Source organism: Triticum urartu, chromosome 1A (assembly GCF_056163025.1).
Source record: "Triticum urartu cultivar PI428250 chromosome 1A, HENAU_Tu73, whole genome shotgun sequence".
Classification (NCBI taxonomy): domain Eukaryota; kingdom Viridiplantae; phylum Streptophyta; class Magnoliopsida; order Poales; family Poaceae; genus Triticum; species Triticum urartu.
The window spans coordinates 394,003,600-394,075,688 of record NC_141873.1 but is presented as its reverse complement, the minus strand read 5'-3'; the positions used below and the strand labels follow the sequence as shown (position 1 = coordinate 394,075,688).

At 47.3% G+C, this 72,089-nt stretch overlaps 2 protein-coding genes across 2 annotated transcripts; one reads left to right on the top strand and one right to left on the bottom strand.

Moving 5' to 3' along the window:
- The first annotated feature begins 25,823 nt into the window (after nucleotides 1-25,823).
- On the top strand, nucleotides 25,824-34,511 carry VTE1 (tocopherol cyclase, chloroplast / vitamin E deficient 1 (VTE1) / sucrose export defective 1 (SXD1)). The gene is made up of 10 exons (XM_048679341.2): nucleotides 25,824-26,156; nucleotides 26,502-26,746; nucleotides 27,674-27,753; nucleotides 28,392-28,468; nucleotides 29,402-29,571; nucleotides 30,229-30,326; nucleotides 32,476-32,580; nucleotides 33,350-33,466; nucleotides 33,750-33,899; nucleotides 34,018-34,511. The coding sequence occupies exons 1-10, from the start codon at nucleotides 25,966-25,968 to the stop codon at nucleotides 34,189-34,191; spliced, it is 1,407 nt and encodes a 468-aa protein (XP_048535298.1). The 5' UTR covers nucleotides 25,824-25,965; the 3' UTR covers nucleotides 34,192-34,511.
- Nucleotides 34,512-36,393: 1,882 nt separating this feature from the next.
- LOC125514093 (SAGA-associated factor-like protein) lies at nucleotides 36,394-39,759 on the bottom strand. The gene is made up of 4 exons (XM_048679352.2): nucleotides 39,555-39,759; nucleotides 39,144-39,476; nucleotides 36,727-36,790; nucleotides 36,394-36,643 (listed from the first exon to the last, which is right to left on the bottom strand). The coding sequence occupies exons 1-4, from the start codon at nucleotides 39,594-39,596 to the stop codon at nucleotides 36,606-36,608; spliced, it is 477 nt and encodes a 158-aa protein (XP_048535309.2). The 5' UTR covers nucleotides 39,597-39,759; the 3' UTR covers nucleotides 36,394-36,605.
- Nucleotides 39,760-72,089: the final 32,330 nt, after the last annotated feature.

The following is a 72,089-nucleotide window of genomic DNA, read 5'->3' as shown; positions in this document are numbered from 1 at the left end:
GACGCGCGCGGGGAGGTGCGGCGCGGCGGCAGAGGCGGCGCGCGCGGGGAGGCGCTGCGCGGCGGCGGCGATGGAGAGCGGCGACGGCGGCGGCGCGCGAGGAAAGCGCTGCGCGGCGGCGACGGCAGCGGGGAGCGGCGGCGGAGGTGGAGAGCGGCGGTGGCAGCGGCGCGCATGAGAAGGCACTGCGCGGCGGCGACGCACGATGGCGCGGCTGCAACGGGAGACGGTGTTGCGGCTGACGAAGCGGCGGTGCGGGATGGAATAGCAGCTGCACGAGGCGCGCAGGCTGACTAGCAATGGGTCAACGAGCTGGCTAGCAAAACAACGGGATGCGACGGATTACAACGCGAGGGCGGCTGCAGCGGGAGGCGGAAGCGAGGGAAGGTGGGGCGCGGCGGCGGCAGTGCGGAGAGGCGCGGCGGCGGCGGCGACGGCTATCCTAGGGTTAGACAAAAAAAGATGATACCATGTAGACAGATGATTTATAATACGATGATTGATTGGGGTGCTGGTGCACACATATATAATACAAGCGAAGGTGTTTACCTCAACTATACAAGACTAAAAGATGGGCCACAACTCTAATATGCATGCAGTACAAAATAGATGCTCAATAATCTATAATTGTATGATGATCTGACATACTTGCATCTTGAGATAAATAAATTAGTGAAAATGATTCTCTTAGGTATACATACTGGATATGATTAGATGGTCGGCGTATGTTTGACTATCCAGGACACGGCTTGCCCATACGCATTTGGTGATGCCCATTTGAATATACAGCTTTGGGTTGCCTTTAGCACAAATTAAGCAGTAGTAGAAGCGTACAAGATTACTAAAGCATCAAATTAGAGAAATAAATCAAAAGCAGATGATGCAGTAACTAGCAACGAGCCATCTGGACTAATTAACAAGACAACATTGGGCATTCGGAAGAAGATTTCAATGGTATACTTATTTTTATACATACCCCATATTTTTGTTGATTAAACTAATGGTTAAAATTAGAATCAAATTACGAGTGGCCTTGTAATCCAGAACTGCAGGAGTAATATTCTTACAAATAATCCAATGATACTCTTAATCACTATAAATATATTTCCTGACAAAGTTACAGATACTAATTTTGATACTTTTTTACATGCACTCCCTAGAAAATCATCTATTTAGGACCCCCCCCCCCCCACCCACCCACCCAATGTATATATTCGTTGGTGCAGTGAAGCCATATATGTTTAGTAAGAAACCATCTCAACTAGAAGCGTTGGGCGCACTTTGTTGCGTCGTTGTTGTTGTTGGGTTTTCATAAAAAAAAATACTCCCTACATTTCAAAATATAAGGTGTATTAGTTTTTGAAAAGTTAAACCTCTTTAAGCTTGACTAAATTTGTAGAGAACTATATCGATATCCATAATATTAAATCGGTACCATTAGATTCATCATGAAAATACTTTTCATATTTTATTTTATTAGTATTGTTTTCCAATGTCGATATTTTTGGTTCTGAACTTGGTCGAAGTTAAAGAAATTTGATTTTTCAAAAAACTAACACACCTTATATTCTGGAACCGAGTGAGTATTTGGGTTTGTGAATGGGGGATGATGAAGTGATGAAGTGTGTTTCCTTTTTATTCATAATGCAGTGTTTTAGTGAGTCTTCGGCGGTGTATTTTGTGTTATCTGCTAATCAATCCATACTTATGTGGAGAACTTTTTTGCGGAGGTGATTGCATGTACTATATTGGTGCTACGGTATTACATGTTGACTTTTTCCTTGTTTGTGAGAGGGAGCATGGGATTGATACATTTTTATATGCCGGTTCCTGCCGATTAATTTGAAAATTTGTTGACCCAATCAAAATCATAAACCAAATTTAAAATTGAATGTCTCAAATAAATGGGTGAGCTCCAAAATTAGCAAGCCTAGTGAATTAAAAAAATGAATGAGAGAGCTTCTTAAAAAATCATTGACCCAGTCAAATTATGGCCCAATCCCAATTGAATACCTCAATTGAACGGGAGGCTGTAAAATTAGGGAGCATGGTGTATTAGATGGTAACATAACGTATCATATATCAATCTTGGTTCCAGAAGGGACTATCATATACATATGCTTTTGGCGGAAATTAAAAGAAAAGGAAACAAAATTAATAAATTCTGATTTTTTTATATGTTCATGTTAGTAGTCTTGACAATTTTCATGTAAAAGAACTATTGTGCTTAGGCATGAAAAGACAAAGTTGAGTGCCCTTGAAATGTCAAAAAATAGGTTTTTTTATGGTGGAACCAACCCAACAGGGTTCAAGTTTAGACTTGGTATTGGCGGTCACATTTTTCTAGATTTATTTTAGGTTTTCCAGCGATGTGCATTCGGTGGGAGGAGACGTTTCCGGCGACTATGAAAACGTCTGTGACGACTTCGTGAATCTCTAATATAATAAAGTTGGTTGTGTGCATCGCTCGATGTAGAGACCAGGGGTTATCCTTCTTCTGAAAAATGTAGGATGGGTTCCTATACTTCACATTTCAACAGAGAAAACATTTGCGACTACCTGATGGAAAAATTCCTATCGTATGAACCAAGTGACCTCTTTTTCCAATAAAAACTGAGACACATGTCATTTCATTTTCTATAACTTTTTTATTCCTATGATTTTCTTATCCTCTAAACCAAAAGAGGCCTTAGTATCTTTTGTTACCTTTATGCTTCATGGATGAAGGGTTGCTTATTTGTTATGCCTATTAGTGGCTCCATGGACATTGTCAGCAACAACATCGTCATCTTCAACGGCCCTTGTTTCAAGTTTCAAGCCTCCGCTAACATGGTCGTCAGCGTGATCGCCCGCCAATATTCTTGGTGGGATTGTCAATCTCTGTCATACACGGTGGTCTACTATTGCAACGATTCAAGTTTGGTCCTTTGCGGGTTTTTGTGGGTACTTTAGTGGCTACATTTTTTGTATGTCCACTGTCGACAGCAGCCATGATGACGTAACAAGGACAATTTCCACTGTCACTTCGGGCAAAATTTTGGGGCATGTAGTCATAGTTGTAATGCCCTATTTGTTTAGAGTCATTTTTTGTTTGTCGGTTTGTTACCTTATTTTTTGGTAATTCTGATATTCCATTGATCTAATATGAACCGTAGTTGATTTTTAGACCGAAAAAAACTACTAAGGACGAAAAGCTAGCAATAAAACAAACTATGTTCCTGTTGGAAATATGAGCAATTTAACATATGATTTAATCCATAGAGATACTAGATAAAACATGACTATTGTAGCAGAGATGAAACAAGTCATGTAATCTAAGAGAGAGTAGTCAAATAGCATATGCACATATGAATTAGAACATAACATATGTAGAGCAGATACTATAAGAAGAAACGGTAGTAGGTACTTGAACAAAAAGAGATGGGGTTTCGGAGGCCTACTGTTCCGATTTGTGGTACACGCCGCAAGGCGGGATGATGTTGTTCTGGTGTGTGTCTCTGAAGAGGAGCGACCTCTAGGCAGCAGCCAAAGAGATTTAGACAATGGCTCGGCTCGTTCCCGAGCCGTGTCGTGCCGTGTCGTGGCGTGGCAAGGCGGGCAGCGAAGGAGGAATGCATGTGTATGTCTCTTTTGTTCTCATGCTCATACATATGAAAAAACAACCTCTCTTATAAGAAAATCCAACTCCTACTAGGTGAGTCATATGGGACTAAAGTTTAGTCCCACCTCATGCTTTGCATGAACAGGTTGAGTGGGGCTCTAGGATTTACTAGGAATTCTGAAAATGCTATGGGCTGGCCAAAAATAGACTAAACTTCAGCAGTTCCGTGGTTTGGAAGGAGAGGGAGACATATATAATAACTAAAACAAACCTGCATAGGGAGAAATCTCCAGAACAGTATAGATACAGCAGCAAGCTTTTCAACCAACCTAGATACGTAGCCTCCAGGGCAGCAACAGCGGGCAAGGAAGCATGGCCGTAACTTGCTTCCCACATGCCTCACGTGAAGGATTGGATTCCATCGAGTGCTTCCTTTTCTGCGTTAATCCCATGCATGCATGGAGATCGAGCATCCTTCTCTACTCTCTAGCCGGCCTTCCCAATATTACTCGCTTGCTCGATCGATTGTATAAGGTCATGTGATCGATCGGATCGATCGAATCGATGCTGCGATCAGCTGCCTCGATAGCTCGATCATGATCAAAGCAGCCTTTGTCCAGAATTATTGGTATATGTATATCCTGGTTGCTGGTGTCGTATGTTTGATGCTGCGCACCTACATATTCTGTTTGGGAATTTGCAGACAAATGCAGAGCACAAGCGGGTGATAAACAGTTGATGAAACTCTTAATGGGGTTACACTGATCGACTGCAATCCAATAGTGTTTGGCACATTACTTTTTTTTTAAAGAAAACACCCCATATATTAATTGACTTAAAACGTGCTTACAATAGTTCACTACAGCATACGCCACGCAAGGGGAAACACTATAATAAAGAAAATCATCGGATCTATTATTAAAACTAAACTTGACAATCTCATGAGCCGCCGTGTTTGTATGGCGGTTGATCTTGAAGATTTTAAAATTATTTGTAAGCTTTATAATGCTTTTTCCCGCAAAAAAAGCTTTTTAATGCTCAGTGCTTCCCTCTTAAGATCAACAAAAGGAGACCTATCAAGAAAATCATTTGCACAAAAAGAGACCACAAAAGAGCTATCAGATTCTACAATAATGGGCTTACTGAGACTGATACCCACGTAGAGACCGGCAAGGCACGCACGAATCTCCGCATCAAAAAATCAATGCACAATAAAATCCCAAAAAGAAAGGATGACTTGGCCCGTATGATCTCTGGTAATAACCCCCATGCTGGCAGCGCTCATGCTCTTCACAAAGCTGGCATCAACGTTAATCTTAATGACCTCGAACGAAGGAGGCTGCCAAGTCCCTAGATTCCTCGTTGAAATATCGATGGCCACCTGAACATCCACTGTCCCCTTACCTTTCTTGCTCATATCCAACTATTTACTAGAATGACATGGCGTGTAAGATGCCCAATAGCTTTTCATAAACAAAGCAGCAAAAGAGACAGATTCATTTCCTTTATGAAAAAATAGAACATTTCTTAAGTGTCAAGCTCTTCGGAAAATTAGTAAAACTTGCTCACGGACATGAGAATTCAGCTGATCCAGAAGAACAAGGAGCCAGTCTGGACCTGAAAAATTAAAGATCTTTTCTAGCAAAACGAAGAGCACGAGCCTCCGGTCACATCACAAGTGCATGATAAATATTTTTTATCTTCAACGTCATAGATAGAGCAAATAGCACAGTCAGTTTGGTGGTGAGAAACTCTATTAACCTAACCGTCAAACTATTTGAAGCCGCTTGCTAGGCAAAAATCTTCTTCTTTTGTGGGAGATCCGTCTTCCAAATAATATTCCAAAGCCTTCACCATTCACAACACCACTGGTTTGACCCAAATCTTCCTTGTGATCCTTGAGATTCAGTGCCAATTTATACACGCTCCTAACGGAAAACAACCCATTCATTTCAAAGTGGCACATTACATTTGACCTCGCAATACTCTTGGAAGGAGATGTAAACCCACCTCAATGTAGGTAAATCTCACACGGTTGAAAATACATCTGTTACGCTCCTTTGACATATTCCACATTTCTCCCTCCTGTTGAGTTTATAAGTTTTCAATGAAGAGTGAATTTTATTGGCTTAAAATGTAGCATCAAAAGAGATACATACACAATGAACACACTTATGACATCTGCATAGATAGAATACGCATAGCCAACATCAACCTACACACACAAAAATGCCCTCGAATAACAAAGTCATATAAGATCAAAACTATGCCAAAGCAAAGCAAATATATAACCGAACTGATCTAATCCACTATCGGCAAACTACAACAATGACCATATCCGCATCAATCATCTCATGATGGCACAAGCAGAACGAGGTTGTTCAACAATAATGCCTTTAGAAAGGAAGTGGCGCTACAGCATCATCGTCACCGGAGCCAACCACAAAACGAGTTGGGTTATAAGTAAAGCAATAATTTACATCCTCAATTTAACTAATGTACGCACAGAAAATAAACGTTCAGAACTTTATTTGACGACAAATCTAAAGATGTTTTGAAATACATCACATGTTTCGCTAATTAAATTGAAGACCTAAAAATGTGTGCCTAACTTATAGACCCAACCGAAGGGACTACATATAGTAAGGGTTCGACGACTTAGCCGCGCGTTAGCGACGCATCATTCTCATAGCGAGGCGCTTCGAGTTAGTGAAGTGATGTAGTAGCGTTGGAGACTATGTGCTATCATGCTGAACTAAAGATGTTCCGCCTTATCTATAGAAGTTGTCGACACTTATATCCATCAGTGTAGACTTGGGTTTAAGACTTCCCCGGCCCCTTTTCATCAATGAACTCCTGACGTTACGAAGGAGTGTGGTTCATTCAACAAATTCCTTCAACTCGGCTTTGCTTGTGTGCATGTACGTTTACATAATCATATCACTGCACCACCAGTCCAAATACTAGTAGGGCCAGCAAGAGCCCAAACTGTGGATCACCCGACTAGAGCTCCAAGAGAACCTAAACTGTGGAGCTCAAGGGGTGGTTCATGAAAAGTGAGCAATGGTTTTGGATCCGCCAAGGCCCATATTGGGAGGGTCACAAGGAAGCCTAGAATCTGCCCACACCTCTGGGGATCTATCTCAAAATTAAGGTTGAACATCCTCCTATTTGGCAAATCCTATTTGACGCATTTTGCTTAATATTGTTGGTGAATGGCAGGAGTAAACCGTGCGACTCACTTGGAAGGTTACATATCTGGTTTTCTTGTTTTAGGAAGGTTCTACAAGGTTCTCGCCCTTTCTTAAAAACACATTATTTCCCTATTAGTATTTATCAGGTTTTTTGTTTTTATTTTATTTTTCCCATTCCTTTTTCCTGCTCACAATTTTTATTTAATTGCCCAGAATTTTAATAATGTTAATGTTTCATAAACAAAATGTTCATGAATTTACAAAATATTCACCAATGTTTTCAAAATGTTTGTATTTTCAAAACAATGTTCAACTTGTTTTTCGAAAGAAATGACCAGGATTTCTCAAATTTAAAAATGTTCGCATATATAATAAAATGTTCCCTTTTGAAATAAATTAATATTTCATGTATTTTTGTAAAAAATGATTGAAAACCAAAAAAACGCTAGAAAACCATGGCGGCAAGTAAATACTCCGTATTGTAAAAAATGATATATTGTAAAAAAGATTGAAAACCATGGTTATACATCCCAGCTGCGAGAATTACTCCACGGATCGAGAGTCAAAGTAGACCCCTCTACAGTATCCATACATAAAGAAGTTTTGGTCTGGCAGCACTTAGTCGTCCAGGACAAAGATCGCCGATTAAACTAAAGGGAGGGGCAGTTTAGTGGTGTTACATTTAATTCCGAACTAAAGGAGGGAGAGGGATGGTGCGCAACGGCTATGGAGGGCTCCCCCAAAACTTGTGTGTCCTTGGGGGAGCCCTCCCCACATATTTATAGGAGGGCCAAGGGGTGGCGACTTGGAGGAGGGAGCAGGCCCAAGGGTTCGACCGACCCTAGGAGAGGAGTCCCCCTTCTCCTCTGCTCCCACGCACCACCTTGGCTTGGCCCACGATACAAGGGGTGGCGCCCCCTATGGGACCATTAGGCATTGCCCCTTGAGCCCACTAGGGGGACAACCCATTGGTCCCTCTAGAATATTCCTGAAGTTTTGAAACCTTCTAGAACCTTTTGGAGCTTTCTATAAAATTTCGTGACGCTCTCAATCACTTCCCAAACGCTCCCCTGCACTCTCAGGACGCTCCCGGGTCCACTCGGAACTGTTCCAATGCACTTCTCTCATTCTCCTATGATCTTCTAGTTCTCTAACAAATCAATAGTGGTTAAACGTGTGACTCTACGGGCTCAATAATATGTGGATATGACCCGGAACACTTTTGAGGCAATAATTAACACCGGATGTGGACACCCGTGTTAACTCTCGGATGATCACTATCAATGTGCCTAGCTAGTCGATTATGGATACCGTAATACCGAGTGGGCCCTCAGAGTATCTCTCCATCGTCGGATGAGCAAATTCCAGTCTTCATCGAGAACCTTGACATACTTCTTCAGTGTACCCGTAAGTTACTTTCACGATCGACATATTACTGAAAACATTGGGCAATCCCAAAGGAAACATTACGTATAATGGTGTTATGATAATCTCATAGTATAAGGATGTGACTAATGCTAACACATTATATGATAATACCGACAACTAAGTGACGACGTAAGTATTGGGTCTATCCAACATCATTGTTCAACCAACAATGTGTTCTCGTTACTGTCGATATCCTTGTTACTATAACAGTGCCCATGATAAAAAAACAAGATCATCTGCAATACCTGAGCTAATCTTAGCGCTGAGCGGCGAGACTAGGGATCTATTTAAGTGTTTATGTTTATAAACATTCAACTGGATTTTCCTTTGAATCTCTCATTCAAGAATCATTGTAATTATAACACAAAATATAAACATTAATTACAAACATGAAAATAAACAATACTTCAGTGTTGCCTCTAGGCATATTTCCAACAGTAAATCGCTAACTCATGTACCTTAGTATGAGGCATTCCCGAGCACCAATGGGTTGGCCTGACCTGAGCGCTATGTGCATTACTCCGCCAATTCGACGCAGTAAGCATGACAATAGAAGCTCTCCTCCTTTTCAGTGGACCCTATTATGTGTGTAACTGATCAAACCTGCACTGCTCCCTCTAGGTGTTTTGAATCGTCCCATTTAGGTATTTCTCGGATTCCTCAGAACATAGTTCCACTATCTCAAGGACCTTTTCTCGAACGGTTTTCCTTCTTTTTTTATGATTCTTTTTTGTTGGTTTTATTTTGATCTTATGGGTTTTCACATTATTCTTATTCTTCTTTATTTTCTTCCTTTTCATTCTTCCTGTTATTTTTCTTTTTTCTTTTTCTTTTTTCCTTTCTAAGAAAACCATGAAGAATTTTAAATTTGCAAACCCATTTTATCAAATTCATATTTTTTGGAATTCACAAACATTTTGCATACCCACAATCATTTTTTGATTTTGTGATCACTTTTCTAATTTGGAACTTTCTTGAATTCATGGAAATAAATAAAACAATTTTTAAATTCATGAATATTTTTCAAATTCGTGAACATTTTTTAACTTCCTGAACATTTTTTGAATTCTTAGACCTTTACGGAACTGCTGAACATTTTTTATGCTCACAAACATTTTTTTTTCAAACTCATGAACCTTTAATTCGCAAACATTTTCAAAAAAATTGAAATAATTCTTGAATATTTTTTTAATTTTCTATTATTTTGCACGTGGGTTTACTTTTTAATCTGCAAACATATTTTGGATTCGCGTATTTTATTTCATGAACTATTTTGAATTTTGCAAATATTTGTTTTCTTAAATATTTTTTGAATTCGTGATTTTTTTGGAATTCATGCACTTTTTCCAAACTCGTGAACAATTTTTTTGCGGATATTTTTTCAAACTGACAAACATTTTTTAAATAAAATTCTGCAGTACCTCGTTTTTAGGGGTACCGGGTCAACATCCATTCAAAACCAACAATTGAACATCTGCAGACTTTTTTAGCGAGTCCTCGGGCACTTTTTTCCCTCTAGTTAGGGTTTCATCCTCTCGAGGCGATTGCGATCGCCATCGTTGAGATCGTAATCTTCCCTACCTCCGACGTGTCTTTGTGCCTCCTCTCGTCGAGCGGGGATGAGGGGACGCCCCTGGCCCAGGTGGGGCTGGGGAGGAGGGCTCTAGGGCTATCAACAAGGGCTCGGTGGTTTTCTTATCAGGCTAGGGTTATCAAGTTTTTTGCCATGGCGTCTGACGGAGCTTCGGGGTCGCGGTCTGCGGCGCCGCCCGAGACGGACGACGTGACGGCACTGATGAGGGAATTAGGTCTTCGAGAGGAGGACCTTGACGATGTGGTGTACGATGATAAGGAGGCGCCGCCGGAGGCATCGCAATGGATGGCGCTGGTCAGGGTGCACTCGCGCAAATCATACAGCCAATATTGGTTTTTTAGGAACATGAGATCAGCATGGGATCTCGCACAGGAGGTGCAGTTCAAACCGCTCGAGGATAATATGTATACAGCCCAATTTTCATGTCTGGGAGACTGGGAGAGAGTAACACGTGATGGTCCATGGCACTTCTGGGGAGATGTCGTTATTGTGAAACCATATGATGGATTGGCCAAACCGTCGACAGTTCAACTTGGCACGATTGAGATATGGGTGCAAATTCATGATGTGCCGCCACTCTATGCTCATTTGGTTCCATCTTTAGCTCAAAAGGTGGGAGAAGTTCTATATGCAGAACCCCAATCGCTTGACTTTGTGGGGAATTTCCATCGGGTTTGGGTTCGGATCGATGTCAACAAACCCTTGAAGAATGTTGTCTCTATGATAAGGGACAGAAAGCGCCAGATATATCGTGTGAGATACGAGAAGCTTCCCGATTGGTGTGCGGTATGTGGAAAGCTGGGTCACCTCTTCAAAGAACATGGTAGTGGGATTCATCCTCCAGAAGCCTTAGTTTTCAAAGATCTTAAAGCTTCCTGGGCCATGCGTACAGGACAGGGTCCGGGAGGGGGCCGTGGTCGGAGAGGAGGCCGAAGAGGAGGCCGGGGAGCTAAGGGAAGCGGTCCTTTATCTAACCGAGGTGGGGGTAGCAAGGAGCGGGCAGATTATACATCCGAAGCTGATGTGGACATGACAGAGGATGATTATGCAAGGAAGAGGTTACAAGTGCAACAAGGGACACAACCGAGCCTGAGTGTAGGAGGCCAGGGGGCGACCCTAGCGCTGCCACCTCCCACTGATCCCATTAGTCCTAGCAGCAAGCAGGTCTTAAAGAGGGCCAAAACACATGAAGCAGAAGAAGAGCAAAAGGAGGGCGATCTTGGCAAGGTTGTCTCAGCGTTGGCGGGCTCCTTCGAGGAGCGCCGCCGGGCCCAATGAACATTTTCTGTTGGAACTGTCGTGGTGCGGGTAAAGATGCAACAGTCCGTGAACTTCGCGATTTCGCGAGGCAATTTACCCCTACCCTATTGTGCATTGTTGAAACTCAAATTGAAAGTGCTAGGGTAGAAGTGCTAGCTGGAACTTTGGGCTTTGACAACTCTTATGCTGTTAGTAGTCAAGGTAGGAGTGGTGGAATAGGTTTGTTTTGGAATAACTCAATAAAGGTGGAATTTCTTTGTTACTCTGTGTGTCATTTAGATGTGTCTGTTGAGGAACAGGACGCAAAAAAGTGGAGAATGACATGCGTTTATGGAGAAGCACAAACACATATGAGGCATCACACATGGACAACTTTGAAAAACATCAGTAGTTTGAGCGATCTTCCCTGGCTCTGTTTGGGGGATTTCAATGAAGTTTTACGTCCTGATGAACATCAAGGAGTTGGCCAGCGTAGCAATGCCCAAATCCAAGCCTTCGGAGAAGTCCTTGATGTTTGCATGTTGCTTGACCTTGGCTATAAAGGCAATTTTTGGACCTTCAAGAAGAAAGTAACAGGAGGGAGCTATACAAGATGTAGACTTGACAGAGCTCTTGTAAACGCGTCATGGCTGGCCAGGTTTCCGCTGGCTGCGGTCACGCACTTGACCGGGGTTATATCAGATCATGCACCTCTACTCTTAGAGCGGGAAGTACAAAACAACGAGCGGATTCAGAAACCGTTCAGGTACGAGCTCATGTGGGAGGCGCACGAGACTTTCCTTGACACAGTAGCTTCAGGATGGGGGGCTGGCCCTCCGTGCACGTCTGTGGCAGCGCTACGCCACAAGTTGCGGGACCTGGCGACTAACTTGCAGCGGTGGAGCCGGGATATGTTCGGGAGTGTCAGGAAAGAAATTAAAAAACTCAAACAGATGTTAGAGGAGCTAAAAAACGACCCAGCAAGAACGGGTCCTTCCCATGTCGAGCTAAAAATCAATGAGAAGCTGATTGAGATGTTTCACAGGGAGGAGATTATGTGGCGTCAGAGAGCCAGGGTAGAGTGGCTTTCGGCAGGAGACAAAAACACAAAATTCTTTCATCTCCGAGCCAGTCTTCGGCACAAGAAAAATATGATAAAGGCTCTACAGAATTCCCTGGGAGTGGAGATATCTGATCCAGCAGAGCTAAAGGTATTAGCTAATGATTTTTACCAGTCTTTATATCTCTCCGAAGGTGTCCAAAACATGGATGCGGTGCTAGACCATGTGCCCAGGAAGGTGACAGCTGAGATGAACTCAAATTTGTGTGCCCCGTATACCAAGGAAGAGATCAAGACTGCTTTATTTCAGATGTTTCCGACAAAGGCCCCAGGCCCAGATGGTTTTCCTGCTCACTTTTACCAAAGGCATTGGGGGGTTTGTGGTGATGAAGTAACAGATATAGTGCTTAGAATAGTAAGGGGCGAGGAGAGCCCAGAATCTGTTAATGATACAGTATTGGTATTGATTCCTAAGGTAACAACCCCTACGGTACTTGCTCAATTCCGACCTATAAGTCTATGTAGTGTTCTGTATAAGATAGCCTCGAAAGTGATAGCCAACAGGTTGAAGAGGATTTTGCCTGACATAATCTCTGAGGAACAGTCTGCCTTTGTCCCTGGAAGGCTTATTACTGATAACATCATATCTGCTTATGAGTGCTTACATTTTATGAAAAGGTCAAGAGCAAAGTCAAACAGTTATTGTGCTCTGAAGCTGGACATGATGAAGGCATATAACAGACTGGAGTGGGCATATCTCAGAGGTATCATGACTAAACTGGGTTTTGATCTACATTGGATAGATGTGGTCATGGGCATGGTCTCTTCAGTCTCTTTTTTGGTTTGTTTTAATGGCGAGAAGCTTGACTCTTTTATACCCACTCGTGGTATTCGACAGGGAGATCCAATCTCCCCCTACTTGTTCTTGATTGTAGCAGAGGACCTTTCGTGCCTCCTTAAATCAAGTTCTCAGTCGTCTCTTACAGGTATCCAGGTGGCTCCCTCGGCTCCCACCGTCAACCACCTCTTGTTTGCAGATGATAGCCTGTTGTTATTTAAGGCAAGTGGGGAGAGCTCAACTATGGTATCAAACCTGCTTGATACTTATTGTTCTGCTTCTGGACAACGGATCAACAATGAAAAATCCTCTATTTTCTTCAGCAAGGGTTGCCCAGTACAAACAAGAGAAGTTGTGAAGAACAATTTGCAAGTACAGAATGAGTCCTTGAGTGAACGTTACCTAGGAATGCCTACAGATGTTGGCCACTCTAAAAACGGTACGTTCAAATATCTTCGGGATTGAGTGTGGGAGAAGATTAAGGGGTGGATGGAGAAGATACTTTCTGCTGCTGGTAAGGAAGTTTTGATCAAATCTGTTGCACAAGCTATACCTGTTTACTCCATGGCGTGCTTCAGATTACCACGAGGCCTTTGTGACAACATCATGTCTATTATTCGACAATTCTGGTGGGGTTCCAAGCATGGAAAGAGAAAGCCCAGCTGGGTGGCGTGGGACATAATGACTATGCCGAAGCACTTGGGGGGCCTAGGTTTCTGTGACATGGAGATTTTCAACCTCGCCTTACTGGCAAGGCAGGCATGGCGTACCCTAATAGACAACAACTCACTAAGCGCCAGAATCCTCAAGGCAGTTTACTTTCCACACTGCTCTTTCCTTCAAGCAGAACTAGGATCGCACCCATCCCAGATATGGCGGGCGATTTTGGATGGTCGGGATATCTTGGCGCAAGGGGTCATCAGGAGAATTGGTGATGGGGATACGACCGATATTTGGCGGCACAACTGGATCCCACGTGATGGGCTTAAGCGTCCCATATGTTCTCTAGTTCAGAACCCTCCGGCGAGAGTGGCGCAGCTTATAGATCCAACATCGGCAACGTGGAATGAAAACCTGGTACGCTCGGTGTTCACCCACTTTGATGCGGAAGAGATTCTACGGATCCCACTTTGCACTCGCCGGGTGGGCAATTTCTGGGCCTGGCATGAAGAGCCTCGAGGTAATTTCAGTGTTCGTTCTGCTTACCGAATGATTCTAAAAACGAAACACAGCAGGGAAGCTTGGTTAGCTGAGGAGGACGGTACATCTTATGAGCATCAAGACACCAAGAAGTGGTCTATGATCTGGCACATGCAAGTCCCCTCCAAACTGAAGGTGTTCGTGTGGCGGCTAGCCCGTCATTCCATGCCCACGGGATCGGTCCTCAAACGTCGCCATATGGCAACAGAGGACACTTGTTCGCTATGTGGGGCGACTGATACATGGAAACACGCCCTCATTGCATGTCCGATGGCAGCAAGCGTTTGGGCTTTGGCACCGGATGAGTTGGTCCAGCATATGATTGAGCGCGAGGGGGATGGTCCGAAGGAGTGGCTGTTTGCACTACATGAAATATTGACGAATGACCTCTTCGATCGCCTGGTGGTGACGCTCTGGGCACTTTGGTATGCGAGGCATAAAGCAATTCACGAGAATATATTTCAGGCACCATACTCTGTCAACAGCTTCATATCAAAATATTTGGATGAACTACGAGTGACCCAGCAAAGGCATCCTTCCTCGACCCCTTCTAAAAGCGCCCGACCAGCGCGGTGGCTTGCACCACCATCAGGTTACGCGAAATTTAACGCCGATGCAGCGGTAACCAGAAACGGTGGGACAGTGGGGGTGATCTGTAGAGACGACAGGGGTATGTTTATGGGAGCCTCAACTCTCTCTTTCAGATACATTGTGGATCCCCCGACTTTGGAAGCACTTGCTATTAGAGAGGCACTAGCACTGGCAGATGATCTCTATCTGAGGCACATCCAAGTGGCGTCGGACTGCAAAACGGTGGTGCAGGACATACACAAGGAGAATTTGGCAAGCTACGGAGCAGTCATTCATGAGATAGTTGAACATTCTTTAGCTTTTGATTTCTGTAATTTCAGTCATGAGTTTAGGAGCTCGAATTTTGAAGCTCACAACTTAGCGAAGCATACTTTATCTCTCGATGGTGGCCGCCATATTTGGTTAGGTCATCCCGGGAATTTACCATCCGTCCCTGTAAATATTGTAACGACTTGATAAAAACTTCGTGATGTTGCCTAAAAAAACTACTTTTTTAGCGTCGCTGATCTTTTTTAGGCAATTGAACATCGCTATGCGCGCTGTTTTTTAGTGGGGGTGGTTTTTTTAGGGGTAGTGATTTTTTTGGATAATTTGAGGGGTAGTGGGCGGGTGCCCTATATTTCGCCTCACGCGAGGCGACCATCCAACTCGCTCAAGGTAGCGAGCCAGATAGGCCAGCCCACGCGAGCGCGAGGCTGCAACCTGTTTTCTCTGAGTATTTTTTTGTTTTCTATTTGGCTTTTCGCTTATGTTTATACTTTTGTTGAAAATTTAAAATATTCTATCTATACATATATATTATACAAAAAAAGTCGATAAAACATTTGGAAATGTTGAACAAGTATTTCGAAAAATATTAATCAAGCGTTCGGAAAATGTTGAATAAGTATTTAAAAAATATTGACCAAGTATTTGAGAAAAATATGTTGATCATGTCTTTGCAAAAATGTTGAACAAGAATTTGAAGAATGTTGAACACATGTTTGAAAAATGTTAATCACGCATTCGTAAAATGTTGAATAAGTATTTAAAAAATGTTAAACATGTATTTGCAGAAATGTGAAACAAGTATTTGGCAAATGTTGAATAAGTATTAAAAAATGTTGAACGAGTATTTAAGAAATGATGAACAAGTATTTCAAAATATTGAATAAAAATTAAAAATTTCGAATAAGTATATTAAATGTTGAATAACTATTAATAAATGTTGAACTACTATCTGAAAAATGTTGAACCATTATTTGAAAATGTTGAATAAGTATTAAAAATGTTGGATAAGTATTTAAAAATGTTAAACAAGTATTAGAAAATGTTGAATGACTATTTAAAAAATGTTGAACATGTATTTAGAAAATGTTAAGTAAGTATTAAAATGTTGGACAAATAATATAAAAATGTTAAATATGTGTTCAGACAAAGTTGAACGTGTATACAAAAAATATTGACCATGTATTAAAAAAATATTTTTGACATATACAAGAATGTAGAGTGAAACGGAAAACAAACATAAAAAAAATAGAAACACAAAAAATGAAGAAGGAATGTTTGACGTGTATGTGAGAAATATTGTTGACATATAAAAAAAAGTAGAATAATGACTAAAAAAGCAAACAAAACGTAGAAAAGAAACAAAATAAAGAAAAGAAAAATGCAAAAAAGGAATAAAAACGGAGAAGGAAAGAAAAAAGAAATAAAAAAGAAAAAAGAAAGACAAAGAAAGAAAGCCGGCTCAAACCTTATGTAGGGCACGTCGCTATTACCAACTGCGCACGAAGGCTGGCGGAGTGGTTAGGCTGGTAAATAACTTGTATTAGTGTCATGTATATGACACTAGTCTAAGTTAATACTTTTATAGTGTAAAGTAACATAGTACTAGTGTCATAGATGATTTAATTTATTAGCTTGTAGACTCATCCTTTCTCGGAAAGCGCTATATTACATATTATGTTACTCTAAACACTTCTCTCCTTATTAACTACATGTCACATAAGAAAAAAATTAAAATGTGCGGTGTTACTATCTAAGTTCTCCTACTATGACTAGGCTTAGACTAGCCACAATGAGTAGTAACATAGACTAGTAACATGCATATGTTAGACTAGTCACAACGGGGAGTAACTTAGACTAGTAACATCACATTTTACTAGGTTATGTTACTACCTCCATAGTGGGTAATAACATATGTGTGTTGTCATGTTATGGTTTATTTATTAGCCTATAGACTCATATTGTCTTGGTATGTGTGATATTACAGTAACTAGCTAAGTTACCACCATCACCTCTCTCATCATTAAATATGTGCCCACATAAGAAAAATTATCTTGAAAAATGTGATGTTACTAGTGATGTTAATCCCATTGTGGCCAGCCTTACTATTCTATGATACTACCTTTATAGTGGGGAGTAACATATGTGTGATAATATGCAACACTTCATTTATTAGTCTATAGACTTATCTTGCCTTGATATGTGTAATGTTACTTATACTACTAGTAACTAGCTATGTTATCACTTTCCTCTTTTTCTTCATTTATTGTTTGTCACATCATCTATTTTATATAGATATGTGTGACGGTACTATCTATATTACTCCTATTGTTTGTAGTCTTAGGCACGTGTGGTTTCTCTCCGGATAACAGGGATCGAGTCACACATCTCACATTTCTTCTACTATTTTTCGCAATGTGATAAATAGTAATCGCGTAGTGGGCGCGGCTGGTAGCTACTGCGCAGGGAGTAAAAATATGGGACGGCCCACCTGTAGGCGACAAAATGTAGTTGCAAGCACAGTGCAAGATCATGGGCCAAATTCGGCTCATGTTGGATCTCGAATACCTTATGTTTACTATTTTCTGTAGACTCATAAAACATGCAAAACGTTTTCTCAGAAAAAACACATGCAAACAAAAACTTAGGTTCCCACAGCATTGCAACGAAATCATTTTTCTAGAAAAATCTCTTAAAGCAACTTTAGCAGACCCCGTATTCTATTTCGGCCTGCAAAATAACTGTCAAAATGCGGGTCGAGGCAGGGAAACCTGTCCGATCAGATCCCACATCTCGCCCCGGTCCGTAAATATTTTTGCGGGGCGCGGCAAAACTTCTCCCCCAATCTCTAATTTCACGGGCTAAGTGTGACGCCCCCGATTTGACCGTACACTAATCATACACGCAAATGTGTACGATCAAGATCAAGGACTCACGGGAAGATATCACAACACAACTCTAGACACAAATTAAAATAATATAATCTTTATATTACAAGCCAGGGGCCTCGAGGGCTCGAATACATCAGCTTGAATACACAAGAGTCAGCGGAAGCAACAAAATCTGAGTACAAATATAAGTTAAACAAGCTTGCCTTAAGAAGGCTAGCACAAAATGGGATACAGATCGAAAGAGGCGCATGCCTCCTGCCTGGGACCCTCCTAAACTACTCCTGGTCGTCGTCAGCGGCCTGCACGTAGTAGTAGGCACCTCCTGAGTAGTAGCAGTCGTCATTGACAGTGGCGTCTGGCTCCTGGACTCCAACGTCTGGTCGCAGCAATCAGGTATAGGAAGGGGGAAAAGGGGGAGCAAAGCAACCGTGAGTACTCATCCAAAGTACTCACAAGCAAGGAGCTACACTACATATGTATGCATTAGTATTAACTGGAAAAGCGGGTAGCATATGTGGACTGAACTGCAGAATGCCAGAATAAGAGGGGGATAGCTAGTCCTATCGAAGACTGCGCTTCTGGTAACCTCCATCTTGCAGCAGAAGAAGAGAGTAGATGGTAAGTTCACCAAGTAACATCGCATAGCATAATCCTAACCAATGATCCTCCCCTCGTCGCCCTGTGAGAGGGCGATCACCGGTTGTATCTGGCACTTGGAAGGGTGTGTTTTATTAAGTATCCGGTTCTAGTTGTCATAAGGTCAAGGTACAACTCCAAGTCGTCCTGTTACCGAAGATCACGGCTATTCGAATATATAAACTTCCCTGTAGGGGTGCACCACATTTCCCAACACGCTCGATCCCCTTTGGTCGGACACACTTTCCTGGGTCATACCCGGCCTCGGAAGATTAACACGTCGCAGCCCTACCTAGGCACAACAGAGAGGTCAGCACGCCAGTCTAAATCTTATGGCGCAGGGGTATGGGCCCATCGCCCATTGCACACCTACACGTTGCGAGGGTGGCTGGAGAGCAGACCTAGCAACCTCCATTACAAAGAAAGTTGCGTTACGCGGTCCAACCCGGCGCACGCCGCTCAGTACTGACGTCACGAAGGTTTCGGCTGATACCACGACGTCGAGTGCCCATAACTGTTCCCGCGTAGTTGGTTAGTGCGTATAGGCCAGTAGCCAGACTCAGATTAAATACCCAGATCTCGTTAAGCGTGTTATTTGAAGTAACCGCGAACACCGACCAGGGCCAGGCCCACCTCTCTCCTAGGTGGTCTCAACCTGCCCTGTCGCTCCGCCACAAAATAACAGTCGGGGGCCGTCGGGAACTCAGGCCCACCACTACCTGGGTGGAACCACCTGCCCCTTCAACCCCCAACATCAGAATCACTTGCGGGTACTCAACGAGCCGACCCGACTTTAGTCGTAACATGTATAGTATGTATATATGTATGTATTTACCCGTGATCAACACCCGACGTGATCACGGCCCGATAGTATAGCATGGCAGACTGACAAGAATGTAGGGCCACTGATGATAATCTAGCATCCTATACTAAGCATTCAGGATTGCAGATAAGGTATCAACAGTTGTAGCAACAATGACAGGCTATGCATCAGAATAGGATTAACGGGAAGCAGTAACATGCTACACTACTCTAATGCAAGCAGTAGAGAGAAGAGTAGGCGGTATATAGTGATCAAAGGGGGGGCTTGCTTGGTTGCTCTGGCAAGAAGGAGGGGTCATCTTTGATGTAGTCGAACACACGGACATCGGCAGCGGTCTCGGAGTCTACCGGAAATAAGTAACCGAATAGGGAACACAATAAATAACATAGCAATCAAATGTAACACAAAGCAAGATGCGGCAATACATTGTGCTAGGGTTGAAATATAGAGGCATGTGATACCGGTGAAGGGGGGAAATATCCGGAAAAGTATCCCCGGTGTTTTACGTTTTCGGACAGATGAACCGAAGGGGGAAAGTTGAGTGTTCGCTATGCTAGGGATATGTGGTGGACAAACGGACTGCGTATTCGGATTCGTCTCATCGTTTTGAGCAACTTTCATATACAAAGTTTTTCCATCCGAGCTACGAATTATTTTATATTAATTTTCAAAGTTTTAAATCATTTTAGGATTTATTTAATTATTTTAATTCAATATTATCCAGAATAGTTAGTCTCTGACACCAGCCCCCCCCTCTAATTAGCCTGTTAGTTTAGTTTAAATTACTGTTAGACTAACAGAGGCTGATATGTGGGTCCCACTAGACCCACAGGTCAGGTTTGACCTGGTCAGCCGCTTTGTTGACTGCTGACGTCATATTTTCTTTTCTGTTAATTTAATTAATTTCAGAAAATGTTTAAAACTTTAAAAAATTCATAGAAATTAAACCGTAACTCCGATGAAAATGTTTTCTATATGAAAGTTGCTCAGAAAAATCCCACGAAGCCGAATGCGCGGTCCATTCACCTGTCACATGCCCCTAGAATGCTGAACATGGAACCATCCCCTCTCTTTCATCTATCCGGAATTCGTCTAACGCCGGGGATTCATCCTCGGATATTTATCCCCTCCGTCTGCAACGTGTAGTACTACGTTAGGACAACCCTAGCCCTGCATGTCGTCATGTAATGCTTAGTGATGCATCTGTTTGCTCTGTATTTACTTTTTCTTCCCCCTCTTCTCTCCGGTAGACCCCGAGACCGCTGCTGATGCCCCTGTGATCGACTACGTTGACGACGACACTTCTTCTTTTTCAGTAGAGCTTCCAGGCAAGCAAACCCTCCTTGAGAATTCCGATATCGCCCATTTTTTTCCCTCTCATGCTTGCATTAGAACTGCTACTGCTTTCTGTATGATCCTACTCTGATGCATAGCCTGTTTTTGTAACCTGCTTTCATACCTTACCTGCTTATTCTAAATTGCTTAGTATAGGTTGGTTAGAGATCCATCAGTGACCCCCACCTTGTCCCAGTTGCCCCGCTTTATGTTCGATGACTCGATCAACGTGATCGACGTCCAGGCCCCGACACCGCACATCACCCCCCTAGTTGAACGACTCTGCAGAGTTACCATCGAGTGCCGAGGGTGGAACCTCATACATCACTCCTGATGAGACCTCTGTAGTGTAGTTATTCGGTCGTGGTCATCGAGGGTGATTTCCTCCTTAAACACTTCCGATACGGCTCTGTCGTGAAACCCCTCGAGTGTGAACCTCGAGGGTGGATCCTCTTACGTTCACCTTGATGATTACATCGAGTGGAATTCACCGGGGGTGATTCCTCGGGTTTTCCCCTTGATGTTTGGACACACAGATACTTGGACTTTACAACTGTTACTTGAAAGACGGGTCGGCCCTGAGGGGTACCCGCGCGAGCTTAATAGCGAGTGATGTGGAGTCGGGTTGACCTGGAAGGTGCCCGCGAGATACTTACGAGGCGTGGCCGGGCATTCTTAGCCCTTGCCGCAAGTACTTGAGACGGGGCGACGGGGTCACATCTTTCGTGAGTCTCTGCTTGTTACCGCGCGTTCCTAATCCACTACGATTTGGATATTTGATCCGAGGGGCCTCTGGCCTGATAGCACTAACCATCACGTGGGCATTGTATAGGCGTTCTGCGTCGTATGCATCAGCCGAAGCTTAATCGACGTCAGCGACTGAGCGGCGCGCGCCGGGTTGGACTGCGTAAGCTCCTGCCTTGATTAAGGAGGTAGCTGGGTCTGCTCACCGGTCACGTACGCAATGTGCAGGAGTTCCCAGGGCGATGGCCCAAGACCCCTAGGGCATAGGTTTAGTCCGGCGTGCTTGACCTCTCTATTAAGCCTAGGTCGGGTTGCGGCGTATTGTTTGGCAGAGGCCGGGCATGACCCAGGAAAGTGTGTCCGGCCGGAGTTAATCGAGCGTGATGGGTAAGTTGGTGCACCCCTGCAGGGAAGAAAACATCTATCGATAGCCTATCCTACGGTAACGGACACTTGAAGTTGTATTCCGATCGATACAACTAGAACTGGATACTTGTGATGAGAAATGAATTGTGAATGAGAAATGGATAGTATGGCTCTGGGATTGCTTTCTCGTAGGGAGTCGAGAAAGGGTCTCTGGCCGAGGTTGATACTCTACTACTTTACTTTATGCTACTCTTATCTCTTCTGATGCTGCAAGATGCTTGGAGCTGCTTGAAGATGCTAGTCTTCGATAGGCTAGGCTTTCCCCTTTCTCTTCTGGCATTCTGCAGTTTAGCCCACAGATACAACCATTTGTTTGATACAGATGCATACTTAGTTTAGATCTGATGTAAGTCTTGCGAGTACTTCGGATGAGTACTCACGGTTGCTTTGCTACCTCTTTTTTCCCTATACCCGTTTGTTGCGACCAGATGACGGATCACAGGAGCCAGATGATACCACTGATGATTACTACTACCCCGAGGGTGCCTACTACTACGTGACGACCACTGACGACCTGGAGTAGTTAGGAGGCTCCCAGGCAGGATGCCTTGCCTTTTCGATCGTTGTTGCTTTTGTGCTAGCCTTCTTAAGGCAAGCTTGTTTAACTTATGTCTGTACTCAGATTTTGTTGCTTCCGCTGACTCTTGTGTATTCGAGTTGATGTATTCGAGCCCTCGGACCCTGGCTTGTAATATAAAGCTTGTATTATTTTAATTTGTGTCTAGAATTGTGTTGTGATATCTTCCCGTGAGTCCTTGGTCTTGATCGTACACATTTGCGTGTATGATTAGTGTACGATTGAATCGAGGGCGTCACAGCAATGTGGTCGTGCAGGGCGGGATTCCGGCAGCCCCCGCTGCGAAGGCCCGCGCTCCGGGCACCAACGCCGTTGCGCGGTCTCGGCCGGCGGCGGAGAAGGTCGGCAAGGTCTCCGGCGTAAAGCGGAGGAAGATTCCGGCTACAAAGAGGCCGACTCCTTCATCCACTCCCTCCGTCGCAGAAAGAGGTTCCCCGACGATGCCGCGCAACGGTGCTGCTCCCACCACAGGCGAGGTGTTTGACGAAATGGCTGGAAGGTATGCGTCTTCAATCATGGCGATTTTCTTTCATTTTCGCCATTTTTTGCGATTGCTCGTGACTTGTTATCGTTCACTATAGCGGTGGTTCGAACAATGCAACTACCGAGTTCGTGAACTTGTTGGACACCAACGCCGTTGACATTGATCAAGCCCCATTCGCCGCATTTGACTATAATGAAACGGAGGGCGGCGTGGACGATCATGGTTGTGAGGAAGAATTGGAGGAGATCGAAGCGGAAGCGTTTGAGCAATCGCAAACAAGAACTTGGAAAAGCCAAAGATCGAAGAACTACATGATCTTGGAAGATCAAGATTTCATCAAAGCATGGAGTACGGTATCCCTTGATGCATGCACGGGTACTTCTCAAATGCCAAGAGATATTGGCAAAGGATCGAAGATCAATACTTCCGCATTATGGCAAAGCATCCCAATAGGACTCCACGCACATTTCGGTCGCTTCAAGGGCGCTGGGAGAATATCAAGCCTATGTACAGCCACTGGGCAGCTTGCTTGGAGCAAGTACGCAATGCACCTCTAAGTAGAACCGTGAAATCTAACTATGTGAGTTTGTTTTGCCTTTGTTCAAGTTGTGCATCATCATATTTGCATCATGAGAAATGATTGCATCACTTTGTTCACATTGTGTAGGACAAGATTTCCCAACATAAATACAAAGACATGGAAGTTTTGGAAGGCAAATTCTTCAAACTAGAGCATTGTTGGGAGTTGCTCCAAAACTGCGAGAAGTGGAAGTTGATAGACAAAGAATCCCCACCGAAGAGAGGCTCACTTACAAACATGGATGAAGATGAGGATGATAATGGCCCAAGAAATTTGAACAAGCCCGATGGCGACAAACAGACTAAGGAGAAGATGAAAAGAGAGAGAGCAAGAAGCATCGAGCTTGAGGGAGAAGATTGATGCCATGGTGCAAATAAACGATTGATGTTGTTGAAGTCGTTGGGGATCAAGAAAGAGTTAGTCGAGAAAAAGGCAAAAGAGAAGCAAGAAAAGTGGCAAATGCTCAAGGAAGAGGGGCTCCACAAAGCTGCCATTTAGGAGAGAAGAGTACGCGCCGCTGAAAACAAATCCATGTCCTTGTTGCTCGCCAAAGAGAACAAGATCATGTCAATGAACCGCAATGACATGAACGATCTCACCAAAATATGGCAAGGAGAGAAATCTTGAAGAGGAGAATGGTCGCGTCAGCCGGTCCGTGTTACAATTCCGGAGATGTTTTCTCTGCTCCATATGGTGACAATGTCGATGATTTCGGTGCCGGAGTTGGGACAAGCGCCGGAGGTGGATTCGGTGGTGGCAATGAACTTCAAGATGGGCTCGATGGCGCGGAGTGAAGATCGACCAAGATGATACCGGACATGGGCGTAACTTTTGCAAGGCCCTCTTTTACGTTTGTCGTACTGAACTTGGCTTTTATTTGCGCGTAAAACTGTGTTATGTTGTTTGAATTTGAACTTATTTGTGAAAACTTATGTCAAATGCGAGAATTGAGCGTTTTCTGTTTGCGGGTCGACACGGCGGTGTTCGAACAGACCCCGCAAAAGCCAACCCGTAAAAAAGTATATTCTGCGAATATTCTTTTACACGGGTCCGTTTGGAGGTCTGCATCTGCGACCGTCCGAGCCAGTCCGCAAAAGCGGTTTCCCACTAATTGTAAATGCGTTTTGCGAGCCGGCAGGATGCGGGGTCTGCTAGAGTTGCTCTTACAGACCATCCGTTTATAAGAGGCTCCTAGACACCTTCAGAGTTTACAGTACACCCTGGACTTTCCAAGAATTATGAGATGAGTGAAGGTTTGTGGTAATTTTTCCTGGAATATTTTTTTCAAATGAAACAAACATCACGTTTAAGAAAATGATAAATAGAAGAGAAACTCTTCGACGCAACTGACTGGCCATGTGATCGGTTCGGCAGGTCAAGCACCTGAGGGGCTCGCAAGGAAGAGTGGTGTAATTGTCCTGTGCTCCATCCAACACCAGACCGACGTGTCATTCTTACTCTTACCGACACGCCATGTCCGTGTGACCCGAAATGTTTCCCTGGTGTGCAAATAAACGATTCTCTTCTCTCTCATCTTCTCTACTCACTCAGTAAAAAAATAATATTTAAATTCTTATGATTTGTTTACATGTGAAAAGATCATATAAATGACGGACTCCATGAAGCATATTTTTAAAATACTCTCTCCGTCGAAAATACTTGTCATTAAAATGGAAAAAAAGATGTATTTAAAATTAAAATACATCTAAATACATCCTCTTTTATTCATTTTGATGACAAGTATTTTCAGACGAAGGAGTACCATATACATTTAAAAAGAATTCAAAAATATATTCATACACATTTACTATAGACTATGTAGAAATTTTTATAGTAATATACTTCCATATGTGGCGTAAAAGATAGACAACTATGTGTATGAAAAAAAGGCATTTTTTTTGTTTGTGCTAAACATAGACTTTTTCAAAACTTCTAAATATGCTTTTCATTTTTTTTCAAAAGAATGAGCTCCAACTTCTCACTTACACACTTTATTATACTTATTTTAATACTTTTTTCGTTCCTAAATATAAGTCTTTTTAGAAATTCTACTAATATAAACTACACACGGAGCAAAATGAATGAATATACAGTTTTACATTCTAAAATACTTTCTTCGTTTTAAAATAGATGACCTTACTTATTTTGGACAGAGGAAGTACATTTATATACGTTCGTATATAGTTCATATAGAAATGGTTCATGTGTGCACCCCCAGAAAAAATGTGAAGGACGAGTCTCTGAACCCACCGCGTGGCAAGACGATCCCCGCATGCAAAACGCAACCTGTCGAGCCTCTCGTCCGCCACGAGTGCAGCTGGACACTTGGACTGGCCACCGTTCAGCGAGGCAACGAGTGCCGACCGCTCCACGGCTGGAGCAAAACCAGAGACGCAACGGGGACCAGCGCAACTCTCCCGCGTGCGCCCCCACGCCATAGCCCCGCTGCTCAGCCACATGAACGTCGCCGGCCCCGCCACCGCTTTCGTGCCGACCGCCAGGCCAGCGCCCCGCGCCCTGCGACCGCTCTGGTGGCGCCCCCGCGCCCGCTGCAGCCTCAGCCCACGCGCCGCCACCGAGCCGCCGGCGGCGGCGCCCGTCTACGCCCCCACTCCGCGGGATCGGCCTCTGCGGACGCCGCACAGCGGGTACTTATATAAACGGCCGATTCGGAGGGTTCGTTCATTTCTGTATATGGTATCGGAGTTCCTGAATCAGGCGCAGGGCGATTTGTTGTTTTGATTGAAGAAATGTAGTAACTCTAGCTCACAGATTCACCCCCAGCCGTCCGCATGCTTGGTTTTCTGAATAAGGGCTCGCTGAATTTAACCCCGACCCGATATGATGCAGCTCTCAAGTGGGGCGGGCTGAGATTCTGTAGAATGCTGCTAATGTGCTACTCTGCATTCACAAGCTGCCAGGACTGTGATGTGACACTATGTTCATGTTGCAGGAGATTCAGAGGCTAATAGTGGTGATGAACTGTTTTGCAGGTATCACTATGATGGAACCGCCAGGGCTTTCTTTGAAGGATGGTACTTCAAGGTGTCCATTCCAGAATGCAGGCAGAGCTTCTGTTTCATGTACTCTGTTGAGAACCCATTCTTTCGTGATGGGATGACTGCTCTCGACCAGACATTGTATGGTCCACGGTTTACCGGGGTGGGAGCGCAGATTCTTGGTGCGGATGACAAGTACATATGCCAGTTCTCTGAAAAATCAAACAACTTTTGGGGGAGTAAGATGCTTGTTCAATCTCTTCTCTTCAATTGTTTTTTCCTGACAAATGCTTCTTTTCTGGCACTTCTTCCCTAAAAACATCTCAGTTATTAAGATTAAGTGGACATAATAAGATTGTGTTGTGTATGGTACTGTCATTCTCTGTATATTAACTGGTGGAGCTGTATTTCTTGCAACGAGGTTTATAGAATCAAAATAAGTGGTATTATTCCTATCTGTTCTAATGAAATGGGAATTGTGCTGTCATATATATATCTGAGTTCTTATTTATGGTCCGCATCTGATGAAAATACAAAAATGAAGCTGGATAATCCATCATGAATAAAAATTCTCAAAGAATTAGCTCTACATTGCATAATCCGTTATTTCTATTCAAGAAATCTCAAAATGATTGAGAACCAGACCAGAGAATTGGGTCTGATTTTTCCCAGTCGAACCACTACTCAGTTTTATTCGGTTGAACCACTAATCTGGTCCAGTTTTTAAAAAGTATGCTCCAAAGTCCAAACAAGAGGTTATCGGACATCAACTAGTACCTTCAGTCACAAAATAGCGGTATTTCAGACATCATCACGGTCACAGAAATGTAGTTTTAACCACTAACTTATATTTCAATACATTGTAAAGCATAATAGACCTATACTAATATCTCATTATTTCTCTTCAACAAATATTCCTGTTAACATTTTCGTGGTCAATTTACATGCTTAGAGAAGTATAGGTCAACTGCGTTTTCTTGGAAGCCCCGTTTATTTACCTATGAAGAGTTACTGCATGTTAAAAAGCAGCCAAACTAAACCAAGATGCAAACTTATTTCACTCAGTTTTCTGTTGTCTGACAAGTAGTATTACTTTCCTTGTTTGCTTGAACTTTTGTAATTCAACACTCCGTGGATTTCCCAATTAATAAGCTGCAATTCGATAGGTAGACATGAGCTAATTCTCGGAAACACTTTCATTCCCAATAAAGGCTCAACTCCCCCGGAGCGGGAAATCCCTCCTCAGGTAGATGATTTATGGCTTCTTATAAAATTTGAGAGCCAGTTTGATGATCTAAAGTTTTTTCTTCCTTGGTATGACTTCCTACTAGAACACATTGAATGGCATGTGCCGAGCTGTTCCATATCTACTTGCTACCTAGTGAACCATTTGAAAAGGCTTCATCTAACTTGCTAGACTCTGCAAGGTTTTCCACTGAATTAACAGATTTGTATGTCTTGAAGCTCTATACTTGATCAATGCTTTATTTCTGTTCCTTGTTTCTGGCACAGTCTTAACAACTATGTAAGGAGATTTTTTTTGCAGGTAACTGTGTAAGAAGATTGATTTACTCCCACTTCATATATATTGCTCTGCTTCCCATTCTATGTTGCCTTAACATGCTTACTAAGTATCTTGTTGTGACATTTCTTGTTGATATTTTAACTGCTTCTGCTGTTGAGTAACTGAAAGTAAAAAAATATCTCTGAAAAGAAAAAAATTCAGTACAGTTATCTTTGTGTGACAATCTAGGAATTTTCTGGTGACGTCTCATATTTCTAGTTGTCTTTCTGGTGATTCATGTATTTTAAGTTCTCTACAGTCTTATGACTTGCAAAGACTTCTTTCAAATTCTGAACAGTTATCTTTGTGTGACAATCTAGGAATTTTCTAATCGCGTTTTGGAAGGCTACCAAGTCACACCAACTTGGCATCAGGGCTTCATACGTGATGATGGAAGGCATGTGAAATCCCATGTTTATTAAAGATCTGTGCTTTTAATGATTAGTAGATTGCTTATTTAGAAGCATTACACTGGTTGTTGCTGAACCATTATCGTCCTTTCAATGTGTGATAACTGCATCATGTAGTTAAAATTTTATGCCACTGAAAGAATTATGGTTCAAAAAATATAGCCATGGTTCCAGACAACATTAAGAAATACAGTTATGAAGATTTTGATTACATCTTAGTGTAAGAAAAAGTAAACAAATCACAGATAATGCTTTGATAGAGTCAGTGGCCTTCTGTGGTTGAGCAGTCGCGGCTGCGTTTCAACATTTTTCAGAATTGATGCCGTTCGTCTGTGAACGGATGAAAACGGTGCCTTCTACCCTAGGCCAGTATGGCATCTACTTCGGGCACAGGGCCAAAGAGCTGCAAGTTTTTCCTTGCCTCGAGGTGAAGCATCATCATGTGTTATCTTCAGTCTGGGGCTTCCTTGCACTGCCGGTGGCCACCCCTGGCAGCTCGAGGGCGAGCCTCTAGAGAGGTGTGGGCGCGCCCAGCACCAAGTTGGGGAGAGGATCCCTGTGATCTTGCTGTTAGGAAATTTATCATTTAAATTAGGAATATATTGGTTAACTTGGGCCTTAAGCTAGTTAGAGATAAGATCTACGGTTTGTTACTTGGATTGGATTGTTAGGCCTCTATATAAAGAGCCCCCACCCACCCGCACAATGTGGAATGAAGTATTACAAGAATAGTTCTTTTATCTTGCCTGCAGTGGTGAGAGTCTCTCCATAGCCCTTGTACAGAACAGGGTAAATTCCTTAAAGCTGCCTCCAATAACGGCAGCAAAATATACCATATAAGTTGTTGAAATGGAGATTGGGTAAAGAATTTATGCACACTTTTTTATATTCTAATTGGAGCTAGTTGTTGCCCTTCACAGGTCAAAGTATGTGCCAAATGTCCAAACAGCTCGTTGGGAGTACAGCACCCGTCCGGTGTATGGCTGGGGTGATGTCACATCTAAGCAGAAGTCAACAGCTGGTTGGCTTGCTGCTTTTCCATTCTTTGAACCTCATTGGCAGATATGCATGGCTGGTGGCCTATCCACAGGTTTGTTTTTGATACCCTGAATACAGGAACTTCCTGAACTATTCTGATTGAAATGCTGTTTAAACTTTATCCAATTAATGAAGGAAATGTTCGTCTCTCATGTGTGAACCATCTCGAAGATGGCACATGTACTGCCGATTAATTTTATGGAAGGAAATGGTCATCTCTCATGTGTAAAATTACCATGTTCAGTGGAGCCGTAATTCTTAATCTGAAATACAAAATCAGATGTGCTCATAAAAGTGAACTTCACCCAATCTTTTCCCCTTCAATAATTTCAGAAAAATCCTAGTTGCATTTAGGACATCGGCGCATACCAGGATTTGCTTCTAGTCTTATCTTATCTATGAGTCCAGTTTTTATCTTCCATTGAGTAACTTCTCCAGTCCTTTCTTAAATTATAGTACACTATTGTTCATTAAAAGGTATGTTTTTCACATTCTTTCATGGTTATAGCAGATATTTACAATTTTGTGGGTCATCATTCATAGCAGTAGTATGGTATGTGATGTAAAGACACTTTTGAAGCTGGTTTGCTTCATGTTACCGGAACACCTAGTGTGCTTGATATATAAAGGAGTTCTAATACTTCATATAAGGATACACCTATTCATATTATTGAGTTATATTGGTTTCTGATGTGTGAGTACTTTCCAGGATGGATAGAATGGGATGGAGAACGGTTTGAATTTGAAAATGCTCCCTCCTATTCAGAGAAGAACTGGGGTGGGGGTTTCCCAAGGAAGTGGTACTGGGTGTGTTTCTCTATCCTCTTTCTGAGCTTTGGTCTTCTATTAGTCTTGATTCATATAGATTAAAATATGGTGTGCATAGTAACTCATTTAAGCATCAGAGAATAGGCCTACTTTGTAGTTTTGATTCTGTATTGCCATTAATCTTCACTCATGGTTTCAGTATAAATTGATGTGAAAGAATATCACGTGTTGATAAGATAGAATTCTATAGCAAAATGCATTATACATATTTCATTATCATCGGTCTTACTCTTGTATTATTCTTCTGTGTTCTGTCCTTGTATATGTTTGTCAGTGCCCAAATTTAACCCGGCCAAAAATTTGGCAGCCTGTGATATCTTGGCTCTTGCTTGATTAGTTTCCCAAATTTTGGCTGCCCGTGAGAACTTACCCATTCTCCTCACATTCTCTTCAGAATTCTTGCCAGCTGTCAAACAAAAGGTAGAGGAATCTCTAGCCAATTTTTTGGCTAGCCAATGTTGGACTCTACATGGGGCGAATAGACTATCACAAAGAACCACTAGACAGTTTCAGTTGATTGAATTTTAACTTTAAGCTACATTTACGTAAAACACCCTACACATGCAAGACTATGAATTGAAAGAGCGGAAGCAAACTTTCATGAAAGTAAATGGAGTAATGGATAGATATCACAGAAAACACAAGGATTTTGCCCCGAGGTTTGGATTGTTGGCGCAATCCTACCCCTCATCGGTGGAGGTATGGACACAAAGTCTCATTCAAATGACCACAAAGGTCTAGGGCACAAAGTCCTTGGCCGCACAAAGCACCTTAGCCCACCTATCCCACAATGGCGGCCACTTAAGGAATCCTCTCTCAACTTCTTGGTTCTTTCACACCTTGAAGGCTCTCCTGGTGCTCACAAAGCACCTTGGGTCTATCCCACCATGGCGACCACGAAGCCTCTCACAATCTTCTTGGTTCCTTCACATGTTGAAGGCTCATAAGCACACCTAGCCGATTTAGGAGACGCGCACCCCAAAAAGTAACAAAAAATGGGGTTGCTTGGTGATGAATTCCTTAATTGTGCTCTAAAAGATGATGTCCTTCACTGATGGGATGAGAGGTTCAAAGGATACGAATGAAACTCATGTGAGGAGAGCTCTGAAATATGGCTTGAAACTTGGATCAAATGAGTTGTGAAGTGCATGGAATGACTTGGCACAAGGTGGGATGGGGTGGGGTTATTTGTAGGCTAGACCTAGAAATCGTACTGCTACTCACTAATTAGCACAGCTCGGAGGCTCCAGGCAAAATCACCCTGAGATTCCGAATAGGCTAAGGGTGGCAACTTTCAACTGGCTCCGGGCAAAATCACCCTGAGCTTCCGAATAGGCTAAGGGTGGCAACTTTCAACTGGCTCGGAGGGTCCGACCATATCACACTAGTCCAAAGCCGAGAAAAGTCGCCCGGAGGCTCTGAACGGAGGAAATGATATGTCCACAGAGGCATATTGAAGCCATTAGGAGGGTCCAAATAATACTTAGGGATTTTGGATAGAACACGGTTCCAGCTCGGAGGCTCCGACCGCACATCATTCGGAGGGTCTGAACTAAACTGGAACACAGGGATTTTGCTACTGCCAGCTCGGAGGCTCCCACCACACATCATTTGGAGGATCTGAATTATACTGGAACACATGGATTTTGCTACTAAATAATCTCGGAATGTTCGGACAGAACTCGCTCGGAGTGTCGGAACTTTGAAATCAAGCTTAGCTGGCTCAGAGGTACCAGACAGAAGTCTTTCAGAGATACCGACAAGAGCAGTAAGCTTCTGTGGGATTCCGGATAGTGTCATTCTCCATATTAGATGACGCCAAGTATATTCCAGTCCTCAGTTGTTAATGATGTACTCCCTCTGTAAACTAATATAAGATCTTTTAGGTATTAGAGAGAGTACGTATTATTTATTATCTGTGGCACACTGAATATCATCTTCTGTAGACATAGTATTACCAAGGACACTTGATATTTTTTTTACCCTTCTAGCCATAATTTGTTACGTAGGCTCCCAGTTGGATAGATGTGAAGCAGGCCATTCGTTCTGTATGGTTGTATAATTTTAGTTAATTCCGCAATTGCATGCATAACCCAAGATACCAACTGTAACATCTTTGCTCATGCAGATCCAGTGTAATGCCTTCTCAGGCGCATCTGGTGAAGTTGCTTTAACTGCTGCCGGTGGATTAAGGAAAATTGGATTGGGAGATACCTACGAGAGTCCTTCACTGGTACATATCTGTTACTTTCAACTTTATCTGTGGTGCATACTTCCATTTTGTGTTATATGTTACTTAGCTCATCATGCAAGCATGACCTGTGGATATCTGCTCAAAAAGAAGATTTGTTTTGGGCTTATTTATCCGAGAAACCTCAAAGGGGGAGGGTATTCTTGCTATTATTAATTGAGAATAATAGAGTTTGCCCTGTTTATCAGGGAAACCAGACTGAAAACCATACAACACTCAGTTAATTAGAGGTAAACCGGGCAACGTGGCTTATTGCTTGTTAAAAAATGTGGAAGTACACTACAACAAGTTTTGTTGAAAAAGACCACCCCCATCGGGCCACGTGGCTTATTGCTTGATAAAAAATGTGGAAGTACACTACAACAAGTTTTGTTGAAAAAGACCACCCCCATTGAACCACTCCTTCCCTATTTCTCTTGGCATTTGTAATTGGCCCCACTTATAAATCTGACAGTCAGGGTGGCAAACCAACAACAAGGATATCAATCTGACAGCCTTCTGAATCCAAATATACATTTTTTTTCTGCATATCACTGGGCACCGGAAAATGATAATAAAATGCAGTTTTACCTGTTTTGTTGTTTGTCACAAGTATTTAAAGCAACTTAATTAACGTAGTGAGTAGTAAGTATTATTTCTAAGTAGAACATGAAATTATGTTCCATACTGTTGCTGTTCTGTTATCCGCAAATGGACTAGTGAGATATTTGGCACTACCTATCCTCATAAAAACTCTTCTTGCTCTGTTCAGATTGGCGTCCATCACGAGGGAAAATTTTATGAGTTTGTTCCTTGGACTGGGACAGTAAGCTGGGACATTGCTCCTTGGGGTCACTGGAGGATGTCTGGCGAGAACAAAAATCATCTGGTAATTATTATTATTATCCAATGCGGTTAAAATGTGAACTCTGCTTGAATGTTTGCCAGTACTTGTGTTGGGTTTCTTGACGTGTATTCATAACTGAGCAGATGCACACTTTTAGCTTTTTTAGTTGTGTAGCCTTAAATGTTTTCAATTGCTATAAAATCTCTGTTGCGCTTAAACTCGAGTGCACTTTATGCATTTCGCTGTCATATTTACTGGAGGTGTTTTGAACTTTTGGGGACACTTGCATTACATTCTATGCACTGATATAGCGTACATTTCACAGGTAGAAATAGAAGCAACCACCAAAGAACCGGGGACTGCTTTGCGAGCCCCAACAATGGAGGCTGGATTAGTACCAGCATGCAAAGACACCTGTTATGGAGATCTCAAGCTGCAAATGTGGGAAAAGAAATACGATGGGAGCAAAGGGAAGGTATGCGTTCATGGTTGATTGTTTGCACAAGTCGAGGCAACTTTTCTTCCGTGCTGGAAAAATTGAACTTGTTTTCAAGTAACTTGCATATTGCATAACGACACTTGTTTCGTTGCAGATAATACTTGACACTACAAGCAACATGGCAGCGGTGGAAGTTGGGGGAGGTCCCTGGTTCAACGGGTGGAAAGGCACGACTGATTCGCCTGAGCTTGTGAATAACATCGTTGGTACTCAGGTCGACGTGGAGAGCCTGTTCCCAATTCCATTTCTCAAGCCCCCTGGTCTGTAGGTTTATTCAGAGGAACTGTGAAGAAATTGAAGCCAGTGTAGGTTCTTTTGGCTTTAGTTCTGCAATCAACTGGCCCTGTTCTTCTCTCAAAAGAAAAAAAAAGCTTGCCCTTTTCTGAGCATGTTGGCTCAGCAGTTGGTGATGCAATGCATACAGATTAAGTTTCCCATGGCTCAGAAAGCGCCACTGCATCACCTCTTGGCTTAGTTTCCAATGTTACCGAAGATAAACCCTTTTTAAGGTGGAGTTATATTTTTCTTTTGAACAGCAAAAGGGCCCGGAATAGGAGAAGGGCCCAGTACTTGCGTACAGTTCTAACACATGCTCCTTCCATTCCACAATGTAGTGCCTATAGATTTTTATGAAAGTCAAATTTTGCCAACTTTGACCAAGTGTATAGAGAAAACTGTCTATATCTACAATATCAAACATGTACATTCTGAAAATACAACTCATGTAATTCAATGATGTGCATTTGGTATTCTAGATGTATCTACTTTTCTCTATAAATATGGTCAAAGTTTGTAATGTTTGACTTTTGCAAAAATCTATAGGCATCACATTATGGAACGGAGGGAGTACTCCCTACAAGATGCTTAGTAAAATAAACCAAGTGATCCCAAAAAGGAGTAAAATAAACCAAGTTTTTTCTTAATCATCCGTGCTTATCACTACAAAGAGGGGTGTCTAATTAAGAGTCTATTATGTACAAAATAAGCACCTTCGCAACTTGCATTATACAAAGCGTAAGGAGCATGTAGATGTGTGCATACTGTATGTGTGTATGACGGTGTCTGCATCTTCTTTGTGATCGCATTATCTCTGCCAAACCATCGAGACCAGAGGTTCGACCAGGGAGCCAGTGATCAAATCCCCTGGCGGACCCAATTTTAAAAAAGGGATATAGCAACACAGCAGGCCCAAAACTACACACCAGACCAAATAGAGTAAATTGCAAAAAACCACTACAATTGGGAACTCTAATTCAAAAAACCATCACCATTTGATTTTTTTTTAAAAACCGCCAACACTGTGCTGACAGTTTTCAAAAAACACTGATCTGTCGCTAAACGCATATTGACATCGCTTCTGACAGATGGGGCCCGCTGTAAGTGCTGATGTGGCAAAATTAACATGACACCGTTGCACCTGCCTGTTACACTAGCAGAAGGGGCACTCGTCAGTGTCTCATGCGTCTCACGGGTCCAAGACGAGGTCAACGGCGAGGACGCTGGTGCCCGACGAGGGAGGCAGACGAGGTCAACGGCGAGTTGGCGAGCAGCGCCGCTCCAGCTCCGGCGAGCGCCGTCGCTGGATCCAGCCCGAATCCAAGACGAGGTCAAAATCCCCCCAAGCTGTGCATCGCGCAGGAGCCGCATCAAGTGAACCCGCAGCCGGTGTGTGACGCCGCCCCATCTGCGTCGGCCGCCTCCCGCGCACGGACTGGCTCCGGTGCCGCAGCTGAGATCCGGCGTCCGCCGTCAGAGCAGCAGCTAGCCAGCAGCGAGGCACCTCCTGCTCGGGGTGGTGGCGCAATGGAGCAGAAGCCGCTCCCAGGTCGCCGGAGTCGCCCTCGCCCACCTCCTTGACCGCTCCAAGGTGGCGGCGCCGGAGCCCCTCCCGTCGAGGTCGCCATGCCGGCGGTGCACGTGCCCGGCGAGGCGTGCCCGGAGCCCGAGCTGCCGGAGGGATTCCCGCCAGCGACGCGCCCAATCTGTGCCCGCCGTCAGGATCCTGCGCACGCACGGGCCGGCTCCGGTGCCCGCAACCGAGATCCGGTGACAGCAGCCAGGATCCTGCGTCCCGCATCCCCAGCTGCGGCCGGTCCTGCGAGCCCCAGCGACGCCGCGACGCTATGTACTCGCCGGGATCCAGCGCACGGGCTGCCATTGCCTGGATGTGCTTTTTTCCTTTATATATTTTTTGTTTCAATGACAGTCGGACCCCACTTGTGTAAGAAAGGAGTTACTTGTTCAGCAACAATTCCGTCTCCCATGTCCGTCACCGTCACGCCATGTCATCAGATGCAGCGGGCCCTACTTGTCAGATTCAGCCTCAACGTTGTAAATCATGCTATTAGTGTTTTTTGCAAAATAATTACTGAATACCGGATGTTTTTTGAAAAAAAAACAAATGGTGGTGGTTTTTTGAATTAGGGTCCCCAATTGTGATGGTTTTTTACAATTTACTCGACCAAATAACTTGGTGCTGGAACGAACTGTATTACTTACTGGAAGGAATTAGCTATACAGGATGGCCAAGAATTCACTTGATAAACAAAACATTCTTAAGCCCTAATATACAGAGGACTCGAGGCAACAGATAGTAGCACGCAAGCCAAATTGATAAGGTAACGCGCTTCGCCCTCGTACGGCGCTCAAGCACCGATAGCATGACAGAAGCACAGCTTGCGATCAGGACTCCTGGAATGTATGGTTGCTATGCTCCTCCCCTGCACCACGACTGCCGCCGTCAGTTACACCGTTCGTCGCCCTCTACCCTGTTACGAGTATGGGGAATAAGAGGCTGTGTTACCATTGCTGTTTCTGTTCCGTCCAGCTGTGCTGCTCCTTGTGGTCTTTGCGCGAGCTTTGCGACCCTGAAAGAGCAAATGGATAGAGAAGTTAAAGGTGAATCACACCCGTTTAAGGAACCAGGTTGCAATGTATTCTTTATTTCCTCTACAAACCGCAATTATAAAATTCCTTTTTTGACATGCAGCAAATGAAATGTTTGGTCCAGCCAGCGACTATGTGGAGAAAGCACATAACGATAGCCCGCAGAGACAGAAATACTACTTATCCATTCTAGGGAATGTCAAGAACCAGATATGGCAAAAACACAGAGTACATTCGACATAAAGGTGGGAGAAGAAACTGAAAAGCAAACTAACACACATAACTTCCAGCCAGTTAGTGTAAAGAAAATCACAGATACCGCATTATCACCATTGTCATGCACCTGTGGACCAGCTGGGACAGAAACAGATAAAGGACCCCTCAATAACCAACCAGTTTACAGTTAACACTGATTCATAAGCTCCTTCGGCCATAACATTTCCAAAATCACGAGTTCAATTAGCCTATTGTTGTAAGTTCACATTTTATTTAGATTCACATGGCGCCTTAAACCTATGCCCTAGCTCCAATTTTATTGAAATCAAGATTTGTACACATTGTGCAAACAGAGTCCAGCATTCAGAATTTAAACAATAACCAACCAGTTTACAGTTAACACGGATTCATAAGCTCCTTCGGCCTATTGTTGTAATTTCGCATTTTATGTAGATTCTTGGCACCTTAAACCTATGCCCAGCTCCAATTTTATCGAAATCAAGATTTGTACACATTGTGCAAACAAAGTCAAGCGTTCAGAATTTAAACAATAACCAACCAGTTTAGAGTTAGGTAACACTGATTCATAAGCTCCTTCGGTCATAACATTTCCAAAATCACGTGTTCAATTAGCCTATTGTTGTAATTTAGCATTTTATTTTGATTCACATGGTGCTTAAACCTATGCCCCAGCTCTATTTTTATTGAAATCAAGATTTGTACACATTGTGCAAACAGAGTCCAGCATTCAGAATTTAAACCTCTTGAACAGAGATGGCATCATTTGGCAATTTTGACGGCTAAGACTAAAAGGACGATTAACCACAGATTTTAGTGAGTACTCACAAAATATGAGGTAATTTGTCATGCACGTGCATCATTTTATACAATGTCATGATGTAGAAAATCTAGAATTCTCTATCCACATCAACATGGAAGATCGGAGAATAGTTAATTCTGGATCAGCAAAACATGATGAAATGCAGGAACTATTGTGAAGAACATTATATTATGTACATGAGCTTCCTGATGTATCAAATCTATCAACAATCACAAAGAGACGAACTGAGTGCAAAACTTAAATAAGTTCCAAAGCTAACTGTGAATAATACTTGTGGCCGAGTTGACATTGCATGTGTATTTGCAAATCAGGCTTAACTTGCGAATCAGGCTTAACTGGTATAAGTCTTGAATAACTGAATATATACCAATTTAAGCAGAAACATTAGCATGTTGTCCTACCACTACAGCATATCTTGAACATTTTGGACCCACCATTGCATGGGCTGTAAAGGCGTGGCCAGTTTCCTTCCAGTGGGACTAATGGTTTGTCCATAGTGGCAAATCCACAAAAGACATTGAAATTGTATTATCATAACAGAGATATCCATTATTTAGTTCATAAATTCTTTCAAATTATTTATTAGCTGAATTCAAAGTTGAAGTGCCTGATTTCAGATATAGCATTAATGGAATGGTTTGAAATCATTAAATGTACACATTGTTCTTCTTCTGTGAAGCACTGTAACTTTGTAGTTATTTTAATGCAATTTTAACTTTATTAATTTAGCAGTCAGTACACCATATCTTTTGTTGTGAAATGAACATACCTGTACATAGAAGTAACTAGTTACCTATACACATGAAAAGTTCAATAGACAGTAGGTTATTTAACTCGTACATGGATCAAGTCAACTTTGTGACTGGTTTTAAGGTTGCAACTGAACATTTACAGAGTTAAGAGGGCTCAAATCAACCTTTTGCTAATCAATCAACAGACAAACTGAACATATGGAGCAGAATCTAACTTTTTGTGAGGCTCATGAGGAAACATACTCGATTCCAATTAATGAGGAAGCGCATCACGACACTCAGATCAGAAACATGTACTCCCTCCGTTCCGAATTACTTGTCGCAGGTATCGATGTATCTAGATGTATTTTAGTTCTAGATACATCCATTTCTGCAACGAGTAATTTGGAATGGAAGGAGTAGGAGCTAGCCTATCCGCAACAGTTAAAACGGTCTACCACTTCTTCTGATACTAAAGGGGGACAGGCAATGAGATTTGGGACACCAGCGTGGATAGCAGATGCCCGGAACAGATGGCGGGTTTACCTTGCCCATGCACTTCTCGAGGTGCGGGGCGAAGCGGCCGGCGACGACGGGGCGACCGCAGTTCATGCAGTCGACGACGTCGGCGGCGATGGCGGGGTGCGTCTGGCCGAAGACGTCGGGCGCGCCCTTGTTCCCCCCTCCTCCCCCGGCCCCGCGGGTGGCCCCGTCCTCGGCGCCGGGGTGGTCGCCGGCGACGCGCGCGGCCCAGAGGCGGAGCTCCTCCTCCTCGGCGTCGACGCTGCGGTCGAGGCCTAGGCGCGCGATGCGGTGGCACTCCGACGCCACGTCCGCCACCGCGAAGTCGAGGAGCTCCTCGAAGCAGCTCAGCACGAGCTGCGCGCGCCAGAAAAGAGGGATTCGTCAACCGAAATTGCGGGAGGAATTTGAGAAATTCAGCCCGGGCTGGTGTACCTGGGAGCGAGGGCTGACGGGGGCGTCGTTGGAGGACGACATGCCGGCGGCTTAGTTTCCGATCTGGGTTGAGGGTTTTGTTCAATGGCGGTGCGCCACCAGCCCCCTGCTGGCGGAGCAGAGGACTAGAGTGAGGGGGAAAAGGAGGGGGATGGAGCACAATTCGGTATCGTGCAGTCATTTTCTAGCCAGCGTCAGATTTCAATCCAAGGGCTACCCGTCGTCTTTAACCTCTAGCCACCGGCTGTCTCCCTGCCTACAACCAACATCGTGCCAATTGTATTGCCACCCAACACGGCCGACACCGGTGGTTTTTGTCCGTCTTTTGTCCGTTTGGATCAGCAAAGCGAACGCACGTGTCCGACTTTCAATTTAAATCGGCATGTGCATCCAGCACGGCCGACGCATTTTAGTCTGCATGGTCTTAGAAAAAATAAAGCGCACCTAAGATATTTAAATTTAAAACATAATTAAACATTTAAATTAAAGTCCACGGTCAAGTCCACTTCAAACATAACTAAACATTAATAAAAACTAAAAACCCGCCTCATAGTCTCCCAGCCCGCAAGCCCAGGCGTCAATGGCAACGGCGACACAGCCCACAAGAAAACCTACCGGTACACTGCCCGTGCCGCCTCCTCGGGCGTCTGTTGCGCCGACGGCTTTGCTGCGCAGCGCGTGCTCCTCCCCCTCGCGCTCCCACTGCTCCTCCTCCTCCTCCTCTCGTGCCCACAGTTGCCGACGCCGTCGTCACGCTCCTCCGCCAGCCAGCGGGCCCTCCACTGGGCGAGGTAGGCCGCCTCCTCCACAGGCGTTGCACTCAGACACACGGCCGACACGCTAACCCACTCCCGCACCACACCCTCCCATTGGTACCTCTCGGGGGGCGACGGGTGATCCCAGGTAGGCTCGGGCTGCTCTAGGAGAGGCGATGGTGGTGGAGAGTAGATGCAGTCCCTCGCTGCCGACAGCTCGGGCGCCTCCTCGAGGCCAGGCCAGCAGGCGTCCTCCTCCCGCCGGGACTCCTCGAGGGCGTGCTGGTACGCCTCCTCTATGCGGCAAGGTATGCCGCCTCGGCCTCCTCGTCCTCTTGCGCCACCACCGGGGGCAACGGTGCGAAGCCGACGTCGATCTGGATGGCGCCGCGGCGGCACACGTCGTGCTCGATGGGGAGCCACACGTCCTAGTCTGGGGAGTCCTCCATGTACGTCGGGTCATGGCGATGCGCCAGCGTGAGCTGGGCACTGTTGGTGCTAAAATCGTTGGATCTCGGGTAGGGGTCCCAAGCTGGTGATTTGAGTAAGATGGTAATAGGAAGGATAGGGACACGGTATTTACCCAGGTTCAGACCCTCTTGAAGAGGTAAAACCCTACGTCCCGCTCTTATTATATTGATCGTGGATGGGGTAAAGTACAGTATGATCTACCTCGAGATCATATGAAAGAGTTAAGCTCTGAAACCTTGAAATCGTGCCTCTACGGACCTAACCACTAAGCTTATATAAGCACCGAGGATATCTAAGGTTTACACATGATCAGTTACAATCTAGTAATAAACATGGATTGGCTACACCGTGCAGGAGAGGAGCAGAATATGATGATGCCCACGGGCTTTTACGAGCTCTGGATAGCGAGGAACAATGCACGGGAGGGCGCATGTTGTATCTGTCTCTTGAGTGGAAATCGATCCATGAGAGTGTTGAAAGAACGACAACCAACTCGGTCGATGCTCACTAAAGCCATTGAAGATGCAAGTATGTTGAAAGGCAATGATTATGGAGGCGGAGGAGCAGTGCTTCGGGACGACGGTGGAGGTTTTTCTCGTTGGTGCTTGTCACTTTTTTGCCTCCACCAACAATCCCGGGTTAGCTGAGATCATGGCGTGCCGGCTTGTTATTCTTTTAGCTAAGGAGTTTGGGGGTACATAAATTGCTACTGGAATCCGACTTATAGAATGTCGCTCGCAAGATTAACAATGTGGTGAAAGACCTCTTGTCACATGGCCCTCTTGTTGAAGAGGCGAAAGGACTACTCCAAGCTTTTATGGAGTTTAGGGTCATTTGTGCGCATCGATCGGCGAATAAAATTGCCCATATACTAGCTAGGAAAGGTTGCAGAAATAAGCTCTGTAAGAGTATCTCTAATAGACCCCTTAAAAATCAATCCTTAAAACACGTTCAAAGGGCCCTTTAAACTGTTTTCACGGTGTGAAACTAGGCCAAAAAAAACAGATGCCGTATTTACGAATTGTATCTAGAATGATACAACAAGCGGCGACCTCCTACCTGTGCGCCGCCACCGTCCGAGCACCCTCCCACCATTTGAAAGTGCTCACTACTGCAGGATGGTTCAAACGCGACACTACGATCAGAGACTCTTCGACGAAACTGTGTGCGATGCCATAATCGTAAACGGTGGTGTAAAAAAACCCATCAAAAAGGTGCAAAACATTTACGATGACGGATGCATCAAATATGTTTTAGATTTTAGTTGCGTGTGCGATGCAGAGCATACGGTTCAATTCAAATAACTGTTTGGGATGAGGAGAAATAAAAGAAACGGGCAGCCAGAGTGAAGGCGTGTGCGATATACAGCATACAGTTCACTAGGATGAACTGTGTGTGTGATTAGGCAACACAATGTAAACGGTTCAACTGAACAAGATGTGTGTGATACGCGACAAACATGTCCGTAATCAGAAATGTGTGCGAAGACCAATAATAACACAGACGATTGCTGCTAATAAGCCGTGTGATTTGCTCTGTCTACAATAGAATATCATGTATATATATATATATATATAACTGAAATAAACATCCAATTACATAAGTGACTATACAGATCATTCGCACACACCTCAATAAATAATTGCATGCATTCTAAAGTAGGAGAAACGACCGTCTAGTCATCTACTTCTTGTGACGCTCCCGCCATTGCTATGTGGCTCGATCCCTCGTCTGGGTCAAGAAGAAAATTCCTCATGTCAACGATCCGTCTGTACATCTCGTAGTTTGTGTACGCGTCCATGGCCGCGTACTTGACATGTTGTTCATCCAGTCTCTTATGCCACACATTGTGCCAGGCGTTCCTGTCCTTATTGCTCTCATTCTTCATCTTCATGTAGTAGGGGTCGATGATGACCAAGGCGAGGTCAACCAGGGAGTTCAGTTTATTTTTGTCGCTGCCCCAGACCTTGTAGTGGCTTTGGATGTTGACAAGATTCGGGCATTTCAAGTCCGAAATCTTGAGCGCTTTTAGATCGTTGGTGGTGTCCACCGTAGCGAAACTATAGTCGGAGCTGTTGATAAACCCGGAGAAACGCTCGCAAGGCCTTGTCGCACGCACAACTGGGCAACGACAACCTTCTGAGCATGCCCGGCACGACTGCTGGTGTACTCGAGGTCGAAGCCGACCACTCGGTACTTGTCCTCGGCAAGGAACTGCTTCATAGTTTGGATGGAGCTCTCCACCGAGACCGGATCGTTCGTGTACACCACCGAGAGGGCCTTCCCCCTCACGTGGGTGTCCACTACGTGATGCGTGGTGAACTACCACCGTTGTTGTCGTCGGCCGCTGGGAGTGCCATTGGAGCCACAGGAGCGCCATTGGAACCGCTGGATGTCCTCTCTGTATGTGTCCTCGTGTGTGTGCTTATTGTGTCGTGTGAGACGAGAGATGAAGGTAAATGGCCGCAGGAATAAAAGGGGGGCGGGCGGCGTGGATTCTCGGCGCTTCCGCATGGCAGGTTTTGCAGCGGGTAACTGCATCATCGCGCCGTGCCCAGCGCAACCGCATGCACACGAACGTGTGTGATCGTGCACCGGCCCCAAACACTGGCAGCGCATGTGGAGGGACAAGGGCAGAGCACCCGAAGGGACGCGAGAGCAGAGCGCGCACGGCGGGACGCGAGAAGAGCGCGCTGCGTCCGCCTGAACCGCAAGCAACCACACACATAGAGCAGTTAAACACGCAGGAAATGATCGTCTACAAGCCGGTCGACGGTTGTGTCGCTGCGTAGAGAGCGGCCGTGTGCTACCACCTCCGTCTAGTCTATAGTCTCCTTTATATGCTGTGCCATACTTTGCCCTCAAATTTAACCAACAAAATGTTAATGCATGTTATAAAATTTATATAATTGGAAACTGTGTTCAAATACGAATCCAACTATATAATCTTTGACGACATGCATTCATATTTTATTAGTTAAATCATACTTATAAACCAGGACGGGGGTATAGTAGGTAATTAAATCACAAACATTTTTTAATAACCGTATGTGTACGTGATCTTTCGTCCTTCTCTCGTATGTCTTGTCACCCCGCTGCCGCAAACGGCTTACATCGCAAGCTTGCGCAGCGCGCGGGGGCGTTCTTTTGGCCAAACGGCGGTGCCAATGAATCGTCGGTGAGCCCGTTCCCGCGCAACCTCGCAGGTTCCCGCGCAAGCTTCCCGCCCGACTCGGTGAAATCCCCCAAAATCCCAATGCTTACCGGCCTGCTATAAAAACCCTCACGGACGGCAAGTCCTGCGTCATATTTTTTCCTCCCTCCCTGTAGCTTATCTCGTCTGCTTCTCCCACAATCGCCAATGGCACCGGTCCCTCGTCGTCGCTCAGCCACTCAGCCATCATCAAAGGACAGCTCCAGCTGGGAGGCTATACCGCGGCGGCGGCGCAGTCCTCGGTGTAGTTTAGTGGACGTGACGTCCCTGTTGGGTGTGCACGTAGCCAGGGCCATCGCCTGCTCCGCCGCCGCGGCCCAAAGGCGGGAGGTGGCCGTCAGGGCCGCCACCCCACTGCCGGCCACCGTGGCCATCACCCGCTCCGCCACCGCGGCCCGAAGGCGGGAGGTGGTGGTCGTGGCCGCCACCCCATCATCGGCCGCCGTGGCCGCCAGCCCATCGTCGACTGCCGGAGTCATCACCCGCTTCGCCATCGCCGCCCGAAGGCGGGAGGTGGATGCCCGCACGTGCGTTAGTGACCTTGCGCGCTACACCGAGTTCCTGCGGGAGGAGGAGGAGCGCCTCGTCAAGCATGCAAAGAGCCTTACCGCTGCCATGGCCGCTGCCATGGCCGTGGCACACGCCGCCTCAAAGGCGAGGAATCAGGAGATCTACAAGGAGAACCACTGCTTTGAGAGGGGTCGTCTGGAGCAGCAGAGGGCATTCGAGGTGAGCGTCGCTAAAGCTGCAACAGCAGCAAGCACCGTATTGCGGTTGCCCAGCTCGTCGGTAGGCTCCTCCTCCGCCTATTACCGAGCGCGCTCAGCAGAGGAGAGGCAGCCGAAAGTAGTACAAAGCCACTCCACAGTAGTAGTATTTAGGGGCTATTTTATTCAGTTCATCTGACTATAGATGTGGTGGAACTGTACAACATACTTAAAATTAGCTAGTATATATAGTTGTACTAGCTATTTCAGTACGTGGTTGGCAACAATTGGGGAAAAGTTTGGTCGGTTCAGCTATCAAGTTGAACTGTTTGTATAAATTAAGAACGACTGCTTAATCTATGAATGAAATATATGCTTAATTACTGAATTTTAGTTGCAAAAATTAGATACTGCTAGTGATTTTTAGCTTCATATTTTGACAAATCACAGTGTTACAAGGTTGACAAATGGCAATGTTACTAGATCAACAAATGTTAATCTTTCCAGTTTGACAAATGGTAACATACCCAATATGACAGATGCAAATCGCACCAAATTGTTTGTAAGTGGTTGCACACGAGTCATCCAAAAAAACCCGTTTGCGTTGAAGAGATGCACAAATCCTGCCCTCACTTTGCATCATGTCGTCCCGGGGTCGACGAGCGGGGCACGGGAGGACGACAGCCGGCGGCGCTGAGAGGTAGCGTTCGACGGTGGCGTCCCATGCCGCTGAGGGGGCGCGCGCACAGAGAGAAAGGCGGGCAGTCATGGAAGTCAAAGGGTTCGCTTCCCAGTGAGCCTACACAACGTACAGCTCGCACGCTTCCCGGTGAGCCTGCGCATTCGAGGACAGCTTGCATGCCTCTCGGTCAGCCTGCGCACCGGACTGCGCTCGCATGCCTCCCGTTCAGTCAAGGTCAAGCAGCTATCCGCACGACACCTCCTACAGCCATTAAAACCAAGACACGTGGCGTCACGTGAATGGTTAACAGAATGCACACGATTTGAATTATATAAATGTTTGAGATATTAAAGTGGCAGCTATTTTTTCAAAATGCCTTTGTTGGCTGTCATTATTCGAGTGCGCCTTCTCTCAAAATAAATACGAAAAATACCACAGCATGTCGGGTGCCATTCCATGATAGAATGCCAAGTTTCATGAATTTCAGACGAGTTTTGGGTTTACTACAATTTTAAAATAAATTATCTCAACGTTTTGCCGGCAATCAACGGTGCCCTGGTGTTTGAAATTCATTCTCATTTCTTGCATGGGACCTAAGCATGCACCCAAGGACACAAATTTATTTTTTTAACCAATTTATATGCACTGTAGCATGTGCATGTAGTTCTGTCGGAGTAAATGAACACGGGTAGCCTAGCCGGCTCCCCCTGGCCCTTCTGAAAAAATTACGAGCCGATCCGGCCCTCAAGAACCCAAGACGTGGGGCCGCCTTCCCCTCACCGGCTGTCTCCCAGACCGACTATCGGAAGGTGGCCCGACTTCAGCCCTCATGAAGAAAGCCGTGGGAGGGCCGGCTCCAAGAAGCCGGCTGCGAGAAGGCCGACTCCAAGAAGCCGGCTCCCACAAAGCGGTCAAGATCGTACCCTCGAAGTCTACATCCACATAGCGGCGATGTGACGGGGCGTGGCTACAGTAAAACCTGCCACCCCCGAATCACGAAGCACGCCTGGCACAGTGCGCCGTACGGGTGGCCATGACCCGTCCGGCGCGGCACTGTTGCCATGTTGATCCTGATGTCATCCACGACGGGCTGCCAGCGCGGCCCACGGGCGGTGGGCCCCTTCGGGTAGAGAGACACCCGAAGGCGGCCAGGCTTCCCCCAGTCGGCCCAAGACAGAGCCGGCTCCCCACAGCCGGCTTGCCACCTTCCTCGAAGGAGACGCCCCATTAAGGAGACAAGACGCGGTAAGGCTACAACGATCACCCGCCGGACGGCGGCACTGTAGCCACGCCCACCTCGGCGAAGCCCTCGTCACCAGGATTGAGAAACAGTAACCAGCCACCGACAAGGCCCATGACAGTGGGGCCTGCCTGTCGACCAAGGAGCCGGAAGCCGGCGGGCCCCAGCAGCCGGCGCAGAAGCCGGCGAGTGTAGACACAGACGGCTGGGCCCCACGCCCAGCCGGATTACCATTGTACCCCCGGGGGGTAGGCCTATATAAACCCCCCGGGGCACCCATGCAAAGGGTTGATCCAAGCTAGTTCTAGACACCACATAGAGAGGGGAGGAGGGCTAGCCGTGCTCTTCTTCTTCTTCTTCTCACAAAACAGCTCAAGGAGCATCGTGTAGCTACTTGTTCATCCAGTGATCATGCGGAGACCCCGCAGATCAGCAGTAGGGGTGTTATCTCCACGGAGAGCCCTGAAGCTGGGTAAGATTCGCCGGCGTGCATGTCTTCGCCTCATCCCGCTTCCAGGCACCGGTGACGTCTTACTGGCACCCACAATGATAAGCCACCCATTGGCATATGTCGCACCTACCACCCGACATTTGGTGCCCACCGTGGGGCCAGGTGCACCGTTGTCTGGAGACCTGTTCTGGACGGGAACCCTCTTCCTCCCCAGCGAGCGTAGCCAGCCCGGCACGCCCGACGACGCTTGCCACGACGCGCTGCAAGGCGTCACCAACGTCTGCGCAGCGAGCGGCCTCGCCGATCTCCTTGACAAGACCCTCATCTCCGACGAGCTCGCCTCTAACGCGGGCACCGACCACCTCGTCAACCTCCTCGGCCAGCTCCACGTCTCCGGCGAGCCTGCCATGGACTTGGAGTCTGTTGGCTCCACCGATCCGATGCCTGTCGACTCTGACACGGCCTCGCTCGACACTTTCCCCACCGACGTCACGATCTACAACGACCCGCTTCCCCGGGCCGATGGCCGCGACGCTGTCACCACCGAGGTGATGGTCATTGGCCACGGCGGTGCTTCTGGCGAGAGCACCCACGACGCCCCGCATGCGGCGGTCCATGACTTGTCCATCCCCCTCCCGGCCGATGCCGACGCCGAAGCACTGGAGGCTCGCCGCCTCGCCCTCCTCGCGGAGGGCCGGAAATTGGCTTCCATGAGACGCCTCACTGAGGCCCACCGGCGCGAAGTCGACCACCGCCTTTGGCACGCCGCCCCCAGGCGGGCCCAGCCGGGTCGGCGTTGTCAGACAGCACGGCGCTGTCGTCGCTGACACGCTAGGAGTCGACCGCCCAGTCTACGCCACTCCACTCGAGAACCTGCGCGCCGCCCAGGCGGCCGTAGACGAGCTAGACGGATTGGGGGCCGAAGAACTCCCCCACATGACCAGACGCATCCAGCAGCTAATCGATGCGGCCGCGCAGCGGCACGAAGCCGACGCCCGTGCGGAAATCCCTCCCCCGCGCCGAGATCATGGTGCGACGTCTCGGACACCGACTACGGGTAAAACTTGCGCGCGGCACGAGAAAGAGCCGGCTGCCAGCCGAAGCCGAACCCGAATCTCCATCGAGCGAGACGCAGAAGGCCATCCCCGGGCCGTGGAGTGGCGGGGCAACCCGCCTCCGCCTCGGCCCCGTGGGGAGAGACATCCCACCCCACCGCCTGTTGTGCATCCAACTCTCAGCGGCCGACTAGGTCGCCGCGAAGGAGTCGGCGAGAACGACGCCCTCCATCGGATCGACCGCCTAGCGCGATCCCTGGCGCTGGAAGAAGAAGATGATGTCGGCCCGCCTTGCTTCGGCCCCCGCATCCGCGACGAGCCTTTCCCCAAAGGGTTCTCGCTCCCAAGAGACACGCCCAAGTACAACGGCTCCATGAAGCCGGAAGATTGGTTGATCGACTACTCCACGGCGGTTAGTATAGCAAACGGCAACAGGCGCGTTGCCGTGAAGTACGTGCCCCTCATGCTGCAAGGCACGGCACGGACCTGGCTCAACAGCCTCAAGCCATACAGCATCAACAGCTGGCTAGACTTCACAGAAGCCTTCGTCCGCAACTTCACCAGCACCTACAAGCGGGCTCCCAAGCCCAAACAGCTCTCCTTGTGTGTACAAGGCCCCGCCGAGTCCACTCGTAACTACCTCACGCGTTGGGCCGAGCTCCGCAACTCTTGCGAAGGGGTGCACGAGGTGCAAGCCATAGAATACTTCACTGCCGGGTGCCGAGAAGGCACCCTCCTCAAGCACAAGCTCCTCTGCGACGAGCCGACTACCCTCGACGAGCTTCTGGTCATAGCGGACAAGTACGCCACCGCCGACTCCTCAATGAAGACCGAACTCCGGGTAGACGCGTCCGAGAAAGTACTCAACCCGGCGCCCAAGACGCCGGCTGGGGACTCCGGCCGACGCCCACACCAGAATGACCACAAGCGCAAGGGCCCCGTGCCGCCCTCCACCAGTCGGCAGGTGGCCACAGTCAAAGACGAGCAGCCCGAAGGGCGGCCCACACCCAAGAAGCAGAGGGGCGGCAAGCCGGCTTGGCAGCCAGCCTTCTCCTACGAGCAAAATCTCGATGCCCCATGCAAGTTCCACAGCGGCGCGAAGCCGTCCAGCCACACAACCCGGAAGTGCCACTGGCTCACCCGAATCTCCAAAGGCGAAGGACTCGCGCCGCCTCCGCCTGCCGGTCCGCCGCCTCCGGCTCCGCAGCCGCCGACCACTCGGCCTGCAGTCGGAGCCGTGCACGATGAGTTCCCCGACGAGCATGCCGCCTATGTCGTCTTTACAAGCCATCCCGAAGACCGGCGCGGAAGACGCCGAGAGCACCAGGAAGTCAGCATGGTCGCTGCCAACCCCGCCGAGCACATGCACTGGTCAGAAAAACCTATCAGCTGGAGCCGGGCCGACCACCCAGAGGTGATGCCATCTCCCGGCTCTTATGCGTTGGTTCTGGATGCCACCCTTGCAACGGACAGACGCACCGCCCGTTTCTCCCGCGTGCTGGTAGACGGCGGAAGCAGCATCAACATCCTGTACCGTGACACCCTGGAGAAGCTGAACGTCAAGACGAAGCAACTCATGCCTACTCGGACTGTGTTCCATGGCATTGTACCTGGCCTGTCCTGCGCCCCCATTGGAAAGATCCAGATTGATGTACTCTTTGGGGACAAGGATCATTTCCGCCAGGAAGCGATCTGGTTTGAAGTGGTGGACCTGGAGAGCCCCTACCATGCATTGCTTGGCCGCCCTGCCTTGGCCAGGTTCATGGCAGTTCCCCACTATGCTTACCTCAAGATGAAGATGCCGAGCACCAAGGGCGTCATCACCATAGCCGGCGATTACAAGAAGTCCTCCGAGTGCGCAGCAGCCAGCAGCCGGCTAGCTGAGTCCCTTGTGATTGCCGAAGAAAAGAAGATGTTGGACCGAGTTGTGGCCATGGCCGGCAAACAGTCGGCCTTGTCCCCCGATCCCAAGGTGTACGATGCCCAAGGATCTTTCCAGCCGGCCAAGGAGACAAAGAAGATACCCCTTGACCCCGAGCACCCAGAGAGGTTTGCCGTCATCGGGGCAAGCCTAAACAACAAATAGGAAGGCGAGCTCGCCGATTTCCTCCGTGAGAATCGGGACATCTTTGCATGGTCCCCCAAGGACATGCCGGGTGTTCCGAAGGAATTCGCCGAGCACAAGCTACACGTCCGAGAAGACGCAAAACCAGTCAAACAACCCCTCCGCCGACTGTCGGAGGAGAAAAGAAGGATTGTGGGAGAGGAGATAGCCCGGCTTCTGGCAGCCGGCTTCATTATGGAGGCTTTCTTTCCAGAGTGGCTCGCCAACCCGGTCCTCGTGCTAAAGAAGAACAACAAGTGGCGCATGTGCATAGACTACACGAGCCTCAACAAGGCTGCCAAGGATTGATCAAGTGATAGACTCCACGGCCGGATGCGAGCTATTGAGTTTCTTGGATGCTTACTCAGGATACCACCAGATAAAGTTAGATCCGGCAGACCGCCTTCATCACGCCATTCGGAGCCTTCTGCTACCTGACTATGACATTCGGCTTAAGAAATGCCGGTGCCACTTTTCAGCGTTGCATGCAGAAATGCCTCCTCAAGCAGCTCGGCAGAAATGCCCACGTCTACATAGACGACATTGTGGTGAAGACGGAGAAGCACGGCACCTTGCTGGAAGACCTCAAGGAAACATTTGAGAACCTGTGCCGGTTCCAGATCAAGCTCAACCCCGAGAAATGCGTGTTCAGAGTGCCAGCCGGCCAGCTCCTAGGCTTCCTGGTCTCCGAACGCGGCATCGAATGCAACCCTGTAAAGATCAAGGCCATTGAGAGGATGGCGATTCCCACCAAGCTTCGAGACGTCCAGAAGTTCACTGGGTGCTTGGCCTCCCTAAACCGCTTCATCAGCCGACTCAGAGAGAAAGCTCTCCCCCTCTACCGCCTCATGAAGAAGACCACTCACTTTGAGTGGAACGACCAAGCCAACCAAGCTTTTCACGAGCTGAAGAAGATGCTGGCCACGCCGCCTGTCCTGGCGGCGCCGACTGAGAAAGAGCCCATGCTCCTCTACATTGCCGCAACCAGCTGGGTGGTCAGCACCGTCATCGTAGTCCAATGCCCAGAAGAGGGCCGAGCCCAGCCGGTCCAGAGGCTGGTGTACTATTTGAGAGAGGTGCTGTCTACCTCGAAGCAGAACTACCCGCACTACCAGAAGATGTGCTACGGCGCGTACTTCGCCGCCAAGAAGCTGAAGCCCTACTTCCAAGAGCATCCCATCACGGTTGTATGCACCGCCCCGCTGGCCGAGATCATAGGCAGCCGGGATGCATCCGGCCGGGTGGCGAAATGGGCCATCGAGCTGGCCCCCTACATGATCTTATACCAGCCTCACACCGCCATCAAGTCCCAAGCATTGGCCGACTTCCTCGTCGACTGGGCCGAGACCCAGTACCTGCCGCCAGCTCCCGACTCCACTCATTGGCGCATGCACTTCGATGGGTCCAAGATGCGCACCGGCTTGGGAGCCGGCGTCATCCTCACCTCTCCCAAAGGCAATAAGCTCAGATACACGCTGCAAATTCACTTTGCCGCCTCCAACAACGTGGCCGAGTACGAGGCGCTCATACACGGGCTCCGGCTTGCCAAAGAGCTCGGCATACGCCGGATCCTATGTTACGGCGACTCGGACTTGGTAGTCCAGCAGTCATCCGGCGACTGGGACGCCAAGGACGTAAATATGGCAAGCTACCGCTTCCTCGTTCAGCAGATCAGTGGGTACTTTGAAGGATGCGAATTCCTCCACATACTGCGAGCCGACAATGAGCCAGCTGATGCCCTGGCTCGAATAGGCTCCACTCGGCAAGCAATACCAACCGGTGTCTTTCTACAATGCCTCCTCAAGCCGTCTATCAAGCCGTCTCCAGAGTCCGATTCCATCTTCGTGCCGCCTGACCCCGATACAGCTGGGTTCGGCTCGAAGAACCAAGCGGGTGACCCGGGGACTTCGGTAGTCGGCCCGGGGACATCAGCAGGCGGCTCGGGGACTTCCGTAGTTACGCCCGACCCGAGGACTGCCACACCCGGCTCGGGGACTGCGGTAGTCGGCCCGGAGACTGCACCAACACAATAGGCGGCGGCCGACTCCAGCATTTCACCACCCAGCCCGCCCGCCCTGGTCACAGTAGCCGCGTTGGCAATAGAAGAAGTCGCAGCTCCATCATGGGCTCAGTCCATCCTCAACTTCCTAATAAACCAAGATCTGCCGGCTGACGAAACAGAGGCAAGACAAGTCCAACGCCGAGCCGAAGCATACACAATCGTCAATAGAGAGCTCGTCAAGCGCAGTGTCACTGGAGTCCTCCAGCGATGCGTCGAGCAAGAGAAGGGCATTGCAATCCTCAGAGACATCCACCAAGGAGAATGCGGCCACCATGCGGCCTCAAGATCACTCGTCGCCAAAGCTTTCCGCCATGGTTTCTTTTGGCCGACTGCTTTGGATGACGCCAAGGAGTTAGTTAAACATTGCAAAGGGTGCCAACTCTTCAGCTCTAAGCAACACATGCCGGCTTCGGCACTCAAGACCATTCCCCTCACTTGGCCCTTCGCCGTTTGGGGACTGGACATGGTGGGCCCATTCAAGACGGCGCGCGGCGGCATGACACATCTGCTTGTCGCTGTGGACAAATTCACCAAATGGATTGAGGCAAAGCCGATCAAGAAGCTGAATGGGCCGACTGCCGTGACATTTATCACAGATATAACAACTCGGTACGGCGTGCCACACAGCATCATCACCGACAATGGCACGAATTTCGCCAAGGGAGCCTTGGCACGTTTCTGCGCGACGCAAGGCATCCGGTTGGACTTAGCGTCCGTTGCCCACCCGCAGTCAAATGGCCAGGTCGAGCGAGCCAACAGCCTCATCCTTTCCGGCATCAAGCCCCGACTGGTCGTACCATTGGAATGTTCAGCCGGCTGTTGGCTCGATGAGCTGCCGGCCGTCCTCTGGAGTCTGCGCACTACCCCAAACAAGTCAACCGGCTTCACTCCTTTCTTCCTCGTGTATGGTGCCGAGGCGGTCATCCCAACTAACATCGAGTTCGACTCGCCTCGGGTAACCATGTACACGGAGGCGGAGGCCAAGGAAGCACGAGAAGACGGCGTCGACCTGCTGGAAGAAGGCCGGCTGTTAGCCCTCAGCCGGTCCGCCATCTATCAGCAGGGCCTGCGCCGCTACCACAGCCGGAAGGTCAAGACAAGATCCTTCCAAGAGGGCGATCTTGTGCTCCGGCTGATCCAGCGAACAGCCGGCCAGCACAAGCTCTCGGCCCTTTGGGAGGGCCCCTTCGTCATCAGCAGAGCTTTAGGCAACGACTCCTAGTACCTGATCGACGCGCAGAAGCCGAAGGCACGAAAGAGAGACGACTCCGTCAAGGAGTCGGAACGACCATGGAACGCCAACCTCCTCCGAAGATTTTACAGTTGAAATGCAGTATGTATCATGCTAACTTTTGTACTAAGTACGAGACAATAGGCCCCCCGAGGAGAGCTCGGGGACTGCCATCTTTTATCTATGAATGAAGAATATCATGCTTATGACCTTGTCATTACATTCACTTTTTTCGTCCGACACCGGGTTCGACTAGTTGGCCCGAGGACTGGCCGCCTGGAGTTATATTAGAAGTCCTACCCGCGGTCAGACAAGTAGTGTGCCGGCACCCAAGCCTTCTCTTGCCAAAAGTCGCAGTTCGAAGAACCGGCTGTCCGGCTGACAAGAGTTAAAGGCAGGAAAGGACGCCCACACGAAAAACGGCTAGGGACTAACGGACTAATATAACAAAAGCCGGTTTTTCTCCCACCATCGACCGACTACCAGAGTAGCCGGCCGGCCGGCTTCCATTCACCTTGCTTCAATCTAAGAAAGCTCGAGTACTTGCCTTCCCAAAAGGGGAAGGCGGCAAAGGAAACAGCCTAAGGACAAAAAGCATACACGAATGGAAACCAAACACGCACACGATCATATTTACACAAAAGGCCTTCAAAAGGCCAGCATTCAACATAGTTCAAATACACCCCCAGTGGGTGGAACTGCGCAAGTTTAATAAAAATTGTTCAAAGGGTAACAAGCAGGAAAAGCAAGGACGGCAGTTTAGGCCAAGGGAGCGACTGGCGAGTCGGGCAGGTCGGTGGAGATGGCAGTGCCGGCTGGAGGAGTGGCCGGCTGGTGAACCTCGGCATGATCACCGCCTCCCGCAGAGGGCGCGCTAGCACGCGCCTCGTTGCTAGAGGCATGGTCAGGCTGAGGCTGGCTGGCCGCTTCACCGGCCGTCTCAACGTCTTCGCCTTCCTCTCCTTCGTCGTCTTCGCCTTCATCGGTGGAGGCGATCTCCTTTGCCGAGTCCTCACCCGCTGCCGGGTCCAGCCCGAACCACTCCCCCGGCTGGGCAACGCCGTCGTCATTTATTTCAGGAGCGAAGACGCTGATGTCAGTGCACTCGGCGATCGTCGAGGCACGCTGAGCGATAGCCGGCCGCACCTCCTCCATCTCCTCGTCGGCTTCCAGCCGCCAGGTGCGCAGCTGGTCCAGGTTCAGCCCGGGATACCAGGCTCGGATGAACTCCAGCACCCGCCCAGCTCCAAGCCGGGCCGCCGATGCCTTCCAGGCCTCGAAGCGGCCAACTGCAACCTCCAGCCAGTCGGTAGTCCGACTCGGGGTGCGGGGAATCGTTTCGCCTGGCCAGAGGGCGGCCAACACCTGCGCCCCGGCGCGCTGGAGGCGGCGGAGCATGCGGTGGGCCGGCTGCAGCCGGGCTTGGACCGCCAAGAGTTGCTCCTCAAGCGTCCGGCTCGCGTCCGGCGCGATTTCAGCCCCCGCCTATCGGTGCGCCTCGCGATGGGCTTTTATGGTTTGGGTGGCGAAGACGGAGTAGCCGGGAAAGTAGTCTGCACAGAGAACAAAAGCAGCACAAGTCGGAACACAAATCAGGGGGCAAGGGGCAAGCAAGGAATGATGAAGGTGGCTTACCATCGATCAGATCCTCGATACGACCGAAGCCCTCGCTCAGCGCTTGTTTTGCCTGAGCCCAGCCCGCATCTTCGGTCTCGAACTCGGCCTTCAGGGCGTCCTCGCTGTCCTGCGCCTTCTTCAGGGCCGCCTTGTGGCTCTCCTCCTGGTCGGCCAACTTCTTAGCCAGGCGGTCACGCTCCAGGACCAAGGCGTTGTACTCGGCTTCCTTGGCGCGAAGGGCGGCCTGGGCCCCGCTGAGCTGCCCCCTCAAGTCGGCATTGGCTCCTGCAAGCATGAAGACAAAGGAAAAATCAATAAGGAAGAAGTCGTCAAGGAAGATCCGACCCAACTGCTCAGCAGTCGGCCCGAATCTCGGGGACTACACCCAGTGGGTGCGCTGACGCGCCCCCACAGGAGATGAGCGAAACAAAGCACGTACTCCGGCTGCTAGTCAGGTCCTCGGTTCTCCGGCCCAGCTTCTGAGCCTGGGAGTTGAAGGCAGCAGCGCGGAGGTTATGATACTCCTGGAAGATCAGACAGGAGGCGAGGATAAGATAGTTGTCAGGACCTAGTAAGTTCCAAGCCGCCTGCGCAGCAGCCGACTCGAAACTCGGGGACTACACCCAGTGGGTGCGCTGACGCGCCCCCCACGGAAGAAATCAAAAGAGCAAAATAACCAAGGCCAGAAGGCTCACCCGGATGATGGCCCGCGTCACGAGGAACTCTTGGGTGTATCGCTGCAGCGAGGCGGCCTGGGCATGAAGCCGGTTCCGGACCTCCTGGGCCGCTGCATTCAGCTCGCCCGTCCCCCCGCTCGGAGTCCACTTGGACGTGCTGACGCTAGCCGCCTCCAGGGCCTCCGCCGTTTGGCTGGCGCCCGCAGCTCGGTGCGGCTCCGGCACGGAGGTGCCTCCCCCTGCGCGCCGGCGCATTTCTGGCTGCACCTCGAGGCCGGCCCCTGCCTCCTGCTCACCCCGGCCGGCTGCTCTGGCGCCGCGGCTGGTTGGCCGCTTTGGCCCGCTCCAGTCGGCGCCTTCTGCGGCGCCCCTCCACGAAGACCACGTGGTCCTCCCTCCTCTCCATCACCGGTGGGTCTTGGTCGACCTCCTCCGACGGGGGCACGGGGATGTCGGGGGCCACGGCGCGAAGGGGAACGACGAGCAGCGGAGGCTGGTTGTGCGAGGCCTCCGCCTCCGTCTCCACGGCTACCGCCTCCGCCCGGGCCTTGGCCGTCGCGTCGGCTTGCTCCTTCGCCGCCTGGGCGGTCCTTCGCTCCGCCGCCTCCTGTTCCTCCCGCACCTCCCGTGCATTCCGCTCCGTGGCCTCCCTAAGGTCGGCGCGGGGGTCCACGCGACGGGAGCCTGAGGACCCTCTAGTCGGCCCGACTACGGAGCCGCCAGGACCTCGCTCAAGGGAAAGCGGTGCCCTGTCCGGCGAGCAAAGAAAGGTTTAGAAGAGCTTCAATCGAAAAAGACAACGAATATATATATATATATATACAAGACGTTCGATGACTTACGCCGAGATCGCCTGCGGCTGCTTCACCGCCTTGCGGAAGCGGGCCACCTTCACGGCCGCCTCATCCCGTTTGTTTGCCGCCGTGGAAGCCTTGGATTTCTTCGGCCGGCTGCCGAAGAAGGTCGACGCGGCCTGGCGCTTCTGCGCGCCGCCACGGGCAGCCGGCGCGGCAGACGGGCCCGCGCCTTGATGATCAAGCGCCGGCTGGCGGTGTGGGGCGGCTTCGACCTCGTCGTCGTCCGTCCAGTCCTCGAAGCCGGCCCCGAGCCCCGCGCCTCCTGCCTCGTCGCCCTCCCCCACGATGGCATCTTCCATGGCGGCCGCTCCCAGGTCCGGATCATCGGCATCGTCCATCGTGCGGTCGGGGAGGAGCTGGCGCTCTACCCCTGCGGCCCAGGCCGTCGGCGAAAGAAGAGGGTTCTGCTAAGGGCAAACCAACTGATCAGAGGTCGGCCATCATGAGTCCGACTACAAAAAGGAAGAAAAGAAGAAAAACTTACGGCAGGCGGAGGGTTGGCGCGAGAATACGGCCCCTTGCCATATCGCCAATCCTCGGCGAGCTTGCAGTTGGAGATGTAGTTCACCATGTAAGACACCTCTGCATGAGGCATCTCCCTGGTGCTCAGCCAACACGGGTCGAAGCGGCCGCTCATCTGGCAAATCATGTGAGGCCGGCCTTGGAGCGGAAGTACTCGACGCTCCACGAAGGCGGCCACCAAGTCGGCTCCGGTCAGGCCCTCCGACTGGATCATCACCCGGAGCCGGGAGACGGCTGCGTTCCCGGCCTGAGACAACGACCTGGCCCGGTAGCTCCACGAAGGTTGCCTCCCAGCCGGCGGGCCGGCTATGTAAGCCGGCAGGTTGACGTAGTCGCCTTGCTGGGCGACGTTCTTCACGTAAAAGTAGGACTTCTGCCATAGCTTCACCGACTGGATCAGCGGGATGGGCGGGAACGGATTGTTCTTGCCCGTCCGCCTCATGGCAATGAAGGCTCCACAGGGGGCGGGCACGCCCGCGAAGACGGTGCCAAGCTTGCTCTGGAAGAATTCTCCCCAGAGCTCAAGAGTGGGGAGAACCCCAAGGAAGCCCTCGCACAGGGTGACGAAAGCAAATAGCAGCATCACCGCGTTGGGCGTGAGGTGATGCGGCTGGAGGTGGTAGAATTCAAGGAAAGATCGAAGGAATCCGCTCGCCGGGAGGCCGAAGCCGCGCAGGCAGTGTGAGCGGAAGATCACCTGCTCGCCCTCCTCCGGTGCCGGCGAAATCTCGCTCGCCGGCGCCTGATGAACCCGCACGAAGTTCTCGCCCGGCAGGCGCCGCGTCCGGCGGAGGAACTCGACGTGGTCCTCGTGGACGTTGGAGCCATCCCACGAGCTCGACAACGCCATGGGAGCGATGCGGCGAGGAGCAAGACGATACGACGGCGGAACGGCGCGGCAATAGGTTGCTGCGGCGGCGAAGGGAAGAAGAAGGAAGGCGAGAAGGGGCGGAGCGAGGGAGAGCGTGCGAGCCTCTGCCGCTCCCCCTCCTCCCCCTACTTATAGACCCGCGCGGCGGAGCCGAGGGGGCGTGGTATGGGGGAACGTGGGATCAGCTGCGCCCACTCCCCCACGTCCCCGATTATTGCGCCCTGATGGCGTAATAAAACCGCCGCAGGAAGGCGAGCGGTCCGTGTGGGCCGCAGAAGATCCGCGCTCGGGCCGAGGCCTAGGAGTAGCGGGCCCGGGCCTGCGGCGGCGTCCCGTCGCGCGCGTGCGTTGGCAGGATTTCCTTGCCACGTGGCCCGCGGGATGGCGCGCGGTCAGCTCGCAGGCCGACCCGCGTTCCCGCCTACGAGAAACGGAGCTTTCCGAAGACGGCGCGCACAAGCAAAGCCGGTCCCTCAGGATAGGAAGCTGACCAAGCTTCTCGTCCCTTTGTCAGCCTCGAAGCTCGATCAGCTTTGGGGACTACTTGAAGGAAATATGCCCTAGAGGCAATAATAAAGTTATTATTTATTTCCTTATATCATGATAAATGTTTATTATTCATGCTAGAATTGTATTAACCGGAAACATAATACATGTGTGAATACATAGACAAACAAAGTGTCACTAGTATGCCTCTACTTGACTAGCTCGTTAATCAAAGATGGTTATGTTTCCTAACCATAAACAAGTAGTTGTTATTTGATTAACGGGATCACATCATTAAGTGAATGATCTGATTGACATGACCCATTCCACTAGCTTAGCACCCGATCGTTTAGTATGTTGCTATTGCTTTCTTCATGACTTATACATGTTCCTATGACTATGAGATTATGCAACTCCCGTTTACCAGAGGAACACTTTGTGTGCTACCAAACGTCACAACGTAACTGGGTGATTATAAAGGAGCTCTACAGGTGTCTCCAAAGGTACATGTTGGGTTGGCGTATTTCGAGATTAGGATTTGTCACTCCGATTGTCGGAGAGGTATCTCTGGGCCCTCTCGGTAATGCACATCACTTAAGCCTTGCAAGCACTGCAACCGATGAGTTAGTTGCAGGATGATGTATTACAGAACGAGTAAAGAGACTTGCTGGTAACGAGATTGAACTAGGTATTTGGAATACCGACGATCGAATCTCGGGCAAGTAACATACCGATGACAAAGGGAACAACATATGTTGTTATGCGGTCTGACCGATAAAGATCTTCGTAGAATATGTAGGAGCCAATATGAGCATCCAGGTTCTGCTATTGGTTATTGACCGGAGACATGTCTCGGTCATGTCTACATTGTTCTCGAACCCGTAGGGTCCGCACGCTTAAGGTTACGATGACAGTTATGTTATGAGTTTATACATTTTGATGTACCGAAGTTTGTTCGGAGTCCCGGATGTGATCACGGACATGACGAGGAGTCTCGAAATGGTTGAGACATAAAGATTGATATATTGGAAGCCTATGTTTGGATACCGGAAGTGTTCCGGGTGAAATCGGGATTTTACCGGAGTACCGGGAGGTTACCGGAACCCCCCGGGAGCTAAATGGGCCATGATGGGCCTTAGTGGAAAAGATAAGAGGCAGCCCTACATGGGCCGCGCGCCCCTCCCCTCCCTTGGTCCGAATAGGACAAGGAGAGGGGGATGGCCCCTCTCTCTCTTTTTCCCCCCTCCACGAATCCTATTCCAACTAGGATTGGGGGGGGGGAATCCTACTCCCAGAGGGAGTAGGACTCTCCTGGCGCGCCCTCCTTGGCCGGCCGCCTACCCCCCTTTAGTCCTTTATATACGGAGGCAGGGGCACCCCAGAGACACACAAGTTGATCCACGTGATCTATTCCTTAGCCGTGTGCGGCGCCCCAGCCACCATAGTCCTCGATAATATTGTAGCGGTGCTTAGGCGAAGCCCTGCAGCAGTAGTACGTCAAGATCGTCACCACGCCGTCGTGCTGACGGAACTCTTCCCTGACACTTTGCTGGATTGGAGTCCGGGGATCGTCATCGAGCTGAACGTGTGGTAGGCTCGGAGGTGCCGTAGTTTCGGTGCTTGATCGGTCGGATCGTGGAGACGTACGACTACATCAACCAAACGCTTCCGTTGTCGATCTACTAGGTATGTAGATCATACTCCCCCTCTCGTTGCTATGCATCACCATGATCTTGCGTGTGTGTAGGAATTTTTTTGAAATTACTACGAAACCCAACAGTGGCATCCGAGCCTAGGTTTTATATGTTGATGTTATATGCACGAGTAGAACACAAGTGAGTTGTGGGCGATATAAGTCATACTGCTTACCAGCATGTCATACTTTGGTTCGGCGGTATTGTTGGGCGAAGCGGCCCGGACCGACATTATGCGTACGCTTACGCGAGACCGGTTCTCCTGACGTGCTTTGCACATAGGTGGCTTGCGGGTGACAGTTTCTCCTACTTTAGTTGAATCGAGTGTGGCTACGCCCGGTCCTTGCGAAGGTTAAAACAGCACCAACTTGACAAACTATCGTTGTGGTTTTGATGCGTAGGTAAGATTGGTTCTTGCTTAAGCCCGTAGCAGCCACGTAAAAACTTGCAACAACAAAGTAGAGGACGTCTAACTTGTTTTTGCAGGGCATGTTTTGATGTGATATGGTCAAGACATGATGCTAAATTTTATTGTATGAGATGATCATGTTTTGTAACCGAGTTATCGGCAACTGGCAGGAGCCATATGGTTGTCGCTTTATTGTATGCAATGCAATCGCGCTGTAATGCTTTACTTTATCACTAAATGGTAGCGATAGTCGTGGAAGCACAAGCTCGGCGAGACGACAACGGTGCTACGATGGAGATCAAGGTGTCGCGCCGGTGACGATGGTGATCACGACGGTGCTTCGGAGATGGAGATCACAAGCACAAGATGATGATGGCCATATCATATCACTTATATTGATTGCATGTGATGTTTAACTTTTATGCATCTTATCTTGCTTTGATTGACGGTAGCATTATAAGATGATCTCTCACTAAATTATCAAGTAGTGTTCTCCCTGAGTATGCACCATTGCGAAAGTTCTTCGTGCTGAGACACCACGTGATGATCGGGTGTGATAGGCTCTACGTTCAAATACAACGGGTGCAAAACAGTTGCACACGCGGAATACTCAGGTTAAACTTGACGAGCCAAGCATATACATATATGGCCTCGGAACACGGAGACTGAAAGGTCGAGCGTGAATCATATAGTAGATATGATCAACATAAAGATGTTCACCAATGAAACTACTCCATCTCACATGATGATCGGACATGGTTTAGTTGATTTGGATCACGTAATCACTTAGAGGATTAGAGGGATGTCTATCTAAGTGGGAGTTCTTTAAGTAAATTAACTGAACTTAAATTTATCATGAAACTTAGTACCTGATTAGTATCTTGCTTGTTTATGTTTGATTGTAGATAGATGGCTCGTGCTGTTGTTCCGTTGAATTTTAATGCGTTCCTTGAGAAAGCAAAGTTGAAAGATGATGGTAGCAATTACACGGACTGGGTCCGTAACTTCAGGATTATCCTCATTGCTGCACAGAAGAATTACGTCCTAGAAGCACCGCTGGGTGCCAGGCCTGCTGCAGGAGCAACGCCGGATGTTATGAACATCTGGCAGAGCAAAGTTGATGACTACTCAATAGTTCAGTGTTCCATGCTTTACGGCTTAGAATCGGGACTTCAACGACGTTTTGAACGTCATGGAGCATATGAGATGTTCCAGGAGTTGAAGTTAATATTTCAAGCAAATGCCCGGATTGAGAGATACGAAGTCTCCAATAAGTTCTATAGCTGCAAGATGGAGGAGAACAGTTCTGTCAGTGAGCATATACTCAAAATGTCTGGGTATAATAATCACTTGATTCGGTTGGGAGTTAATCTTCCAGATGACTGCGTCATTGACAGAATTCTCCAATCACTGCCACCAAGCTACAAGAGCTTCGTGATGAACTATAATATGCAAGGGATGAATAAGACTATTCCCGAGCTCTTCGCGATGCTGAAAGCTGCGGAGGTAGAAATCAAGAAGGAGCATCAAGTGTTGATGGTCAACAAGACCACTAGTTACAAGAAAAAGGGCAAAGGGAAGAAGAAGGGGAACTTCAAAAAGAACGACAAGCAAGTTGCTACTCAAGAGAAGAAACCCAAACCTGGACCTAAGCCTGAAACTGAGTGCTTCTATTGCAAGCAGACTGGTCACTGGAAGCGGAACAGCCCCAAGTATTTGGCGGATAAGAAGGATGGCAAGGTGAACAAAGGTATATGTGATATACATGTTATTGATGTGTACCTTACTAATGCTCGCAGTAGCACCTGGGTATTTGATACTAGTTCTGTTGCTAATATTTGCAACTCGAAACAGGGACTACGGATTAAGCGAAGATTGGCTAAGGACGAGGTGACGATGCGCGCGGGAAACGGTTCCAAAGTCGATGTGATTGCAGTCGGCACGCTATCTCTACATCTACCTTCAGGATTAATATTAGACCTAAATAATTGTTATTTGGTGCCAGCGTTAAGCATGAACATTATTTCTGGATCTTGTTTGATGCGAGACGGTTATTCATTTAAATCAGAGAATAATGGTCGTTCTATTTATATGAGTAATATCTTTTATGGTCATGCACCCTTGAAGAGTGGTCTATTCTTGTTAAATCTTGATAGTAGTAATACACATATTCATAATGTTGAAGCCAAAAGATGCAGAGTTGATAATGATAGTGCAACTTATTTGTGGCACTGCCATTTAGGTCATATCGGTGTAAAGCGCATGAAGAAACTCCATACTGATGGACTTTTGGAACCACTTGATTATGAATCACTTGGTACTTGGGAACCGTGCCTCATGGGCAAGATGACTAAAACGCCGTTCTCCAGTACTATGGAGAGAGCAACAGATTTGTTGGAAATCATACATACAGATGTATGTGGTCCGATGAATATTGAGGCTCGTGGCGGATATCGTTATTTTCTCACCTTCACAGATGATTTAAGCAGATATGGGTATATCTACTTAATGAAACATAAGTCTGAAACGTTTGAAAAGTTCAAGGAATTTCAGCGTGAAGTTGAAAATCATCGTAACAAGAAAATAAAGTTTCTACGATCTGATCGTGGAGGAGAATATTTGAGTTACGAGTTTGGTGTACATTTGAAAAATTGTGGAATAGTTTCGCAACTCATGCCACCCGGAACACCACATCATAATGGTGTGTCCGAATGTCGTAATCGTACTTTACTGGATATGGTGCGATCTATGATGTCTCTTACTGATTTACCGCTATCGTTTTGGGGATACGCTCTAGAGACGGCCGCATTCACGTTAAATAGGGCACCATAAAAATCCGTTGAGACGACGCCCTATGAACTGTGGTTTGGCAAGAAACCAAAGTTGTCGTTTCTGAAAGTTTGGGGCTGCGATGCTTATGTGAAAAAGCTTCAACCTGATAAGCTCGAACCCAAATTGGAGAAATGTGTCTTCATAGGATATCCAAAGGAGACTATTGGATACACCTTCTATCACAGATCCGAAGGCAAGACTTTTGTTGCTAAATTCGGAAACTTTCTGGAGAAGGAGTTTCTCTCGAAAGAAGTGAGTGGGAGGAAAGTAGAACTTGACGAGGTAACTGTACCTGCTCCCTTATTGGAAAGTAGTGCATCACAGAAAACTGTTTCTGTGACACCTACACCAGTTAGTGGGGAAGCTAATGATGATGATCATGAAACTTCAGAACAAGATACTACTGAACCTCGTAGATCAACCAGAGTAAGATCCGCACCAGAGTGGTACGGTAATCCCGTTCTGGAAGTCATGCTAATAGATCATGATGAACCTACGAACTATGAAGAAGCGATGGTGAGCCCAGATTCCGCAAAGTGGCTTGAAGCCATGAAATCTGAGATGGGATCCATGTATGAGAACAAAGTATGGACTTTGGTTGACTTGCCCGATGATCGGCAAGCAATTGAGAATAAATGGATCTTCAAGAAGAAGACTGATGCTGACGATAATATTACTGTCTACAAAGCTCGACTTGTCGCAAAAGGTTTTCGGCAAGTTCAAGGGATTGACTACGATGAGACCTTCTCACCCGTAGCGATGCTTAAGTCTGTCCGAATCATGTTAGCAATTGCCGCATTTTATGATTATGAAATTTGGCAGATGGATGTCAAAACTGCATTCCTGAATGGATTTCTGGAAGAAGAGTTGTATATGATGCAACCAGAAGGTTTTGTCGATCCAAAGGGAGCTAACAAAGTGTGCAAGCTCCAGCGATCCATTTATGGACTGGTGCAAGCCTCTCGGAGTTGGAATAAATGCTTTGATAGTGTGATCAAAGCATTTGGTTTTATACAGACTTTTGGAGAAGCCTGTATTTACAAGAAAGTGAATGGGAGCTCTGTAGCATTTCTGATATTATATGTAGATGACATATTACTAATTGGAAATGATATAGAATTTCTGGATAGCATAAAGGGATACTTGAATAAGAGTTTTTCAATGAAAGACCTCGGTGAAGCTGCTTACATATTAGGCATTAAGATCTATAGAGATAGATCAAAACGCTTAATTGGACTTTCACAAACCACATACCTTGATAAAGTTTTGAAGAAGTTCAAAATGGATCAAGCAAAGAAAGGGTTCTTGCCTGTGTTACAAGGTGTGAAGTTGAGTAAGACTCAATGCCCAACCACTGCAGAAGATAGAGAGAATATGAAAGATGTTCCCTATGCATCAGCCATAGGATCTATCATGTATGCAATGCTGTGTACCAGACCTGATGTGTGCCTTGCTATAAGTCTAGCAGGGAGGTACCAAAGTAATCCAGGAGTGGATCACTGGACAGCGGTCAAGAACATCCTGAAATACCTGAAAAGGACTAAGGATATGTTTCTCATATATGGAGTTGACAAAGAGCTCATCGTAAAAGGTTACGTTGATGCAAGCTTTGACACTGATCCGGACGATTCTAAATCACAAACCGGATACGTATTTACATTAAACGGTGGAGCTGTCAGTTGGTGCAGTTCTAAACAAAGCGTTGTAGCGGGATCTACATGTGAAGCGGAGTACATAACTGCTTCGGAAGCAGCAAATGAAGGAGTCTGGATGAAGGAGTTCATATCCGATCTAGGTGTCATACCTAGTGCATCGGGTCCAATGAAAATCTTTTGTGACAATACTGGTGCAATTGCCTTGGCAAAGGAATCCAGATTTCACAAGAGAACCAAGCACATCAAGAGACGCTTCAATTCCATCCGGGATCTAGTCCAGGTGGGAGACATAGAGATTTGCAAGATACATACGGATCTGAATGTTGCAGACCCGTTGACTAAGCCTCTTCCATGAGCAAAACATGATCAGCACCAAGGCTCCATGGGTGTTAGAATCATTACTGTGTAATCTAGATTATTGACTCTAGTGCAAGTGGGAGACTGAAGGAAATATGCCCTAGAGGCAATAATAAAGTTATTATTTATTTCCTTATATCATGATAAATGTTTATTATTCATGCTAGAATTGTATTAACCGGAAACATAATACATGTGTGAATACATAGACAAACAAAGTGTCACTAGTATGCCTCTACTTGACTAGCTCGTTAATCAAAGATGGTTATGTTTCCTAACCATAAACAAGTAGTTGTTATTTGATTAACGGGATCACATCATTAAGTGAATGATCTGATTGACATGACCCATTCCACTAGCTTAGCACCCGATCGTTTAGTATGTTGCTATTGCTTTCTTCATGACTTATACATGTTCCTATGACTATGAGATTATGCAACTCCCGTTTACCAGAGGAACACTTTGTGTGCTACCAAACGTCACAACGTAACTGGGTGATTATAAAGGAGCTCTACAGGTGTCTCCAAAGGTACATGTTGGGTTGGCGTATTTCGAGATTAGGATTTGTCACTCCGATTGTCGGAGAGGTATCTCTGGGCCCTCTCGGTAATGCACATCACTTAAGCCTTGCAAGCACTGCAACCGATGAGTTAGTTGCAGGATGATGTATTACAGAACGAGTAAAGAGACTTGCTGGTAACGAGATTGAACTAGGTATTTGGAATACCGACGATCGAATCTCGGGCAAGTAACATACCGATGACAAAGGGAACAACGTATGTTGTTATGCGGTCTGACCGATAAAGATCTTCGTAGAATATGTAGGAGCCAATATGAGCATCCAGGTTCCGCTATTGGTTATTGACCGGAGACATGTCTCGGTCATGTCTACATTGTTCTCGAACCCGTAGGGTCCGCACGCTTAAGGTTACGATGACAGTTATGTTATGAGTTTATACATTTTGATGTACCGAAGTTTGTTCGGAGTCCCGGATGTGATCACGGACATGACAAGGAGTCTCGAAATGGTCGAGACATAAAGATTGATATATTGGAAGCCTATGTTTGGATACCGGAAGTATTCCGGGTGAAATCGGGATTTTACCGGAGTACCGGGAGGTTACCGGAACCCCCCGGGAGCTAAATGGGCCATGATGGGACTTAGTGGAAAAGAGAAGAGGCAGCCCTACATGGGCCGCGTGCCCCTCCCCTCCCTTGGTCCGAATAGGACAAGGAGAGGGGGCCGGCCCCTCTCTCTCTTCCCCCCCTCCACGAATCCTATTCCAACTAGGATTGGGGGGGGGGGATCCTACTCCCAGAGGGAGTAGGACTCTCCTGGCGCGCCCTCCTTGGCTGGCCGCCTCCCCCCTTTAGTCCTTTATATACGGAGGCAGGGGCACCCCGGAGACACACAAGTTGATCCACGTGATCTATTACTTAGCCGTGTGCGGCGCCCCAGCCACCATAGTCCTCGATAATATTGTAGCGGTGCTTAGGCGAAGCCCTGCAGCAGTAGTACGTCAAGATCGTCACCACGCCGTCGTGCTGACGGAACTCTTCCCCGACACTTTGCTGGATCGGAGTCCGGGGATCGTCATCGAGCTGAACATGTGCTAGAACTCGGAGTTGCCGTAGTTTCGGTGCTTGATCGGTCGGATCGTGGAGACGTACGACTACATCAACCAAACGCTTCCGTTGTCGATCTACTAGGTATGTAGATCATACTCCCCCTCTTGTTGCTATGCATCACCATGATCTTGCGTGTGCGTAGGAATTTTTTTGAAATTACTACGAAACCCAACACTACTGTCAGAGTAAATGAACACGGGTAGCCTAGCCGGCTCCCCCTGACCCTTCTGAAAAAATTACGAGCCGATCCGGCCCTCAAGAACCCAAGACATGGGGCCGCCTTCCCCTCGCCGGCTGTCTCCCAGACCAACTATCGGAAGGCGGCCCGACTTCAGCCCTCATGAAGAAAGCCGTGGGAGGGCCGGCTCCAAGAAGCCGGCCGCGAGAAGGCCGACTCCAAGAAGCTGGCTCCCACAAAGCGGTCAAGATCGTACCCTCGAAGTCTGCATCCACATAACGGCGATGTGACGGGGCGTGACTACAGTAAAATCTGCCACCCCCGAATCCCGGAGCACGCCTGGCACAGTGTGCCGTACGGGTGGCCATGACCCGTCTAGCGCGGCACTGTTGCCATGTTGATCCTGATGTCATCCACGATGGGCTGCCAGCGCGGCCCACGGGCGGTGGGCCCCTTCGGGCAGAGAGACACCCGAAGGCGGCCAGGCCTCCCCCAGTCGGCCCAAGACAGAGCCGGCTCCCCACAGCCGGCTTGCCACCTCCCTCGAAGGAGACGCCCCATTAAGGAGACAAGACGCGGTAAGGCTACAACGATCACCCGCCGGACGGCGGCACTGTAGCCACGCCCACCTCGGCGAAGCCCTCACACCAGGATTGAGAAACAGTAACCAGCCACCGACAAGGCCCATGACAGTGGGGCCTGCCTGTCGACCAAGGAGCCGGCAGCCGGCGGGACCCAGCAGCCGGCGCAGAAGCCGGCGAGTGTAGACACAGACGGCTGGGCCCCACGCCCAGCCGGATTACCATTGTACCCCCGGGGGGTAGGCCTATATAAACCCCCCAGGGCACCCATGCAAAGGGTTGATCCAAGCTAGTTCTAGACACCACATAGAGAGGGGAGGAGGGCTAGCCGTGCTCTTCTTCTTCTTCTTCTTCTTCTTCTTCTCACAAAACAGCTCAAGGAGCATCGTGTAGCTACTTGTTCATCCAATGATCATGCGGAGACCCCGCAGATCAGCAGTAGGGGTGTTATCTCCACGGAGAGCCCCGAAGCTGGGTAAGATTCGCCGGCGTGCATGTCTTCGCCTCATCCCGCTTCCAGGCACCGGCGACATCTTACTGGCACCCACAATGATAAGCCACCCGTTGGCATATGTCGCACCTACCACCCGACAAGTTCAAATTTGAATTATGCACATAAATGCATTGAAAACTCATTTAATGCATAAAAATGTCCAAACGAACCCCAAAAAATCACAAAAATTGACACAACACTCATGTTGTTCTATGTTGACACGAGATTTTTTTTGGAAGCAATAAGAGGCAATGGATATCGTTTAGTCCCCAAACGTGGGACATTACCTACCAAAACCATCATGATTGTTGTGAGAAGCTCTGGTTTGTGAGCAGCATATACCCAAACCTGCCCCAAATGGGACAAAAAATTACCATGACATGTTGATGCCGCTCCATGATAGCATGCCAAGTTTAATGAATTTCAAACGAGTTTTGGATTTATTAGAATTTAGAAACCAGGTATCTCAATGTTGTGCGGGCAATCAACGGTGCCCTCGTGATTGAAATTCATTACCATTTCTTGCATGGGACCTAAGCATGCACCCAAGGAAACATATTTGATTTTTCAACCAATTTATATGCACTGGAGCATGTGCATGTAGTTCAAATTTGAATTATGCACATAAATGCATTGAAATCTCAGTTAATGCATAAAAATTTCCAAACGAACCCCGAAAAATCACAAAAATTGACACAACACTCCTGTTGTTCTATGTTGACACGAGAAATTTTTTGAAAGCAATAAGAGGCAATGGATATCGTTTTGTCCCCAAAGGTGGGACGTTCCCTATCGAAACCATCATGCTTGTTGTGAGAAGCTCTTGTTTGTGAGAAGCATATACCCAAACCTGCCCCAAATGGGACAAATTTTTTACCACGGCATGTTGATGCCGCTCAATGATAGCATGCCTAGTTTCATGAATTTCATATGAGTTTTGGATTTACTAGAATTTAAAAACCAGGTATCTCAATGTTGTGCCGGCAATCAACGGTGCCCTAGTGATTGAAATTCATTACCATTTCTTGCATGGGACCTCAGCATGCACCCAAGGAAACAGATTTGACTTTTCAACCAATTTATATGCACTGGAGCATGTGCATGTAGTTCAAATTTGAATTATGCACATAAATGCATTGAAAACTCAATGCATAAAAATGTCCAAACGAATCCCGGAAAATCACAAAAATTGACACAACACTCCTGTTGTTCTATGTTGACATGAGAAAATTTTTTGAAAGCAATAAGAGGCAATGGATATCGTTTCGTCCCCAAAGGTGGGACGTTCCCAACCGAAACCATCATGCTTGTTGTGAGAAGCTCTGGTTTGTGAGAAGCATATACCCAAACCTGCCCCAAATGGGACAATAATTTTACCACGACATGTTGATTCCGCTCCATGATAGCATGCCAAGTTTCATGAATTTCAGACAAGTTTTGGATTTACTAGAATTTAAAAACCAGGCATCTCAATATCTTGCCGGCAATCAACAGTGCCCTGGTGTTTGAAATTCATTCCCATTTCTTGCATGGGACCTAAGCATGCACCCAAGGACATAAATTTGATTTTTCAACCAATTTATATGCACTGGAGCATGTGCATGTAGTTCAAATTTGAATTATGCACATAAATGCATTGAAAACTCAGTTAATGCATAAAAATGTCCAAACGAACCCCGAAAAACCACAAAAATTGACACAACACTCCTGTTGGTCTATGTTGACACGAGAAAATTTTTGGAAGCAATAAGAGGCAATGGATGTCGTTTCGTCCCCAAAGGTGGGACGTTCCCTACCGAAACCATCATGATTGTTGTGAGAAGCATATACCCAAACCTGCCGCAAACGGGACAAATTTTTTACCACGGCATGTTGATGCCGCTCCATGATAGCATGCCAAGTTTCATGAATTTCACACGAGTTTTAGATTTACTAGAATTTAAAAACCAGCTATCTCAATGTTGTGTCGGCAATCAACGGTGCCCTGGAGATTGAAATTCATTACCATTTCTTGCATGGGACCTAAGCATGCACCCAAGGAAATAGATTTGATTTTTCAACAAATTTATATGCACTGGAGCATGTGCATGTAGTTCAAATTTGAATTATGCACATAAATGCATTGAAAACTCAATTAATACATAAAAATTTCCGAACGAATCCCGAAAAATCACAAAAATTGACACAACACTCCTGTTGTTCTATGTTGACACGAGAAAAAAATTGAAAGCAATAGGAGGTAATGGATATTGTTTCGTCCCCAAAGGTGGGACATTCCCAACCGAAACCATCATGCTTGTTGTGAGAAGCATATACCCAAACCTGCCCCAAATGGGACAAAATTTTTACCACTACATGTTGATGCCGCTCCATGATAGCATGCCAAGTTTCATGAATTTCAGATGAGTTTTGGATTCACTAGAATTTAAAAACCAGACATCTCAATGTTTTGCCGGCAATCAAGAGTGCCCTGGTGTTTGAAATTCATTCCCATTTCTTGGATGGGACCTAAGCATGCACCCAAGGACATAAATTTGATTTTTCAACCAATTTATATGCACTAGAGCATGTGCATGTAGTTCAAATTAGAATTATGCACATAAATGCATTGAAAACTCAGTTGCATAAAAATGTCCAAACGAACCCCGAAAAATCACAAAAATTGACACAACACTCCCGTTGTTCTATGTTGACACAAGAAATTTTTTGGAAGCAATAAGAGGCAATGGGTATCGTTTCGTCCCCAAAGGTGGGACGTTCCCTACCGAAACCCTGATGATTGTTGTGAGAAGCTCTGGTTTGTGAGAAGCATATACCCAAACCTGCCCCAAATGGGACAAAATTTTTACCGCGGCATGTTGATGCCGCTCCATGATATCATGCCAAGTTCCATGAATTTCAGACGAGTTTTGGATTCACTAGAATTTAAAAACCAGGTATCTCAATGTTTTGCCGGCAATCAACGGTGCCCTGGTGTTTGAAGTTCATTCCCATTTCTTGCATGGGACCTAAGCATGCACCCAAGGAAACATATTTGATTTTTCAACCAATTTATATGCACTGGAGCATGTGCATTTAGTTCAAATTTGAATTATGCACATAAATGCATTGAAAACTCAGTTAATGCATAAAATGTCTAAACGAATCCCCCAAAATCACAAAAATTGACACAACACTCCTGCTGTTCTATGTTGACACGAGAAATTTTTTGAAAGCAATAACAGGCAATGGATATCGTTTCGTCCCCAAAGGTGGGACGTTCCCTACCGAAATCATCATGCTTGCTGTGAGATGCTCTGGTTTTTGAGAAGCATATACCCAAACCTGCCCCAAATGGGACAAATTTTTTACCACGGCATGTTGATGCGCCTCCATGATAGCATGCAAAGTTTCATGAATTTCAGACGAGTTTTGGATTTACTAGAATTTAAAAACCAGGTACCTCAATGTTTGCGGCCGAGTGACGGTGGCAGGGTGTTTGACATTCATTCCCATTTCTTGCATGGGACCTAAGCAGGCAACCAATGCCATATATTTGAATTTTCAACTAATGTATATGCATTAGAGCATGTGCGTGTAGTTCAAATTTGAATTATGCACATGAATGCATAGAAAACTCAGTTAATGTATAAAAATGTCGAAGCAAACCCCGAAAAATCCCAAAAATTGACACAACACTCCTGTTGTTCTATGTTGAAACTAGGA

Excerpts from the sequence above, each read along its gene's own strand:
- VTE1 (XM_048679341.2), top strand. The coding sequence starts at position 25,966 with ATGAACGTCGCCGGCCCCGCCACCGCTTTCGTGCCGACCGCCAGGCCA. Across the intron at positions 27,754-28,391 it reads AGCGGGAAATCCCTCCTCAG|GAATTTTCTAATCGCGTTTT; the intron begins GTAGATGATTTA and ends GTGACAATCTAG. Across the intron at positions 32,581-33,349 it reads CCTACGAGAGTCCTTCACTG|ATTGGCGTCCATCACGAGGG; the intron begins GTACATATCTGT and ends TGCTCTGTTCAG.
- LOC125514093 (XM_048679352.2), bottom strand. The coding sequence starts at position 39,596 with ATGTCGTCCTCCAACGACGCCCCCGTCAGCCCTCGCTCCCAG. Across the intron at positions 36,791-39,143 it reads TCGAGAAGTGCATGGGCAAG|GGTCGCAAAGCTCGCGCAAA; the intron begins GTAAACCCGCCA and ends TTGCTCTTTCAG. Across the intron at positions 36,644-36,726 it reads ACGGAACAGAAACAGCAATG|GGGAGGAGCATAGCAACCAT; the intron begins GTAACACAGCCT and ends GTCGTGGTGCAG.